The sequence below is a fragment of the Astatotilapia calliptera genome, chromosome 8, assembly GCF_964374335.1.
Source record: "Astatotilapia calliptera chromosome 8, fAstCal68.1, whole genome shotgun sequence".
Taxonomy (NCBI): Eukaryota; Metazoa; Chordata; class Actinopteri; order Cichliformes; family Cichlidae; genus Astatotilapia; species Astatotilapia calliptera.
In genome coordinates, this window is record NC_137429.1 from 3,576,725 (window position 1) to 3,645,870 (window position 69,146).

General features: G+C 41.0%; 7 protein-coding genes, 1 long non-coding RNA gene and 2 pseudogenes across 11 annotated transcripts in view; 6 read left to right on the forward strand and 4 right to left on the reverse strand.

Annotated features, from left to right (window-relative positions):
- The first annotated feature begins 535 nt into the window (after positions 1-535).
- LOC113028014 (proton channel OTOP3-like) lies at positions 536-5,848 on the forward strand. The gene is made up of 7 exons (XM_026177936.2): positions 536-1,055; positions 1,136-1,272; positions 2,900-2,958; positions 3,050-3,198; positions 3,353-4,029; positions 4,371-4,529; positions 4,618-5,848. Exons 1-7 carry the CDS (start codon positions 674-676, stop codon positions 4,786-4,788), a joined length of 1,734 nt encoding a protein of 577 aa, XP_026033721.2. The 5' UTR covers positions 536-673; the 3' UTR covers positions 4,789-5,848.
- hid1b (HID1 domain containing b) lies at positions 5,132-17,944 on the reverse strand. Of its 2 annotated transcripts, none has more exons than XM_026177934.2 (19): positions 17,779-17,944; positions 15,833-15,982; positions 14,686-14,850; positions 13,523-13,642; positions 11,396-11,502; positions 10,625-10,741; positions 10,100-10,334; positions 9,947-10,003; positions 9,720-9,860; positions 8,891-8,981; positions 8,625-8,776; positions 7,362-7,440; positions 7,111-7,275; positions 6,810-7,031; positions 6,551-6,690; positions 6,387-6,470; positions 6,204-6,295; positions 5,415-5,573; positions 5,132-5,330 (listed from the first exon to the last, which is right to left on the reverse strand). In XM_026177934.2, the coding sequence occupies exons 1-19, from the start codon at positions 17,842-17,844 to the stop codon at positions 5,267-5,269; spliced, it is 2,406 nt and encodes an 801-aa protein (XP_026033719.1). In that variant the 5' UTR covers positions 17,845-17,944; the 3' UTR covers positions 5,132-5,266. The 2 variants fall into 2 exon arrangements, with proteins under 2 accessions (XP_026033719.1, XP_026033718.1); XM_026177933.2 differs by having other exon boundaries at positions 10,091-10,334.
- A 2,618-nt stretch (positions 17,945-20,562) lies between these two features.
- On the forward strand, positions 20,563-28,661 carry plaub (plasminogen activator, urokinase b). The gene is made up of 11 exons (XM_026177636.2): positions 20,563-20,712; positions 20,815-20,908; positions 22,146-22,250; positions 22,334-22,487; positions 22,933-23,030; positions 23,454-23,495; positions 23,574-23,775; positions 23,861-24,012; positions 24,862-25,002; positions 25,431-25,579; positions 25,668-28,661. Exons 1-11 carry the CDS (start codon positions 20,620-20,622, stop codon positions 25,860-25,862), a joined length of 1,425 nt encoding a protein of 474 aa, XP_026033421.1. The 5' UTR covers positions 20,563-20,619; the 3' UTR covers positions 25,863-28,661.
- Positions 28,662-31,903: 3,242 nt separating this feature from the next.
- LOC113027853 (uncharacterized) lies at positions 31,904-33,380 on the forward strand. Its single transcript, XM_026177680.2, has 3 exons — positions 31,904-32,018; positions 32,226-32,350; positions 32,808-33,380. Exons 2-3 carry the CDS (start codon positions 32,247-32,249, stop codon positions 33,232-33,234), a joined length of 531 nt encoding a protein of 176 aa, XP_026033465.1. The 5' UTR covers positions 31,904-32,018; positions 32,226-32,246; the 3' UTR covers positions 33,235-33,380.
- Positions 33,381-34,463: 1,083 nt separating this feature from the next.
- Positions 34,464-35,665, forward strand: LOC113027882 (DELTA-stichotoxin-Hcr4a-like). The gene is made up of 3 exons (XM_026177702.2): positions 34,464-34,688; positions 34,808-34,928; positions 35,093-35,665. Exons 2-3 carry the CDS (start codon positions 34,825-34,827, stop codon positions 35,541-35,543), a joined length of 555 nt encoding a protein of 184 aa, XP_026033487.1. The 5' UTR covers positions 34,464-34,688; positions 34,808-34,824; the 3' UTR covers positions 35,544-35,665.
- A 287-nt stretch (positions 35,666-35,952) lies between these two features.
- On the reverse strand, positions 35,953-41,127 carry LOC113027821 (endonuclease domain-containing 1 protein-like). The gene is made up of 2 exons (XM_026177641.2): positions 39,810-41,127; positions 35,953-37,193 (listed from the first exon to the last, which is right to left on the reverse strand). The coding sequence occupies exons 1-2, from the start codon at positions 40,131-40,133 to the stop codon at positions 36,558-36,560; spliced, it is 960 nt and encodes a 319-aa protein (XP_026033426.1). The 5' UTR covers positions 40,134-41,127; the 3' UTR covers positions 35,953-36,557.
- Positions 41,128-44,361: 3,234 nt separating this feature from the next.
- On the forward strand, positions 44,362-48,180 carry LOC113028015 (UDP-glucuronosyltransferase 2B31 pseudogene; annotated as a pseudogene). Its single transcript, XR_013910883.1, has 2 exons — positions 44,362-44,396; positions 45,804-48,180. The product of XR_013910883.1 is annotated as a UDP-glucuronosyltransferase 2B31 pseudogene (transcript).
- A 2,569-nt stretch (positions 48,181-50,749) lies between these two features.
- Positions 50,750-56,401, forward strand: LOC113028017 (UDP-glucuronosyltransferase 2B31 pseudogene; annotated as a pseudogene). Its single transcript, XR_013910880.1, has 2 exons — positions 50,750-50,906; positions 54,653-56,401. The product of XR_013910880.1 is annotated as a UDP-glucuronosyltransferase 2B31 pseudogene (transcript).
- A 5,526-nt stretch (positions 56,402-61,927) lies between these two features.
- On the reverse strand, positions 61,928-65,284 carry LOC145430353 (uncharacterized). The gene is made up of 5 exons (XM_080305283.1): positions 65,151-65,284; positions 64,336-64,411; positions 64,081-64,236; positions 63,535-63,624; positions 61,928-63,091 (listed from the first exon to the last, which is right to left on the reverse strand). Exons 3-5 carry the CDS (start codon positions 64,183-64,185, stop codon positions 62,876-62,878), a joined length of 411 nt encoding a protein of 136 aa, XP_080161409.1. The 5' UTR covers positions 64,186-64,236; positions 64,336-64,411; positions 65,151-65,284; the 3' UTR covers positions 61,928-62,875.
- A 1,861-nt stretch (positions 65,285-67,145) lies between these two features.
- Positions 67,146-69,146, reverse strand: part of LOC113032029 (uncharacterized) — a 5,705-nt gene continuing 3,704 nt past the window's right edge. Inside the window, exon 2 of the long non-coding RNA XR_013910881.1 lies at positions 67,146-68,687. This is a non-coding gene — a long non-coding RNA (uncharacterized LOC113032029). The remainder of the gene's footprint in view (positions 68,688-69,146) is intronic.

Consider the following 69,146-nt stretch of genomic DNA (forward strand, 5'->3'; position numbering starts at 1 on the left):
ATTAGGTTTTTGTGGAGAGTTTAATTATTTTTTGTGAAATCCGTTTGTGATTTGAAATATTTAGTAATGAGTTAATACATTTGTAGGCTAATGTCTAAATGAAGAATTAAAAAATGTATTTAATAATGCACATGCTTTGGCCCTCCATGCACAGCAAGCAGACAGCTTTGTGTCATTAAACAGTGAAAATAAAAATAATCAGCTGATCGGGTTATCGTTCCCACTCAACCATTACAGCAGCTCGAAGCGGCGAAGCGATAAGAATGGCGTCACACACTTAAGTCAGGTCCTGTTGCGGCTTGTTTGTAAACTCTACTTGTTGGCAGAGGGCAGGTTCATACATTTCAGTTCTGTAATGCTGTGTACTGACAAACACCACTTACAAGCCTTTAGATTAGATTGTTAGTTTTTTTAAATTAATAATTCATTAATTTTTCTATTAAGTAAACTTTGTCCGAATTGCTCAGCAGGTGAATAAAGGACCAGTTTGCAAAGTAAATATGATGCATTTCCTGTGTAGGTGTGTTAAAATCATGACCACACCTACAGCCGTGTGGGAGCCGTGGGAAGGCGCATTAGAGGACTGTCGCGCCCTGTCAGACGCATGTCTCCACGCTGAACTTCAGCTGAAAGGAAAGGAAACAAGTGTCTTTTGAAGACAAGAGGAAGAAGCATGAGCACGGATCGTGATGCTGGAGACTTGGAGCTGGATACTGTCTGTGGGACACCTGAAAATCCCACTAGTGAACCTCTCCAGAGCTCAGACCATCATCAGACTCATGAACAGGAGCTGGACCCGGTGCTGCTGTGGGTTCCCAGTGGGAGACGCCTAATCTCTGGTTTGGTGGGTCTCAATGTGGTTCTGCTGGGAACCGCTCTGGTGATCGGCGAAAACTTCAACCCTGAGGGTCTGAGCCACCAGGAGCCTGAGGTGTTCCTGCTGGTGCTCATGGGGATCAGCCTGATCTGGATGTTCTGGTACCTGCTGTGGGCCAGGAGACATCCGGATATAAGCCCGCACAGAGACCACCACGCCGGGGGGGTCCCTGTCATCCGTAAGTTCCCGTGTTCGATCTTTAAAGCAGACTGCTCACAGGGTGTGCTTGGATTTTCTAACAGCGCTTTCATGTTACAGTGGCTCTCCTGCTCTTTGCTGCCTTCAGCCTGCTGCTGTTTGTCTTCAGGGTCGGTTATTTGATGAGTACGAGGGAGTGCAAGCCTGCTGCAACGCTGATTTCACCGTTCATGGAGGCTCCTTTTCTCACTCTGCAGGTAAAATCCGAAGGCAGGCTGAACTGGTGCAAGTTGTTACTGAGAGTGCAGGAAGCTAAGTGCTGGAGCTAAACAGAAAAAAGTGCTTATCTTTTCTACACTTAGACCAATCAGTCATCTCATGAAAATGAATATTTTATTTCATTATCTGATTCAAAGACGTTCAAGTAATTTGATGAAGAGAAACTGAGTAAACGGATCAAATTTCTAAGACTTTCTCATTTCTGTGGCCAAGGCAGCACAGGTCAGCAGGCATTCTAGGGATTATTTCACCTGCGCTTCAGCCAATTTTACCTGTTGACTCCAAATCAAGAAAATGGTGAGATTAGTCATTATATTCCAAATATTGGACGACTGGACAGCATTTGAAAAGCAAGTTTTCTCCAGAAAAAGTAAAGCCAACATTAAGGAAGGTGTTTCTGTTGGTGCTTAAATCCGTGTCCTTGGCGATGGACAGGGATGGGATATTCACGTTTAGAAGCGCAGGTGTTTCGAAACACCGCTCCGACGCGTGGGTCAAAACGCCCACGACACGTGACCTTGGAGTTTCGACAGGTGAATCAATGCCGGGGAGGTGCCCAGCACATCCAGGGGTCACAGGAAGTCTGAATATTTAGTCAGATTGTTAAGAAGTGGGAAGAAATGGTGCGCAAACCACAGTTTTCAAGCTCACGATAGGCGGTGAAAAGTGGAGCTCATAAAAAGTGAAACATAATCTTGTGATGCACAGTTCTTCTGCAAAGTGGAAAAAAGTACTCGGACTTTTTACTCAAGTAAGCATTAAAATCCCTTTTAAGTAGCGTAGCCGTTCACGGGTTGTATATCGAAAGTGACTGTACTCGTGAAATGACACTTCATGTACACGATGGGCAGTTATTGGGCTAAATTTATGAATTTATTGATGTGGGTATATCTTTGATGTTGCAGCTGTGGATTTTTTATTACTTTAATATTGTATTAATTGCACTCAAAATACTTGTCAATTAGATATTAAGACCTGAAACTGATGAAATGAATGATTAAAACTTGATCTCAGGTCCAACATGAAGTGAACATTATGCTCATTTTCTCTTACATGCAGATGGACTTTTCTATCAGGGAATAAAGGAGAAGTGGATTTAAGGCACTTTTGCCTTAGGTTTAACTTTAGAGTAATCATTTATGTACTTTATGTGTAATTTACTGTGCAGTCACAGGCTGTAGGAGACTGCAGCTGTTCCAGTGAGTGAGCAGATATTGCTAATAACCATCTAATTATTTCTGTGACCAGATTTATTCTAGCTCCATATTTTCACTCTTGAACTCTACTAGAGCTTTGCATGAATTTGAGTTCAAAATAATCCTTATTATAAGGAAAGGCTTTTGGGTCCACTGAGTATTCTAGTAGAAGGATGCAGCTTTGACAGCTTTGACTAAACTTTTCTCGTTCTTTGCTGTTCACTTTAAGTCAGGTGCTCTTCCTCGGGCTCATCTTTGTCCCTTTCACGTTAAGATTTCAGATCATATGTCGGCTATTTTCTGTTACATACCTTCACCTTTCCTCTCCACCCTCCCTGACTTGAAAACAAGCTTGCCGTCATTTCGGGTGTGTCCTTTTTGAATAACCAAACTTTTGTTCCTTTTGTAGACATATTTACTGTGGGCTCACTCCAAAGACTGCATTCACAGACACAAGATAATCACAAGGTGCGCATTACTAAATTCGCTATATAAATCATGCATTTTTTTTCATACACCTGCTACTTTGAGAAAGAGATTTCTAACTTTAGGTTTGCAGGTCTGGACTGATGATGATCCTCTCCACTGATCTACTGCTGTGGCTGAACGCCGTGACAGAGGACAACATCCACGTGGAGATCGAGCTGGGAAAACGAAACGGCCTCGCTGATGACGACACACCTGATAGGGACAGCTCAGACTTAGCAGGTAGTTACTGCAAGAAAGGCCACATTCACTCAGGATCCTAAGGTTGTATGGTTGAGCTCACTTTATTCAATTATGACATACGACTTACTAATGTAGCTGCAAGATGGATGCAAAACTAAAAGGAATGTATTTAAAGTTCTCTTCCTTCCTGCAGGGAATTCAACCTGTCAGTGCAACGCGAGCACAGCCTGCCTCGCCTTCAGGAAGGGCTTTGAAATCTTTTTTCCCTTCAACATAGAATACTACCTGATGGCAGGCTGCTTGATCTATGTGATGTGGAAGAACGTGGGCCGCATAACGGGTCCAGATCACCACGTCACAGAGAAGAAGACCCTGTATATTGTGTGCACAGGTGGGATCACATTGGGCCTCGTGTTTGGGGGCCTGGTTCTGGCTGCAGGAGTGACTGCCTTCGTTCTCTATCAGGTCTATGTGAGCCAGCCGGAGTTTCGCCTCACCGCCTTCTTCATATTTTATGGCTATCATTTAGTCGTCATGCCCATCATGTCTCTCTGCTCTCTGGTCGGGCTAATAGTCCAAAGGTTAGAGAGTAGGGCACGCGAAGTGGGGCCTAATCCCTCTCGTAGGCTGGATGTGGTCCTCCTGATGGCGGCGGCCCTGGGCCAGCTCGCTCTGTCCTACTTCTCCGTGGTGGCAGCTTTGGGCATAGGCACCGATGGCCCTCTGGGGGAACTGGATCTGTCCTACTCCCTCTTGAGTCTGCTGGAGCTCATCCTCCAGAACATCTTCATCATTGAAGGCCTCCACAGACACCCACACCTCAGCATCAAGAAGAAGAAGAAGAAGAAGCAGATGAGCAGTATTTTCAAAGTATTTTTTTTTCTTCATATAGTAGCTCTGAGGTGTAACTCAGAAGTACTGAAGTTTCATTTTTAATATTGTTACATTGTCCTAAATAACCTTTTCTGAAATATTGTTTTCTCAAATGTCATCTTAGTTTATATATTGTATATTGTGGGGTTTTTTTTGGTTTCCTGTCATGTTTTGGGATTATTTTTGCTGCTTTCTTGTTTTTTTTTTTGTTTTGTTTTTTCTTTTCTTAAATATGTTCTGAAATGGTTCTTTTTGTGCACCTCAGAGCCCCTGTACATTTTACTGATGTGTTGAAAGGCATTAAAATTTTTCATATTTATATTAAAACTCTTTTACAGATGAAGAAAAAAGCACAAGAGAACAAAAAGACAGATATATCTCTACTGGAGGCCAAAATATCAGCGCCCCCTACAGTCCAGGAGCAGGGGGCAACAAAACCCTGGGCCAAAAGAGTGAGACAAGAGATCTGCGCTTTCCTCATTCTCTCAAATATCATGGTACTACTGTGTTTTATGAACCTGTTTTGAAAGAATATTTTAAAATGTTCAGTATTTGAATAACACGTAGATGTTCCCTCTTCTTTAGCTGTGGCTGATTCCTGCATTTGGAGTCCACCCGCAGTTCGAGAACGGCCTGGGAAAAGAGTTCTTCGGCTTCACCACTTGGTTTATTATGATGAATTTGGGTCAGCCGCTCAGCGTCTTCTACAGGATGCACTCGGTGGCAGCTTTAACGGAGCTGCTCATCTCTGCATGACACGCACAGACTCCATCCCTGTTAGACTACACGATCCAAAAACCGGATTACTGAATACACAAACCAACTCAAGAACAAGCTCGCCCCTCATCATAGAACTTCATGTTGTTTAAAATATGGAGATGACAGCACCTCGCAGTCTTCTGGCCTGTGCGTCCTGATATATGCACGTTTTTAAAAAAAGCATTTTTAAAGTTTTAGGCAGATATATTGGTAGAGCAGCAGATTCAGGACCCCGGGGTCTCTGATGAGATTATTTTAAAGACTTTTACCTTCCTGTCATCACACATCGGAGCAACAAGCACTCACGTTTTTGGCAAAATAAATAAATGTCCTACAAAACTGCCAGATATTAACATTTTTCCTTTAATTGGACACATTTACACATTCTTCATCTTTACATTACTTGGCATCAAGAATGAGCCGTCCTGATTTTTAATAACGGTTCAGGTGTGAGGAAGATAAACCAGCAGCTCCTCTAAATCCTCTGGATCTCAAACAGCCTGATGTCGGTGTCGTACCAGATCGGAGGGTCAACATTACTGCGGGAAGAAAGGAAAAAAACCAAAACGCTAATAGAGGAGTTCACTGAACACATCCCAAAGAATACAGGCAGGTTTATTTACCGTAAGTAGATGACGCCCCAAATGTATGTGCGGAACCACATGGCTGTGCCAGCGTTGGCTTGGTACTTCCTGATGAGGATGGGGTGGGGGACGGGTAGGAGACCCACGAGTGTGCCGTGCTGCAGGAACTTGAGGATTTCCGACTCGTCAGTCAGACCCCTGAGGACGACAATAAACCGCGAGACACTGAGAATAAATCTGACGTCTAAATGCAAAGAATCAATAGTAACTTTTATGTGATAAATCTGTAAAAAGTGCTACTGTTTAAATTAACATGTTTGATGCTCCACAGAAATGAGTTTATTAAAGTGAACCTGTTCTGCAAAAATAACTTTTCAATCAGAAGTGCAACAAATTTCATTTCTTCAAAGAAAAGTGCACGCTCGTTGTATTAAATGTCATACAGACACATAAATGAGGTCATTTATGTTTAATTTATGTTTTCAGAGATCAAATATAGAAGTGAAGCTTACAGGTCAAACAAAACAACTGCAGGCAGAAACGAAAGCTTCACGATTCAATAATTACCTCGAGGAGGAGGTTGTGTTTGCAGGTGTGTGTCTGTAAACACGATGGCTCAAAAAGTTCTGAATGAATTCTGTTAAAACTGTAGGCGGGCTCATGTTAATCTATTATAATAACATTCCAGGTCACAGACAATAACTTTGCATTAAGACAGTTTTGGTTCATTTCTTCCAACCCTGCCTGGTGCTGCTCATTAACTAATACAGGTATTCATTAGTTATCACATAATGCATCGTTTAGTTTAAAATCTGAGGGATTTCCTACTTGTCGATGCAAATCTTCTCCACCTGGGGAACCAGGACTTGCAGCAACCTCATGATCGTCTGCAGGGGAAGTTTGGCCTTCCACGAGGAGACCTAAATGATGGAGGACGTCACATGACAGAAAATACACCCACGGAGCAGAAGGTAGAAGGTAAATGTGAGCAGATGAAGGATTTGTTCTGACCCAGTCGGAGTTAGCGCTCCACGCAGCCGTTGATGAGACGCTCGACAGTCGACTCCTCGCCGACTCCGACTGCATGCGGTTAACCTAACACCAAAAAATAAACCACTTTAACTGCAGCAACTAAACTTCTGTGTGTGTGTGAGAGAGACGAGCCATCTGCTCACCTCGTGATCTCTCTCAGACTCGCTGTCGCTGGCTCCGGCTGCGATGCTGCTTTTAGACGTGTGCGGAGAGTCCAAATGTGGCACAGTGATCATCGTTCCATCCTGACTCACCTGAGACTTCTCTGTTATCTTATCGATTCCTACAACACATGATGACATGAAGAAGGCCTTTAAAGGAACAGTTCGATGTTTTTGGAAACCCCAGATATAGACTAAGTAAAAATCCTCGTTATTTGAAATTCTACTTCTTACTTCCTACCTGGAGTGGCCTCTAAGCTGGCTTTGAGTGTGCCGGGCTCGGCGGGTACAGCAGGTCTGGAGCCCTCCATGGACTCATTCTCTACAGAGTTCGCCCTAGAGATTCCCGTCCTCCTCTTCTTTTGCAGGGCCCTCTGAATAGACGTGGTATCGGACGGCAGGTTGGCCAGCTGGTGGAAAACGTTTCGCTTACGGATGATGGCGTACACCAGGTTGAAGTTACCTGTGAAAGGAGGGTTCAGATTGTTATTTGGGCAAAAGCCGTGACCTGCAAACCGATGAGCCTGTGTCTGCGTTCTCACCATCAAACTGATACTGGATGATGTTGTTGCAGACCTCCAGCAGGAAGAAGACCAGGTGGTGGTTCTGCAGTGAGGAGAAGAGGAACCAGGGCGTGGAGAAGGCCTCCAGGAGGTGAAGCAGTTTGTTGGCTGCCACCATGGACAGGCTCTTCAGGTAAGGTGAAACTGTGGAAGCACAAAAGGTCATCCCAAGGCTCAAGCAGCTCTGTTGATCCTCCACCAGGGGGCAGCATTTGCACTGTAATACTCACTGTTCACTATGATGGTGAGCAGGCAGTCGAACAGAGGCTGGAGACGCTGGTGTCCGCTGGAGATGATTTTGTGGAAGATCTAAACATGACAAAGTACTTGGAACAAACTCAGTGGAGACTGAAAACGAAAGTAAAAACACTCAAGCTTCCATCACAAAGTCAAACCACAAAAAATATCCTGTCTGTCTTATAAAAATGCAAAAAACTATGATGTCCTGAGATCTTTAGGAGAGCGTTTAATTGAAAATGCAAGACCAGAATGTACATGACATTTAGCTACAATTAAAAAGAGGGAAAATGTTTTATTCCAGGTCAAATAAAATGTTTTTTTGTTTTTTGTGGTTGTTGCTGCAATTTGTCTTTCTGCATTAATTAAATACCTGCTGCAGTCACAGGAACCATCCACAGATACTGGTAAAGCTGAAAGTTGGAGGATCGGACGCTAGCAGGCACCTGGGATCTACATCCCTGCAAGGCCTGAGCTCCATTAACTGGAGCCTCTGAACTCTACACTGCCAACCCATAAATGCTTTTGGTACTTTGTTATCACCAATTAAATATCTGTAAATGTGCATCGTTAACCAAGTTTGCTATCGTTAGCTGATAACTGCATAAGAATCCTGCACACATCCATCTTTTATATCCAGTCTGGACCACAGGTGTCAAACTCCAGTCGTCGAGGGCTGCTTTAATGACCTACTAAAATTAGTAGATCATTAGCAAGACTCTAATGAAGCTGACTGCATGCTGAGGATGCAGTTCAGCTACTTGATTCATGTTACAGACGCCCAGGAGTGAATGAACATGGTGCAATAAAAGTACTTTTAGAAGTACATTTTTCCAAACTCTTACATTTATTTAAATGTACTTGAGCAGGGTTGGGTGTTGCCACCTCAGCATGCAGTCAGTTTAATTCAGGTGTGCTGCAGCAGGGACACATGGAAGAGTTTCAGGACACCGGCCGTCAAGCACTGGGGTTTGATACCCCTGGTCCAGACACAAAACGGACCGTGTCTTTCTGGATCTACTACAGAGGTTAAAACTTGCCTGACTGAAATGTCCAGTTAGTACTCTGTAGTTCTCAGCACTATCCAGAAAGCCAGTAAAGCCAGGCATGTTTTACCAGGTGACTGATAATTCGCTAACCCAAGAGTTCGCTCCATCCCGTGGTTTCTTTCTGCCAAACACAGGATTTTCTGCCTTCATTCGTAGATAAATGAAAGAAATAGATTCTCTCATTTATTTCACGCCATAACGTCTCACCACTATGAGCAGGTCGGCGTGGGTTCCTGTGAACACAGGAATGTCCATGGGCACACGGAGAGCGTACGGCTTGTTCAGACGGACGCCAAAGTTTCTTTCTCCACTCAGCAGCAGCAGGATGAAGACGCCGATGTGCATGAGGCCGAGCCGGGCTGCAGACGCACACAGGGGAAATGTTTTGTTTTTAACACAGGGAGCGATGACAGTTTATACAGATTTATATTTATTGTTTCACACGCACGCGCATGCACGGAGACGTGACTCACACTGATCCGCTCGGGCATCGTTCAGGTAGAAGAGGATGGGAATCAACATGTCCAACACGTCGCTGCTCTTCAGGACGAAGAAGAGGAATTTCTAAAACACAAAAATAACAAAATCAGGTTTGGCTTGTTTGCTCCACTTCACTCCATCACACATACAACTTCATCAGCCCCACACACACCTACGAACCAGGACTAAGTCCACATTAAGAAACAATTGAGAAGGAACCAAATTTTTCAATTATTCTTGTTTATTTTGAGAATAAAGTTTTTTTTCACAAAAAAGTGAAATTACGACTTTAATCCAGGATCTTATTTTTTATTACTACTATTGTTAATTTCATTATACTAAAGTCTTCAAGATTAACGTTGTAATCGCATTTTAGGAAATAAAATGGAAAAAATATTTTCAGTTAATTCTCGAACTACTACAAAATTTATCTTGAAATGAACACCAATCATAAAAAGGAAAAACACAGAACCATGATGTGTTTTTGTAATCACAGCCTTCACCAGCAGGGGGCAGCATTTTACCACAGACTGTGTCGAAATGTTCTCATTTCTCCTGATTATTTCCTTTTCCCCATTCTGCCATTTAAACACTGTTTTGAATGAGGGTTACATGTGAGGGCCACACTTACGCTTGTTTATCTATTTAGCAGTAAGAACTTCAGTCAGCATCAGTAATGTCCCATACAAACACACTGTCCTCTCCACATTCAGTTCACTAGGACCTGACCACCGTGGTTGCACACGAGCAGCTGTTTTTGTTGATGAAATATTCTCATTTCCTGAGAATCCCTTGGCTTCCTGTTGCATTTCGTGCTCGCACCTTGTTGAAGTCGCAGAATTTCCAGAAGAGGATCAGCAGCTCCTGGTGGAACTGGATCTTCTTGGTGGATCGGGGCAGATACGTCTGGATGAGAGGGTTATTGAGCAGCCGAGCCAGACCTTTAAGGACAAAGCTCAAGTCCTGATGAACAAACAAGGAGAACACACACTCATAAACATCCCAGGGGATCATGCTGTTAGCTGCTGAACGGCTGGATGTTTCAATACCTCCTCTCTGTGTATCCTGGAGAGATAATTCACAAACAGGTTGTCAGGTCCACCAGGCTGAAAAATAAATCAGCATCAGTGTTTATATTTTAAATCATAATCTTAAAAAAAATATACTTGTATATATGTGGATTAATTACTCACTGTATGTACCTCTTGCTGCTCCTCCTCAGCTGAGGGACATGTTGAGGGGTCCAGGGCCTGGAGGGCGGCGCTGGCGGCTGAGCCAGCCTCGTGCTCCAGGGTGACGATAAGGATCTGGACCGCCTGCTCCACCAGCTGCTCCCGGTAGTCTGAGAACAGCAGGTGGTTGTACGGGATGCCGTAGCCCACGGGGTCGTAGGCACAAACCACATTGAGCAGGGAGGTGAACAGAGGCAGGGCGTGTCTGCGAAAAACAGGTGGAGGTGAGTCTGCACAAGCTTAACGAGGATGAATGAAAGGCTGTAGTGATGTATACCCCTGCTCTGTATGTCAAATATTACTGAACACAGACCTACAAACACTCCTTAAAATGAATTCCCTGTTTTTAGTTTTTAAGACGGATGAATTCACTGTCACAAAGGTTTTGGATTTTCTAATAAATTCAACGTTAAAACAGAGAAGCAGAGAGTGCAATTCAACAGGAGAGAAGTTATCTCACTCCGTCTGGTGAGGTGTTGTCAGGTATAAAGTCACCTGTTGGCTGTGGAGCAGAAGAAGGAGATCCAGGGGTTGAGGACTTTGTTTTCAGCGGAGGGAGGAAGGTACATGGCTTCAGAGAAGCAGGTGAGGAGTAACTTCAGCAGCTCTGTCCTGGAAAGGGCGTTAGCACAGGATGGAGGGATGTTAGTAGGTGAATTCAGCCTGATACAAACTGAATTTGCGAGATAGCAAAAGAATGATTATAATCAGGAATCTGTAGTGATGTCTAATCTGGGGGTTTCATCATTTTAGAAGATTAAATTCAGCAGCACAGCTTTACTTATTACTGCATACAGAAAACAAACATTGTTTCTTCTGTTAACGGCAATTAAAAAGAAACGGCTCGTCGTCCAGGCTGAAGCTGTTAGAGCACAAGCAGGAGCGCTCAATACTGATTTGTTGTTCACGTGAGGTTTTAATCTTCACTTGTCCTGCTGAAACCAGCAAATCTGGATCGGATGACAAAAACAGAGTATAAAGAGAGAAAAACTTTGACGGCCTCTTTGGGGCGAGTGTGGATGCAGAGGTGGAGCTAAGACTGGTTGGATATCGATGTGACTGACTTCAATGAAACAGATTCATCCAAAATTTCAAAAAGACTCCCGCACGGAGACGCTCAGCCCAGGCACATTAATTCTGATTACATTTCTTTTTGCAGTAGTTCCACATGTGCAGGAGCCCAAATCAGTATTGATTACATACATGTAAGCTCAGACATGAGCCAACACTGCGATGACCAGCACTGAAAGGATGCTGAAGTCTCACCTGTTCAGGTCGTGGACGTAGTTCAGAGGAGGTGCCTGAGCGAAGCCCACGCCGGCCTCCCAGATGTACTCACAGCTGTCTATGGCTCGTATGTCATCAGCTGTATCCTGCAGCAGAGACAACAGGTAAAACATTCAGTGACATTCCTCCCGAAGGTCCCCGAGAGCTGAAATTACTAATGAGCTGAACTCACGACAGGTTTGATAATCGATTATGAATTGACTTGAAGCTGAAAGTTCTTTGCAAACGTGACCTCTGCAGGAACGGTCGTTCTCGAGGCGGGGCCACAGAGGTCACTGAAAGGTGGAGCTTGACTCATAGGAATGTACTGTCTGTGTGTTTGTGACGCCAGGAGCTTCTCTCACACACTCAGCTTTCCTCCCCCTGCCTCACACCTGGAGGGAGAGGCGGTGTGTGGAGTGTTAGCCTCATTTACTCACAGACGTGGATTCTTGTCCACAGCTAAAGCTGGAGGTCTAAACAGAGCTCCGGGACTGAGTTCACACTTACTTCTACCATGCAAGTCATCAAATGGACCAAGCTAAGCCCTCCGCTGACAATATCTGCATGTAACACCTCCGCAGAGATAACTACAGCTTTATGAATAGATGTGACAAGGTGCTACCGCTGTAAGTGAACTGACAGCTCCACGTACGCCACACAATGAAGTTCACTGGTGTCAAACGCCAACCGCAGTGAACTCTGGTGTTCTTCTTGAAGCGTGGGATACTCTTTAAAAGCAAAAGCTTTGCATAGCCGTTCAGCACAAGTCACTTTCTTTACGAAAGGAAGTTATTTTAGACCTTTGAAGAAGTGTCCAAACCAAGTATGGGACGGGGACCTACACCAAACATCTGAAAGTGAAACAAAAAGGAAGCAGGTCACTGAATCCTTTTACTCTGGTGAGCATAGGATACGCACAGACTGTATGTGAAAGATGGACATAGCAGCCCTCATGTCACCCACTGATTAGTGTATGCACTGAGAAGCCTCAAGCTGAGCAGTGTTGCTCATTCTTTTTGAAACCTGTGAGACCGAGGGACACTGCAGGCTCACTATACCGTAATGCATACCTTCCTTTATTGTCTTCATTTATTCTAAAAAGAACCACAATAAAAAAAACATTAACTTCTAATAAATAAAGCTTAAAACTCATAATGGAGACCATAAACTCACTAGGAAAGTGTTTACTCAGGTCACAAGACAAGCAAGCTTTCTGCATGAGTACATTTATTTACATGCTGTGCATTGTTTTAGCCGCTCGTGTCACACGGGAGGGTCTGTGGATGCAAGCAGGGGCTTTTGACCTCTGCATCACTAAATCCATACCAGGAAGTGAAAGCTGAAATTCAAGGCACAAATGAGGTTTCCCTCCAGCCATGTGTTTCTTTGTGCACACGCCTGCTTCATGCCTCAGAGGTCACTGGGGCAGGTGGGAACAAACAGCAGCTGCTGGCTATTTTCCACATTCTCCTGCACAGTTTCCTTGATTTTAACATTTCCTCGTGAGGTAGCAAGGAGTAAGGAGTCATCCGATGAGATCACCTCCCAGTCTCTCAAACGTCTGAATGTTTGCGGAGCACAATAAAGACGTTTCCACCCTTTCCAAACATGGCCCCTCTCCTCGCGTCCCACAGAGTCACTCATTAACTTGAGCTACCGCCCGAGAAGGTTGTGTTAAGAGATAACGGCGCTAAGAGGTGCTGCCACGGGAGCAAATAACAGGCTTACTTCTTTTATATGAGCTGTAAAGTGCTGACACGCCTGTCGATTCAGAGCTAAAACAAAGCAAACAAACCACGACTCTGAAAGGCATAACTCCAAACCACCTTCAGGTCAATATTTTTATATGTCTAATCCTTTATCTACCTGAACTTTTTGTTTTCAGTGTTAATTAACAAAAACCATGTTAAGACCCTAAAAGCCCAGAAATTAAATATTTCAAACCCAACAATCAAACAGCCTCCTGTGAGCAAGTACTCGCTGACAGTGGGAAGGAAAAAACACCCTTTTAACAGGGAGAAACACAGGGCAGAACCAGGCTTACGGAGGGGCAGCTGTGACCAGCTACATAATGAGTAAGGCTACTTTTGCATGGTCAGTGATGCGGGGGGTTGCCAGACTCACCGGGCTGTTCTTCTTGTGGCTCTGGATGGTGAAATCTGGACAGAAGAGCAGGTCAGCAATGGCCAGCAGCAGGGACTCAGCCAGAGGCCGACCTTCGTCATCAGCATCGTGGTCCAAGTGCTGGAGGGAGAAGAGCTGATGCTGTGACTCTTATGGTACTTTTACTGTATCGTTGCTGGTAAGTCAATTTGTTGTTTTTGTGCCGCTCTGGATCCATTTCAGAGTTGGTTTTTATGTCACTTAAGTCCCAATTAGTTGCTTTATGTTGAGCAAACAGACAAGAAAATGATGGATGGGTCATCACATTTAACTCTAAACCACATACACAGGTTTTTCCAAACACTGTCCACTTGTATCTTTCCACAGCATAAATCCATAATCAAATATAAGAGTTCAACCATCCGTTAGCCACACAGAGTCGTTTCATTCATACAATACTGAGTAATCAGCCTGCTCCAACCAGCAGCTGCTCTGCACTTTATTTCAGTCTCCCACTTTCATTAAGAGACATTCAATCCCTTCTAAATTCAACCGCTGGCCAGAAAGAGCTGGAGACACAATATGGGCAGTGTTTGGACGCAGTCCCCTGCCGACCGGGTAACCAGAGACCCAGCAGCCCTAGGTGGGAAACGGGGGGAAGGCAGGGAGAGGAGGGATTTGGACAGACACGTCAAAGCATCAGCAATCTCATCTCACACTGCAGAGTCTGTTCTGAAAATCAGATGGACCCATCGCTTTGAACCGGCGCAGATTATTAAAGGTGGAGATATCAGAGAGGCTCAAGTCCTCAGATATCCGCAGAGCCGACAGATTAAACCTAACAAACTGTCTGCAAGCTAAAAGATTTTTCTGAGACGTGGCAGGAGTTCTTAAATAACTTTCTCCCTTTTCCCCTCTTCCTCTTCTTCTTTTGCAAAGATCAGTTTTATGAACTATAGATTCTGACTTTTCTGTCTCTACTTTTGTTTGAAAAGTTACTAAAAGCATTTAATCAGCTACCAAACTAATACCTGCAAAATATATAAATATCATCATTTCAATGATATGTGACAATAAAGCTGCAAATATTTGGTGTTTTTACTTGGAATAAATAAAATGGCCAGTATAGGTAAGACTAAAAACAGCCACGTAGATGAATACATTAAAAGATGTCAGTGCCGTACCCCCGCTCGGCCGGGGATGGTGGACCAGAAGAAGCCCCTCCAGTCGGCATCCTCGAAGATGTAGGGCAGGATGCGGGTGAGCAGGCGCGTGCAGTTCAACACGGTCTGGCGCTCCTTCTCAGAGGGGCAGCCGGAGTCTGCTCCCCGGACCAGCCTCTCCACCGCCTGGGAAAAACCAACACAAATATCGTGCAAATATGAGATGAAATAACCAAGACAGACAAAAGTCTACTCTTATTTATTCACCCGAGGTGCCTGTTTTACCTGTCAATCATCATTTTATTTAAAGGCCACAAAAAGTGTTGGAAAATTCTATTTTCACCAGGCGACTGAAGCATCAAGCTTCTGATTGGTGAGTGGACTCATTAGTTTGAGCTTGTTTTTATTACAGCGACTCATTCTTCTAAACTCTACGTGACTTCATCGTACTTGTAAGTGTAAAACTATGTCAGCAAATTGGGTTCGGACCCCAACCCCAATCAGTGTGACCATCATGCATGACAAATAAATGCAGAAAATCTTCAATAGCATATCTTCTGACCAGCTAGCCTTTGTAGCTGCACTAAAATACATTAATACTTGCAGCTGTTTCTGTCCAGCAGCTACTTCTTTGAGGTTATGGTGAAAAGCATGGGTCGTTCCACATGAACCAAATAAAACCTCAGGAGTTTTTAAAAGCACATCTTTTTGTCACATGACCTTCAACCAGTCACCAAAGCAGCTGTCTGCCCTTTAAAACCTTAAACTACCAAATGATCTTCAGACTTAGTTTCTCTGTTTTTCTGCATTTCTATAAATTACGTTTGACCTTTGCCATCAAACTGTGGGAACAACAAACAGCTGCATTCCTTTGTCTCCGACTGTATCCAGGATGGACAAAAGCTGCTCTAAAGCAACGTACAGAAGTCCTCGCAGCTGGTGGCAACAAAGATCAGACAGAAGATGTCCTAAGAAGCCTTAAACATGTGAGAGAGGGCTGACACAGGGCAGAGTGTTTAAGGTTTCATTCCATGTGGGAGTAAAACTGATTTATACAGCAGTTTAAGACTGAAAGTAAGTCTGTGCAAAAAACTCTAAACTGACTCAGAAACAAGACGATTACACCCACTGAGTCACGCTTGCCCCAGTCCTGAGGATGTCAGGTTACCTTGTAGCAGAGGGTTGCCAGGTTTGACGGAGACTCCTCTCTGACGGCTCTGATCTCTGCCGCAGGAACCAGAGCAAAAACATCCTGAACCGTGGTGGAGGAGTCCACCCAGAACTGATCCCAGAACACGTCGTCTGAGGCTTCGACGGGCTGCAGGAGAGGAAACGCACACTAACATCAGTGTGTGTGTGTGTGTGTGTGTGTGTGTGTGTGTGTGTGTGTGTGTGTGTGTGTGTGTGTGTGTGTGTGTGTGGCTCATCTGCTGCTAAATACATTGTGTTGATGAGGAGGTACGATCTTTCCTTTTTGCTTCATGGCCGACAGAAAACATAACCAAGGATCAACAAGCTTATCCAAATTATTCACATAGAGTAACACATTTAATTCTCTGTCAATCAACTGAATGAATTAACAACATTTACATTATTGATAACTTAGTGATTTTATTTTCCCATTAACTAATTAACAATTTCAAAGCTAAATAAAAAAAAGCTGGACATAAAAAGATCTCAAACGTTTTGAGTCACCCTTCATTTCTTCATAATTTCCATAGGAAATAGGAGCAGTGACCTATGGAAACATCTGCAAACATGTTATAAGAGGCAAAAACAGAGTTTGACAGTAAATATTTGGTGTTACTGGCTTTATTCCTCAGCACAGCCTGAACTCTCTGAGGCAGCTTTCTGTAATTTATTTCAGGAACAGCTCTCTAAGCCTCTTGCATCCCAAAAGCTCTTCTTTTGTTCCATCCTCTGTCAAGTTTTCCAAGCTCTGGGGAGGCTACTCCATCACTGATAGTCTAGCCAATCAGAATGTACTTTTCTGTGTTCATAATCTCATAAATTCTCAGTTCTCAGTGTACAACACCACAGAGGGATGTAGCTGATGAGCTGTAGCATGAAGATATGGGACAGAGTTGTTGAAGCTAGGTTAAGAAGAGAGGTGACGATCAGTGAGCAGCAGTAATGCCGAGAAAGAGCCCAGCAGAGTGCACTTCGAGAGTATTGATGGAGAAGTAAAGAGAAGTTCACAAGGAGCTTGGCTGTGTCTTTGTGGATCAGAGAAAGGATAAGGATAAGCGAGGAACTGTGGTGCTGAATGAGGAAGTCATGTGAGACAGCGGTGAGGTGTGCTGAAGGAGCCAGAGATGGGATCGAGGTGGGACGACATCACAGATGTGCTCTGAGCCCAGGCTGACAGACGAGGTCAGGCAGGAGTGTCTGTGGACTCTGATGTCTAAGCAAACAGTTGATTAATCAGACAAAGTCAGTTCTTTAAAGATCTCCTTCAGTCTGACCAACACTGAAAAATAAAGACGATGCAGGTTTAACCCAGGATAAATATACTTGAAAATTGATTCTTTTTTGTCTATTTTAGCTAATCAACCAATCACTTCTGCTTCGAACACAAGAGACCATATGAGCCCATAAACACCCAGATTCCAGCTTTACCAGCAGCTGACCTAACATCTGTTTCACGCTACAGCAAACCACCACCCACACACCACCTGGATCAGTTTCGATCACTCGACCAATCGATTAACGTTGCAGCTGTCCCGTCCAGCCCTGTTACCTTTAAACACACCTGTCAGCCAGAGAAACAACTGCTGGCCCAAAACTGATGCAATCTTTAATATTCCCATCTGCATATTAAAGCCGTTTAAGGATCACGTCACAGACAAAGTCCAAAATGACTGTTTGGAGTCCCTCAGACTGCATAAGAAAAAGAAGAAAATCCGTATTCTGAGAGGCAAGCTTGCTTTCTGTTTAAAAATCCTCGTTTATGAAATAACTCCAATGATTTTTTTCAGGTTTTTCTCTCCACTTTGTGTGACGTACGCTGCCATCTGGCACTCCAACTTTATCTCCACATCTCCACTAACGCTAAAAGCCAAACGCTCAGCGGAACTTTCCTCATGTCACCTTTTAAAGAAAACAAACCCCGACCTGAGTTTTGGTTGTCAGCTGGACCACCGCTTTCCTGAAGTGAAGTTTGCTGTCTGCGTTTCCCATATTTCTGTCTCCAGCCACCTGCTGCCTGCCTGCCTGGATCCACAGGGAGGATAATCTGCCTCATCCACAGCGCTGTGCGGCCACTGCGTTCAGGTGCAGCTCGGAAAAATCACGCTCATGCTGCTTCCAGCGTGTGTTTAATTCAAACACACATTTCATTATTTGTTTGTACTAAAAACAAGTATGAATATTTGTGAAAGTAAATGATACATAAATCCAGAGTAAAAATCAGCCTGTGCAAAACTGGGAGGAAGCTAAAGCCACGTATAAAGCCCCCTCGAAGAAACCCAAGCACAATAAAGTGGAATAAAATAACCTACACTTCAACTTAAATCTTAAATAAAGAAGCTAAGCTGCTTTATGAAGAAACAGGGAGATGCTGTAATATCCGTGTATGCATTTTCGTAGGAATATTGCAATATGGATTTTTTTCTTATAATTTCATGGAAAATTCCCAAACATTTAGTAAACCTCCCAAAAAGAAGAGTTTTTGTAGGACAGACACGAGAAGACAAACTCTTTTATAAGCCGTTTCATAGCAAACTGAACAAATGAATAAAATACTTTATTTAAAAAGTTATTTTAAAAAATGAATAAAATAATAATGAAAAGTTTTGTGGTTAAACACTGAGAGAATTGGAAATGGGAAACATGGAAATTATCCGAATATCTACGAATGCATTACAAGCACGTTAGCTAAAAAAATGCCACAAAACAAGTAAACAAACAAATAAATAGATTCAGTATTAACGAATTAAAGGCACATTAATAATACCAAATAAACAATAAAACAATAAGGGTTTTATATGCTAACAAATATAAATAGAAATATATGTAGATAAAATAAGAGAAAACCAACCGAATATCACAAAGTAAAATAAAAGATATTCAATAACATTTAACGGATAAAACATGTAAAACCATTCTGGCTAAAAATGCACATTTAATACGGTATCAATCAAATTATTGTTTATTATTGCGATATGTAATTAAAATCAGGATTTTCCTAAATTAATAGAATCTTTAATTAGCTCCTCTGTCTCAATAAGAGTTGTAGCGATTACCTCGAGTCCCTGAAGGCAACATCAGCCCAACAGGATCCAAACGAGGCGACTTCCGGGATCCTAATGTACATATTTGCTTTCCTGCTTTTCTCATTCTTCTTCAGTTTGCTTTCGTTTACATATGAGGGACATTCAAGAGACCACAGTCACCTGCATCTTCATGTCACCTGAAGGCAGGAAAGTGATGCTCGTTAACGTGCACCGTTAGCGCGCACAGAGCCCCTTCAGGTCCAGTCAGGATAAATGAGTTCTGGCGTTTATGGAGCAACAGCGACATCCAGTGACTTCACTACAAAAACAGGCCAATCACATACAATTAATGTCAGTACTGTTTATATATATATCGAGTTATTTTAACTTAAGGTTTAAAAGCAAATTATTAAATTTAATAGCAAAAATGCGTATATATTTATTTGTTATAAATTAGCTTCTGCGTAAATACATATGTTATTTTAACTTATATACTTTAGAGAAGCTGTGACAATGAAGTCAATGCTGTAAATGACTCAGTGACAAACTAGCTCAAGGCCACTTTAGCTGTGTATGATCCAGTTTTGCAGCTTGGTACAGAGCCTGCCACTGTGTTTTTGTAAATCACTTTGTAGTGATGGTACTCAAGTAAAATTTGATGCTATCATTTATTTTAAATTGAGATAGAGCACCGTGAAATCTGACTTTTTTTTTTTTTTTTGAAAAACGGGTATAGCCCCCTGCTGGGCGTCAGAGGTAGTGCAGGTTTAAGTCTAACTTTGTAACATGGGGCGAATTTGGACATTTTCTAGTTTCAGGTCTTGCTAAATACAGCAGGCCTGTGGTCTGCAACCAGAATGAAAAGAGACAACAACAAATAAACTATAAAACACGACCTGTTTGACCAATGAACCACCAAATAAATTCGTAGTCTTCAGGAATAGTTCTCCAGGCTTCTTGAAGGACATTTAAAGCTCTTCTTGGGACGTTGGTGGTTTTTGTTAATCATCCCATCAAGCTCTAAAACACCACTGGCTGAAATCAACCCATGACAGAGTCTACACCATGTTGAACAGGTTTCACACTGTTGTACTTCTCTTCTGACCTCATCCTTACAAATTTTACTTTTTTTTTGTAAACCAAGAAATGTCAGATTTAGAGTCATTACTCCATAAAACCTGCTGCCACAGGTTTCAGTCCAGTTCTTGTGTAGTTTGGCATAGTCAGCCTTTTTCTCCCAGTTTTTGTTCCTTGGAAGCAAAATGTAAAGAAATGAGGGTTGACTCAAGACTTTAGCACAGCACTGTATACACATATATACATATTTGTGTCAGACCACACCCACTAAAATCCCCAAACCATTTCTTGGTACATCAGTAGTGTGAGTTTCCCAACAGATTATGCTGTATGGAAGCAAACACAGTGCAGTAATGTGATATTCAGACAAATATGAACATGTTTTATTTAATCAAACATCCTGATTCATTTAAATCCAGTTATAGTTACCTTCAGCATGTAAACACCTGCAGTTCTAGACTGGCTGACATTCCACAGATACTGATATGCTCCCTGAAAACTGATGGTGTGGATTACCAGTGATGACTCATTCACATGTACTGTAAACAGCTATTTCTTCACTCTACATCTAGTGGGTCAGCCAGCCAGCTGTCAACCAATCAGGACTCCTCCCTCCACTGAACAGAATAAACCCCGAGGAGGCTGCCACTCTGCAAGCACGCTCATGCAAAGCCTTCAAACTGAGCCGAGAAGCATCATGAAAACAATGAGAAGCTTTTTCCTCTGCGCGCTGGCCTTCCTGTCAGCAGCTCAGGCTGTGAGGACAATTATTTTTATCTGTTTTTATTTTTTTATTAACTCCAATTTTATGTTAGTCTTCTTTCACGAGGCTTTATTTAACTTTTTAAAATGTTTTCAGGGCCTGCTGGATGAAAGGAGAAGGCGTGAGTTAGCTTTTTCCCCCCACTCCTCCTCTTCCTCGTCTTCGTTCTCCTCGTCCTCTCAGCGTTCAGGTGAGACGCTTTTATTCATCTCCTGAGCATGAAATGTGTAATTTACTTTGGCAGCAAATAAGCAAAGCTGTATTTAGACAGCACACTTCATTCCAGGTGGAAGCACAAAGTGCTGCTCCTATGATTACCTACAATACTGTGCAAAAGTCTTGAGCCACCTGTATTTATTTATATTTTGCCAGCTTGAAAGTCAATATTTGATGTGACTTCTTGTTTTCCTCAGCACAGCCTGAACTGAATTAGCTCTCCAAGCTTAATGTAGGAGATTCAGCGCTTTTGTGTGGCTGTTGGCTGCCGTCTGTTTCATGATCCCACACTGCTTCAGTAATGTTGCATTCTGGGCTCTGTGGGAGGCCAATCCATGACTGTATGACAGGAAGAATGTGAATGTAGGTCAGTGGCTTAAGGGGCTTAACAAACAACAGCAAACATTGTCAGCTACAAAGACTGGACTGAAAACAAATGAAACAGTAGCTTTAAAATAATTAACAAAAGCAATCACTGAGCCTCCCCCCCATCAAAAAAACAAACGAACTAAAATAAATAAAATCACGCAGCAGCAGAAATAAAATGATCATTTGACCCATAAATAGAGTGCTGAAAGGTGAGTCACCTAATGTGAGTCACTGGGTCGTTCCTGTGGTTTGGAGCATACAGCAGCTTCACCTGTACTCACCTGGGAATAACCAGACAGGCTGTTCCAGATTACTTGTGGCTGGTTCACCGCTTACTCACGTATCAGAGAGATAGTGCGTGACCTGGATGTTACTGAGTCAGGTTAGGGTTAGGGTCCAGCCCAGGGTCCAGACTCCCGTTTGCCGTCAGAACTTCCTTCATTTTTGCTGACAAAGATTCAACAAAGCGCTAAAAACATTCCTCAGAGATTTAGTCCATGTCGACATGATATCATCATGGTGCAAATTTCCTGTTCCACCACATCCCAAATTTTATCTACTCGATCTGAGGATTGTGATATGGCTACTTATCCCCCTGGAGGCACTCGTTATAAGATGGGCACACTGTGGTTATAAAGGGATGGACGTGGTCAGGTAGGCGGTGAAACTGCTGTGATTGGCTGATTAGATATTTCTTCTTTCTTCTAATGAACTGGCCTGTCAGTCTTACTGCTATACCTTGTATTATATGACCTCTTATTTTCCAGCCACATTTCATAATCATAAAATATGCTGTCGATGTGAGTCTCAAAAGTGTCGTCAGCTTTCGTCTTATTTTGTAGGTGAGATTTGTCTCAACGGCGGCACCTCGGTCCCAGCGCTGATTTCTGGTGCACACCTGTTCTGTCGCTGCACTGATGGCTTTGAAGGCACACATTGTGAAACAGGTGAGCAGCTCAACAGCAAACCAAACGTTACTGATAGTTTTCAGATTTTCTAATCGCCCTCACCTGTCATACTGTCACTTCAGTAAAAGCGAGTCACTGCTATGAGGGAGTGGGACTGTACTACAAAGGCACAGCATCTAAAACAGTCAGCGGACAAACATGTTTGCAGTGGGACGAGGAGACCAGGAGGCAGTACCTGCATTTGGACATCAACGCCGGGAAGCACAACTACTGCAGGTCTGAGTTTGGATCTTTGAAGTTTCACATTCCTTTTGCAAAATGTTGGATAGTTGGAAGAAAAAAAATATCAGTGTCTCCCACTAATCAGCTGGGCTCCTTCATATTTTTAAGCGAGTGTAAAAACCACAGCACTTTATCTTCAGCTGTTCTAGCAGTCCGGCTCTTTTAATTCAGGCGTTCATCAACCATAATCTTTAATCGAATAATCTAAACACCAAACATTACAGTTCATGCTACAGATTCCAGTTTTGTGACCAACTAGTCTCAGCAATCAGAGACAGTGCTCATATCAAACCTGTCAGTGTTAGCAGAGACGGTTAGAAAATGTTTTCAGGTCTTTCATGGCCAGATTCCATCATTTATACTCCAACCATTTGCATATGTTCGTCAGGCTGGACTGTTTGTTTACTTGGATGGTTTGTTTTTTATTTTTTTTATTCAGAAATCTTCACTACAGACGTCGTCCGTGGTGTAACGTTTGGAAAAACCTGCAGCTGGTGTGGGAATACTGCGACATGCCGCTTTGCAATTTCAAGCCACGTAAGTGTGTTCTCTGATAGGACTGTTATTAAAGTCAGTGAAGCATTTTTCATTGATGGTGCATCAGTCACTGGAGCAAAAGGAGCCAAATTTATGGGGACCAGGAGGGAGAATAAAAGTCCAAAATCCACCATGGATTCAAAGTATAGGGGTTTTTCCAAATGCAGATGAAAATGTAACTGAATTCTGGAAAATTGGCAAAGAAAAAAAGCTAAATAATCTCTTATTTTGTTTAGAAGGGCATAAATATATTTTCTCAGCAGTTCTTTAAGTCTCACTCTGCTCTGGTGCTGGAGACTTTGAGACTTAGAGTATATAAAAAATCTCCAATGAGAATTTAAAAAATAACCCAGAATTTAAAGGGTTAAATGTTCTGGGAAAATCAAATCTTTAGCATTAAAAAAACCCATTTCTGTCTTATAGTTCCACCTGTGGCTTCACCTGTCCCCACCCAGCCAGAGCACGGTGAGTCCTCACTAACGCCTGTGAATCCCATTTCTCGCTTCTCTCGGCGACACTTTTAAACTTTTTTTCATTTTCCAGTTGCAGAGATGACGACATGTGGCCAGCGCACCAGAAGAAAGCAGCTGAAGATCGTTGGCGGAACAGTTGCCACTGTGGAATCCCACCCGTGGATCGCTGCCATATTTTGGCGCCCTAAATCCAAAGAGAAAGTTTTCCGCTGCGGGGGCAGTCTGATCTCCGCCTGCTGGGTCCTCACAGCTGCCCACTGCTTCCCCGACGGGTAGGAAGTGAGATCATTTACTGGAAATGCAGCAGGTGCTGAGAAATAGCTGTGACTGGACTTGTTTTGTGAATTTGTGTTTCAGAAATAACACCATAGCAGAGCGCTTCACCGTCACCCTTGGGAAAAACGCCCTGAACGAGAGCAACCCGAGCGTGGAGCAAAAATTCAGGGTGGAAAAAATCTTCATCCACGAAGGGTTTGATAATAACGAGGGGAACTTCAACAACGATATTGGTGTGAACACACAAATTAAAACATCTTTTGAAACTAAGTTTTTAATCAAGCAGAGCGTTACTCCAGCCTCACTGCCCACAGTTGCAATGCATCTGCAAGCTGCTTTGCAACCCACTTCCACCCCAGCTGTTGTTCTGTGCGTTTTACTGTCAGGTGCCAAAACAGTCAATCCACCAAATAGAAGTTTCGACAGTTAGAAATAACACTTATCTTTGACTATAATTTAAAATATGGAAAAAATATATATTTATAGCAATACGTGCTGGGGGGGTTTTTCTCAAAAAACTTGAAAAGAATGTTCCGATTTTAGTCTGTTTGCCTCTATCAGTTAATGAAATCTCAACAAAGAGACACTCATCCTTTTTTTAAAAATTAGTTTAGGGGTTAATGTCTTTTTAAAATAATACTTGGCTGCTTAACACCGAGGCTGATACTGCTTCAGATCATTTCCCATTAAAAGGGAGTTCTTCCTCCATACTCTCAGCAAGTGCTGCTCAAAGGGAATCATGTGATCAAGTGTCTCAAATGGTTAAAAGTTTGATTCCTGCCTGAGACATAAATTCCAATTGGGGTTGTGTTAGGAAGAACATCTGGTGTAAAAACTCTGCCAAAATCAAACGTGCAGCACTTTGGTGACCCCTTGTGGCTTTATTTACTTTACTATGGAAACGCTCGGACCCTAAGAAGAATCTTAAACCAGCATCCCACATTAGATGGATTTTAGGATCTAGTTACCTGACAAATTTAGTCATTCTGCAATAAGATTTTAGAATTCTCTTGAATTTCAGAGACCTTTTTCTTAAAGCTGTAATTCAATCAAAGGTGTGATTGTTGATAATTGTCTTGCAGCTCTGGTGAAGCTGAAGACCAAACTTGGTAAATGTGCTAAGGAGAGCAGCGCTGTGAGGACGGTCTGCCTGCCGCCACCTCAGCAGAGCCTGCAGCCAGGATTCACCTGTGACATTGCTGGATATGGGAAAGAAAGTCACGGTGAGGAGAGTCCTCTGAGCATTGTTCTTACATCTGACAGAAACAAACGTATATCAAGTATGTCTACACTAAAATATTACACCTGTAAGTGAAGCCTGAAGCAAATCGAACATTAACTACTTGCAGATTTATGTGTTCGATCCAATAATAACTTTTGTGCTGTTTCAAGTTGAGCTGATCTGTCCACTGAATGTTTGCACACCGGCTACAAAGTCGGGAATCATTGACACACTCTGAACTTTGTGCTCATTTTTCTTTTGTTATGGGAATATTATTGGAAGCCTTACAAAGACAAGTCACCAGCTATCAGTGTAGCAGAACAAGTGAAGGAAACAGAGGCTCATTTAAAATGCCTAATTTCTGTAACTGCAGCACATAATTATAATTATGTTCACCCTTCAGGGCTTTAACACTCCTCTTCTCTCCAGCTTTGTGGTACAGGTCTCAATACCTAAAAGAGGCTCAGGTGAACCTCCTCGCCGACAACGTGTGCCGAGGGAAGGATTATTACGATAACATGATTACTGATAACATGTTTTGTGCCGCTCGTCCCGACTGGAGTCAGGATGCCTGCGAGGTATTTGCACACGTCTGGTCTCGACTTTGATTCCAGAGGTCGGTTTGTCAGTTTCCTTCAGCGCTGCTTGTCTTTTCTTCCCCCGCAGGGAGACTCAGGAGGCCCTCTGGTGTGCGAAGTCGGAAGCAGGCTCTTCCTGTTTGGAATAATCAGCTGGGGCGACGGCTGCGCCAAAGAGCTGCGTCCCGGTGTTTACACCAGAGTGACCAATTACAACAAATGGATAGAAGCGAAGACTCACCTGGGGTCCATCACCGCTGGAGCCATGTTTCCTCAGAAATGACCTTTAAGGCCCGCCCACATGTAGAGGCATTTGCTGGAGAATATTTCAGGTTGTGGTTATGCATGTAAACCTCATGTTTTGTTTCCACTGGTTGCAGTACAAATTGTTGGTGGTGGTGCTGTTTTTATTGTTCTAGTAGTTGTATAGCAATAATATGTTTATTATTCGTGTGAACAAATCCCAAGACACAACAAAAACTGGCGGTAATTGTAGCCTACGGCCCTATATTTCGGTCTGAGATGTGGGAGTAAGCCACAGTATTAGTACAACATCAAAACATGGAGTCAGAAGACCTGTGAAGCCTTGGACTGAATGCGGTTTTCTAGCCAAGAGATGTTCAGTCAGAAAGAGATCAAACACATTTGTCAAGTGCTGTAGCTGTGGTGTAGCTTTAACACAGCCAGCGTCGGTGTAAATATGTAGCACTCCAGCCAGGTGGCCAGTCAGAGTACTGACACAGAGAGACAACCATTCACACTCAGAAACCTGTGGGAGTAAGCCACAGTATTAGTATCAACATCAAAGGTCAGAAGACCTGTGAAGCCTTGGACTGACTGCGGCTTTCCGGCCAAGAGATGTTCAGTCAGAAAGAGATAATTTGATACGTAATTTGAATGGTAACATCCATCCATCCATCTTCTTCCGCTTATCCGGGGCTGGGTCGTGGGGGCAGCAGCCCAAGCAGAGAAGTTCAGACCTTCCTCTCACCAGCCATCTCCTCTAGCTTCTCTGGGGGAACACCAAGGCGTTCTCAAGCCAGCCAAGAGATATAATCTCTCCAGCGTGTCCTGGGTCTGCAGACCCCGGGGCCTCCTCCCAGTGGGACATGCCCGGAAAACGCCCAGAGGCGCCCAGGAGGCATTCTTGTCAGATGCCCGAACCACCTCAACTGGCTCCTTTTGATATGGAGGAGCAGCCGCTCTACTCTGAGCCCCTCCAGAATGGCCAGCCACCCTTCGGAGGAAGCCCATTTCCGCCGTTTGTATCAGCGATCTCATTCTTTCGGTCACTACCCACAGCTCGTGGCCATAAGTGAGGGTAGGGACGTAGATCGACCGGTAAATTGAGAGCTTCGCTTTTACACTCAGCTCTCTCTTCACCACAATGGACCAGTACAGCGTCCGCATCGCTGCGAAACATCTTTCTGAAAATTCGGCCATTTACCATGTGGCTTAAACATAATCCAGTGCTAACCTTGGAACGGTCGCCTGGACTGCAATAACTCAAAATCTTACCAAGTATATTTGTCTTATTTCTCATCAAAATTATCTCATTACACTTAAAATAAGACACAATCAGCTACAGAGCAACATTTCAGTAAGATTTCGAGTTAACTCGAAATTTTGAGTAAAGTAAGTCAAAATTTCGAGCTACTTTTCTCAAAATTTCGAGTTAATAAGTTGAAATTTCAAGTTATAGATGCTTTTTTTGTTGTTGTTTTTTTGTGGCAGAAACGGGCTTCCATACACCTGTGACCTGATGGATGTTAGCATTAAACACAAGAGACACTAAAACACATCATGAAAAACATGATTTAAGCCCTACAACAGAATAAAAGAAACAAATATAAGAATTAACCCTTTCACACATAGTGGTCACTACAGTTACAGCTATTCAAAGGCTGTGTTCTTGTATTTGTGTCAGTGTTGATGGTATACTTGCACATAAACCACTACATTGGACACTGATGTGTCACTGCATACCCTGCTACCCACTGGTCATTTAATGTTACTGTAGATGTGTGACGTGTTTCACTGTAATTATTGTTATTATTGTTATTTTTCTTAAGCATTTTTATTCATCTTTTCATGCCTAAAGATGATTAAAAATACTTAAGTAAAAAATCCTGATTGAGGTCGTCTTAATTCATGCATGAAACGGTTAAAAGACAAATTAAACATTAAGCGGTTAAGTTAGCATAACAACACCACACAAGTACACAAGCTAACACCAGTAAGCAGTGTTACTTGCTTCACTTGTCAGTGGTTTTAATGTTGTGGCTGACTGATGTGTCTCATGCAGTAGAGTGAATACACACTCTGAGTCTCCTAATATGAAAACATGTTACTGTTTCACAAACACACGAGTAAGCAATGGGCTTCAGACTGAGTTAATGTTAGTATTAAAATGAGAATTCAACAAGTTCATTCTTATCTTAAGAGCCAGTGTTACCAGTGTTTTTGCTGGTTTTATCATCTTCCAGTCAGGTTTACCTTAGCTCAAAGTTAAGCACTTTAGAAATCACTCCTGTGCTTCTGCTAGTAAAGTGTTTTGTGTGGAAACTTTAAATCTGCTGTGTTTAAATGAAATGCTGATGTTTTTAGAAACAGAGTAATGTGTAATGCTGTGTGATGGTTATTGTGTCTGTATCTAGTCAGGTCCACACCTACTTATTCACTGGTTTCATTGTAGAAGTTAAGAAATCAAAACTATGTAGTCACACAGATACCGATGACAGACCGGGACACTATTGTTGGTGTGTTGCTCAGGTTCATGAGATCATACCTTGAATAATTTGAACACGGCTCTTCCAGTAGCTGAAACCTGTTAAAATTCAGGAATCTAAAATGCTTCATTTACACTTGCTGCAGGCTACATCCATGTGTCATACTATATATATTTTGTAATTCAAAGGTCTTCATCTTTGTTCTACACGAGGCTGAAATAAGCAGGTCTGCCCAAACCTGGTTACTGTATCATCTCGAGACATATTTTTGAATTTTTATGGATTCGTCTGCAGATTTTCTTCAGATATTTTCTTCTTTAAATGAAATAAACTTTATTTTACTGTTTTTCTAACATTATTCACTGGATATTATTGAACTTTGGGAATTTCCCTGTTGATGCAAAAACACAACTTTCTGTCTGTCAAACTTTGTTATCTTTAACATTTTCATAGATTCAATCAAAGAAACTGGAACAAATGCTGTGTTTTTCCAACAGACAGATAGTAACAAAGTGCCTAAAGATGCAATTTAAAACTGGTTCTTTGCAGATGGTGAGGGGTTATCAACCAGCGTACTCCTAGTGCTGGTCTGAAGTCTGATAAATGAGGAGCACTGCACCAAGCAGAGCATCGGCATAAAATCTTTACCAAATTAAACATCTGGATTATCAAGAATGGGATTACCTGATCGATCAGGGACCAAGTTAGCAACAACAACTGCTGGCACCAACAGGGTGCCAGTTGGTCAAAGATACAGGTGGAGGAGAGGGGGATGGCATATTTGGAACTAGTGAAAGAACATGCTGGTAGGCTCTTACATACTGTGTGTGCAAGAGCCTACTGTAGGTAGAAGGAAGTAAGGTAGGGAGTATGGCAAGCACGAAGATGCTAAGATTTGTGATCCTGAACTGCTTATCCTGAAGTGGATAAGCAGTTAAGTAAAAGGAGGTCTCAAAATAAAACAGAGCTATGATCCAGGGAATTTCCTGGACGAGCCCCCACTTATCTTACAAGCCTCTTGCATGTAAAAAGCCTAGGAGACACAGTGAGTGTAAGATAAAGTATAGGCAGTACTAACTATAGACTGAGCCTCTGAACAAACCTAACCATGTGTCAAATGAATTTATTTTACAAATTACGGTGGAGTATTTATAATTATACTACATTATTTAACATAAATAGGCAAGAAAAGAAAAAAGGAAAGAAGTTAAGGCCAGGGTCTCCAAGACCAAAATAAGCAACAAATAACCCGACTCTTTAGAGAGTAAAGAAACATATTTCTAGGTTAAAACCAAAAAATACTAAATACAGATAAACTTCCCAGCTGGCCACAAAACAGGAGAAAAATGCGCATAAACAAAAACGGTAGAGAACTCCTCATCTAGCTGCCACTAACAAGTAAAACACTTTACGGACACTTTTTACTGGGGCTATATACAAAGTTACACACAAAGATCTGAATACTGTTCAGCTGTGGCAGTCAGGTGTGAGAAACCTGGAACAGCAGCTCTCTTTCAAAAAGAGGCCAAAGTGTCAGTGAACCTAACCCAGGGGTCCCCAATCCCAGTCCACGAGGGCCGGTGTCCCTGCAGGTTTTAGATATCACCCTGGATCAACACACCTGAATCACATGATTAGTTCATTACCAGGCCTCTGAAGAACGCCAAGACATGTTGAGAAGGTAATTTATCCATTTAAATCAGTTGTGATGGATCAATATAAACATATTTAAAACCTGCAGGGACACCGGCCCTCGTGGATTGGGACTGGGACCCCTGACGTAACCGATTTAAATTTAAATTGAAACACTGGTTTGAATCAGAGCTCCTGTGGTTGGCGTCGTGGTGCAGTGGGAACGATTTTACACCGGATGATCTTCTGCCACCTTTCCTATATGATCTAGCTTTGAACTGGAATGAGAGTACACTGGTGTGTCCCCCCCCTCCAGTGGATGAATTAATGGATATAGTATAAAGTCATTAAAGTTCATAGAATGAGTGTCAGGAACACTGCAAACATGATCAATTATCATTTAAAAAAACTTCTTACTTCAGGACTTTATACACACAGTGACCACAGGATGGTGCTACACACACACACACAAATAAGACTGGCAGCAACGCAATTATCATTTATCAGCCTTCCACCTGCCTTCCTGTGTATTATAATCAAATACATAGCTATGTAACCTCCAACTGCATACAGAGAAACTCAATACAAGTCAGCATTAAAACAACTCTTCTAATACATATCGATTATAGGAACGTTAAAAAAAGACTATTAGTACAGATTTCCTATTATAGAACAATAACCATTTATGAAACTTTTTTCTGGTGAAAGCACTACATGTTCATGTGTCACACCTTATCAGTCATTCAAAGAACGCAACATCTGGGGCTCAAGGTGTCTCCTGAAATCTCCAACAGGCTCATTTTTTAGTTTAGCATTCGCTTCCATATAGCAGACCTGCTATAGGCCTCACCTTCGCTATTTGAAGTCACTGAACTGAACCTCACAACTCTGCTTGTGCTGTGTTTTACTGACAGTTCAATAGATCTGTGCTTCTTTCAGATATTTTAGTTCTAGTTTTAATGTTTTTATTAGTTTGTCCTTTAATTAGGTCACACTTGTCTCGGTGCGCTGCAGTGTTAGTTTAAAATAGTTGATAGGTTCTTTTACTATCTTAAATCCAGTAGTCCCACCAGTGGTGACCGCCCCACTGTCTGTCTGTGGTAGAAAACTTAAGAAAAGACATACATGGTAATCGGAGCACTAGGTGCAGTGACTCCCAAGCTAGGCGAGTGACTCCAACAGATCCCAGGAACAACAAAGGAGATCTCTGTCCAGAAGAGCGCAGTCCTAGGAACATCTAAGATACTGTGCAGGACCCTCAAGCTCCCAGGCCTCTGGTGGAGGAGCTTGAAGGATAGCCTGCCCGCAGGGGTGGGCGGGGAACTTTTTTTAAAAATTGTTTTTACTAAAGCCGCATGTATTTATAGTCCTGTTGCTCTTTTTTTTTTGTCATTTACCATTTCTTTTTGGTCACTTTGTGCTCCATTTCTATTTGGTTCTCATTGTTTGTCTTATTTGTACTTTTGCATGTTTATGCAGTAATTCTGCTTTTGTATTGTCATTCTGCAATTATTTGTTGAGTCACAGCAATCTGTAATACCTCTTTGTGTTTTTAGTCATAATATGTCTGAATGTGAACTGCTGGGCTGGTAACTTTTCTGCTTTCTCACTTCCAGTTTTTGCATGTTGGGACAGGCTGCGGATTCAAACATCAAGGACAAACAAATATTTAAACATCCAGACCTTTAAAAAAGGGTGTGTTGAATTCATTTGTGTCCATGAATCATGAAACTGTTGCAAGAATGTTAAATCTCCTGTGAAGAGACAGACTGTGGAAACCCCCCCCCAAAGAAAAGCAGAATTTCATGTCAGCTGCAAAGATAGACCGGTTCAGGTGGTTTAAGGATCGTGAGGTTTTGGGTGCAACTCTGCACTCGTTACCAGACTCGCAGGTACATGTGAAGTGATCACATACTGTTTGATTGAAAGCAGAGAGAAAGAGAAAGGCACACCCACTTAACTGAAGCTCATGTGTTAGGTGTGACAGAGAGGGCGTGACTTTAAACTCATCTCCAAATCGAAGTCCGACCTGTTTTCAGAGGACTCTCTGCCATCCTGTGTGTGTCACCTAACGCGAAGTAAGTGCTCATTTCTGCAGGTGTTTTTGTCAGTTTGTGAAATTAGTGAATACAGATATTTAATAGTGACTTTTTGGCTATATGTAATGTTTCGTGTTTACTTCATCTTCAGTTCATATTCCAGTGTTTATTTCAGCAGGACAGCTAAAACATTTCATGACAGAGCTTTGCTGCACTTTGCACGGCTCACACCTGTTTTTCTTGTAGCCGTTACCAGCAGTCGTCACCATGGCTGAAAATGCAGAGGCCCACTCCACCACTCTTACCACCAATCGCAACATCACCATGGAAATCACCAACATCACCACCGCCTACTGCCTCGTCAACCCAAAGTAACACAGCCCAAACTATTTCTCTTTTACTCCAGCATAAAGTTTTTGATTTCTTTGCTTATGTAAGAGAGCATTTATTGTTTGCAGTTAAACAAAAAAAAAGACATTTATCTTTTAAAATTTCAATGCCCGTGTGATGCAAAATTATCAAAAGTCAGACAAAAAGACCTGTCTATCACTCTTTAACACAAGTTATTTCTGCCATCCATCATTTGTTACTTTGTATCCTTGTGGTTTCTTGTGTCTGCATTTTAATTGTAACCAATATTTTTTTACTGATGTGTAAAAAATGGCCAGAATGATATTTGCAGTTGATGAGCTTGCACCACCTCCAGCAGTGCCAGTGTTAAATGTCTGATGGCATCAACAGTCAGGAGGATATTGCACAGTTGACTGTTTTTACATCGAGGAGCATTAATAAACCTTTGATCGTTTCCTCTGCCCTCCTTCCTTTCAGGGTTCACATGGAAAGCGGCTTCGCCCACAGCCCTCCGCAGCCCACCGTGCGCACCACTAAGACAGAGGTGTGCTCTTTCACCAAGGATGACAACACAGCATCAGGTGCTGCGGGTGTGCTGACCTATGACCTGTTTGACATGCGCAGCCGCCGCTGCGATGGCATTGTGGCCATCATGTTCTCCGTGCCGTTCGACTACAACTTCTACAAGAACTGGCTCGGCGTGGGCGTCCTTGATAAATCGAAAGCTGTCGACAGCAAGTTGTTCAACTACATGTACAACGACAAGAACTGCAGCGACTTTGTCCGCTACGAGGCCAAAGGCTCAGGGCTGGTGTTCAGAGGCAAGACGGTGGATGTGAGGGCATGTATGTCCGATGAGGGCAAAGCTATTGTTAAACTGGAGCTGTATGACAGGATGGGCTAAAGAGTCTGGTTGTATTAGGTGTGAGAATAAAATGTTCGCAAACAAATGTGTCGAGTGTATTTGCTGATATTCCTGAAAACCAAAGTGCAAGTTGTCATCCTTATGGTTTAGAGGTGCTTTAAACAAATAAAAAACAATTCAACTGACTTGTTGTCCTCTGTGTTTCTTTGTTCAATCTAAAAATAAATTGTTGGACATGACTTCAAATGTTTGCATGCAAAAGTGAATAAAAATGTAGCTAATCATTCTCAACCCTTAACCCAGCCTGTGACTTGTCCCACTATTTTCCAGTTATTTACTGAGGAATTTCTTCTAAAGTTTAAGTTCACTGCTGACAACACTTCCTGCTTACTAATGGTACGACGGAACAAAAGAGTATAAAACTGCAAAAAATACTATAAGTATTTTAAAATAATGAGTGTTTTAAAAGAGAGGAAAAGGGAGTTGGGATCATCATTAGTTCTTCTCAAATTGTAGTCTTTACTTTTATCTTACTATCTAACTTATTATCTCATCCTTAAGACATCGTTTTCACTGTTGTGAGCCATTGTTATGAAGCTAATATAAAAGTTTTCAAATGATATAGTATTGAATAAGTGTCCTAACCTCCTCAAAAGTATTAAGGATGCATGCTTTATTCTAGAGCATCCTAATCTCTAATCTAAATGCTATTTCCCTGTAAAATCATCAGATGTTCATCTCTGACATGCTGCTCCTGTAATCTGCTCTGGACAGTCACACAAATACAGGCCACTAACATTACCCTGCTGTGGTATTTTGTTTGGTCATTGCATGTAATTTTATTGAGTTATTTAATATATCTTTTTAATAAGTTATGTTTAATGTTTAGTGCCTATGGCCACGGTGTATCACATCTTTTCTTATCTTGACAAGGATGAATAACTCTTCCTGTTCTTCCAATGGGATTACACAGTAATATTAGGAGTGCAGGGTCTATTATAAAGTATTATAACCTCTCCTTATTGGAATTTTTAAAGTTTAAAGTTAATTTTCTTGTTGGTTTGGATTGGGGAATAGGTTATTCATCAACCTTTCAACAGACATGTTTCAAACTGTCTAAGCCCTCTGCAGAGACGAAGCATGTTTGTTTCCTCATGCAGACAATGGAAAAACAAAATCACAGACCCAGAAAGAAAAGGTGTAGTGCAGAAAAATCCCACAAACCTCAACAAACCAGTTCGTAGTTTCACAAATTGACAGCAGTGTGAGAACAAAAAGACTACAGTTATCCTGTGCTGTTATTGTTAGCTACACCCTTTGCTTTACACCTCTGCAGACATGCGATGGGAAGCAACATGGGAGGTGGATGCATGCTTATGGGTGGAGACACCTTTGGGTGCAACGCATTCCCCAACGAGACTCATGTAAGAGCTGAACTCAGTGTCTCAAATCTGTCCAAGCACGAGTCAGCTACGTACCAGTGATCCCGACAGGTAAGATGCTTCATTCCTGCTCAGTTATTTGAGGGTTTCAGATGGATTTGCATTTTTATTTCAATTGGTTAAACTCATTCACAGATCTGCAGTTTACACTTCTGTTCTGTCTGTCACAGCCTTTACAAGCCACACCATGAGTGAATCTGCAGAAGCTTTGGCTGCCGCTGTCGAAAGCCGAAGGAACGTCACCATAGAGATCACTAACCTCACCAACAACTACTGCCTGATTGACCCTAAGTATGTCCAAAATAAATACACTTTTGCTCACTTTGTCTGTACAGATTAAAGTTAGAATATGCTTTACGTGCAGCTTGACAAATATCCAGTTAGGAAAATTCATTTTCAAATTTTGCTTCCTGCTTTCATTTTTTCCTCACTTTTGCTGCTGTTAAAAATTAAAGGCTTTTCCTGGAAAGTGGCAGCTGCCGCAGCCCCCCACAACCGACTGTACGTCCACAAAAGACTGAAGTGTGCAACTTCGGCAAGGGCAAAGCCAAAGCCACTGGGGCAGTGGGCGTGCTGACCTACGACCTGTTCAAGAAGGAGCTCAACAGAGCCGATGAGACACTCGCTATAATGTTCTCTGTGCCATATGACTATAACATGTACAAGAACTGGTTTGCCTTGGGAATCTACAAGAAGGGCAAAGAGTGCAATGAGAGCCTGTTCAAAGAGATGTATTACAACAAAGAGCAGGTGGGATTCGTGCGGGTGGAGGCCAAAGGCTCCGACCTCACCTTTGAGGGCGGGAGCCTGGACATCAAGGGTACCATGTCCCCCCTGGGCAGGGCCATCATGAAGGTGGAGATCTGGGACAAGCTCTTCACTCCCCACATGCAGCAATCTTACTGAGTTGTTGATTCATGTTTGTCAGAGTAAACCTGCTTGAAACACCACCGTGTAGCCAATTGTACACCTGTGCTACTGTATTACCTGTAAATGCAATAAATTCTTACTAGTCTGATGTGATAAAACACAAGTGTCAGTGATCATTTGACATGAAATACACACAACGACACACCAGTTGGGTTTAACTTGTGGAGCAGGTGACTGAGTCTGTTACTCATTACTTTGATTGGGGCATGAAGTACAAACAAAACCAGCAGGTTTGGGAAGTAATTCATTACAGTTACTCAAGTACTGTGTTTGAATATAATTTTAAGAGTCAAGCTTTATATTTTTAATCATCTGTGGAATTTTACAACATTTTGATTCAGACAGTGGAAGCTGATTTAGGACACAAACACTGCAGCAATGAAAATCTTTTCTATATTGATTTATTATAGTTTCTGTCATTTGCAGGTGCACATATTAACACATACTATGTGCTGTTAGATAAATCGGATATACTTTATGCACCCAAAAGGGAAAATTAGGACATTCCAATTTCTCAATAGTAAAAAATAAAAGAATAATACGTAGTAATATAGATGTTGCATGTAAGAGTTGGAGTCATTGCCACTTTTTCCTTTGGGGCAAAGATATAGAAGTTATAGATCAGGTTATGAAAAGTTTTCTTTGATACTTCAAGTATATTTGGCTAACAAAACATCTGTGCTCTACTTTGGTAGGAATGTGCATTGTTGTTTAGTACCTGAGTAGTTCTTACACCACTGATCATTATTAGTTATTTAGTGAATCAGAATCAGAATATGAATTAGTTTGATACATACATACAACTTCAGCCGAAATGTGGAGCTACATGTATTGCACAAGGACACCACCTAGTGGTTTAAAGTGTTTTGTGCATACTTGAACTCAGCGGCAGCGCGTTGTGTATGAGTCATTTCAGTAGTGGTCATTAATATTTGCACTTTGTGTTATTCTTCTCACAGAAATGTGTATATAACAGCATTTATGTATCATTTATGTATTTTCTGTGAGGTCTGATCCGGTGCACTGCTCATAAAACACACTAACAACAGTATTGAATCTGTCCTTCAAGTACATCTCGAGTGTTTCCAGGGACATATTTCTCACATCATATCCCCTGAATTGTTTCTTAACCGTCTTATCAACAGGCACAATCTCCTCGCTGCTGTTGGGGTCGTTGCGTCCGATGCCCGCGTACGTGGGAAAGGCGTTGGTTAGCTCTTTTGGAAGACTTTGGTTGTACTTTGGACAGCAGTAGGCAGACCACATATACTCAGGCACCGCCACGCGGTGATTCTTGAGCCAGTGCTCGTCATTGCGGTAGGGGATGATGCCCGTCACGACGTAGGCATCTCCGAGACAGTAGGTTGCTAAGGTGTGATTCACACTGTGCTCCAGAAGTTCCCAAGGCCCATCATTAGAACCTTTCTTTTGGGGAACCACGTTGGTGAGGGTGAAGGTGGATGAGCGGGTGTCGTGGCTCATGTGGTGGAGGCTGGGGTTCAAGTGGCCACGGGAGTAGGTGGAGTTGATGTAGTCCAGCTGCACTGCCTGGCTCTCCACAATGTTCTGATCCAGAGGGCCTGGGGGGAACTGTTCCATGTTGCCATCTCCCCCTGGGTAGGCTAACTGTTTATCAGCAAAGGAAGAAACGGGGTTTTATTACAGACTTTACACTTCACTGATTTCACAAATGACTTTAAGCTGTTCGGCTAAAATGTTGTCGACACTCCTAAAGCTGCATTTGTACTATTATCAGCAATGCTTCAATGGAAGTACCAGGACTATGCTTTAAACTTAACCTCCCGGTCATTACCAGTCCACCTACGGTTGAGAGGGATTTGTCCTAGCCTCATGCTAAATAAGCAAATATTCACAAAATAAAAGATGCTAAGTTATGAAGTTTATTTTGGCATTGCCACTTGATACTGCCTTTAGTCCAAGACTATAAACATGTTTTCAGTGTGGCCTTCACTTATATGTCACTTTTTTTTACTCTGGGACTAGACAGGACATCAAGCAAGTGTCCTGTTAAAAATCCTTAAACTGACCAATCTGCAGAAATGAGCAGAAAGCTAAAACTCCACAAGTTGATTCTGTTCATCTGGATGTAGCGTTTTCAGTGAGAGAAATGTTTCTTCACTCATCCAAGTGACTTCTTCAGTCTCAGCTGACTGCAGGTTTCCCCAATCTTATAAACAGTACATTTGCATAATGACTGAAACCAGCCCACTGAAGAAACAATGGGCTGGGAGGTCCAGCCCTTTGTTTCTCCCACTGAAAACGCTACATCCAGATGAACAGAATCAACTTTTGGAGACGCAGAATGCTAAGGGTTTTTGCACAATGTCAGCGTCCTAATTAGAGAAACTACAGAAGCATTGCTTTATATTATTATCATTGCTGTATTTACTAAAGTAAGATCGTTTTTTTCTAGAAGCAGGTGTAAAAACGTATTTTACATGTTTAGCTCCAATTGCTCCTTCTCATTGAGAAGTGCTCTTGCTAGTGCCCCCTGCTGTTTGTCTGGATAAACTGCAGCCCATTTCTGTACATTCAGAAGTGTGAAATGCAAAGCAGATCATCACACTGAAATCAAAAGTGGGGACATAAATTAGGCAAATAGAGTCACAATTTCATTTCCGCCTTTGACTAATCAGAGGAACAGGGGGGTTTCCGTTTAGGGTGGAGGAGTGGGGTATCTCCTGCTGCACATGTGGCGCTTACTATGTTTATCGTCCAAAGAACTTTCAGGCTTTTCGTCATTTTATTAGTTGGGATGAGAAATCTTAACACTTTTATTTATTCATATCACACGGCCTTTAACAGGATGTCGTGGAAAGTTTTCTTGATATAAACAGTCAAAGGGTTACAACCACCACCCCCACTTCCTTACAGTCTCACATATTGAGCCAGTGTTGGATATTTTTGACATTATAAAAGCGAGAAAGTGTCCTACAAGAAATATGCGGCACAAAAAAAGAAAAAAAAGAAGTGTTATATCCCCTTTCAACCTGTTAACTGTACCGTAAAACAGATATGGCCCAAAGGTTTGGAAGTAGCACAAAATTTGAGTTTCAAACACTTTAACACTTCAGTTTTTATTCATTTATTTCTCTTTATTCACGTTTTTAGTATGGCCAGTCCTCAGAAAGCGATCAGTTTGCAGCACTGATTGAGGCAGGATCAATCAGGGTTTACCCTTGACACAGATCTCAGCCGTGCCACTGAAAAGTGTCCTGTTAAAAATCCCTAAACTGACCAATCTGCAGAAATGAGCAGAAAGCTAAAGCTCCACAAGTTGATTCTGTTCATCTGGATGTAGCGTTTTCAGTGGGAGAAACGTTTTGTCACTCATCCAGGTGACTTCTTCAGTCTCAGCTGACTGCAGGTTTCCCCAATCTTATAAACCGTACATTTGCATAATGACTGAAACCAGCCCACTGAAGAAACAAGGAGAAAGGTCAATACTGCAAATGCTGACTGTTTGCATTAATTTGCTTTATTTGTCAGTAAAAGTTTGACTTTTGGCCTTGACTTTGCTGCAAGTGAAAATAGGATTAGATAAGCGTACAAAGAGCTTCACATAACATAACAAAAGCAAACTTCACAAGAGGAAGTTGGGAAAAGCAGCATTCAAATGAAATATTTGTTCTTCTGCTTCCCACTCCAACTCTACCAAACCATCACAGTCATTTTATTTTGCCTTCCCCATTTAACTCTTGTGTGACTCTTATATTTTGGGGTTTTACAGTGGAACACACATTTTGTGTGTATTCCAGTAAATTTTATCAAATTTCTCTTTGTGGGACAATTAAAGGATTTACCAAGTCATCTTTTATCTCGTTCAAACATGCAGTGTCAAAAATATTGTGTACCAGCCAGCGCTATAGTAATTATGTCAACAGTCAACTTCCTCCCATAAACCAAATTCCTCTTGACGCACATGCTCGACAATCACATGATTTTCGCTGGCATGTCAACACACTTGGAGCGGTTAACAGTTCTGAGACGTGAAGTGTGCGGCGTGTTTGCACGCAGAGCTGACACAGCACAAAGTCTAAGTTCTGCTTAAACTCGGTTTTTTTCTTTTAGTTTAGTTTAATTTTTGTGTTTTGTGTTTTGTTTTTGTTTTTTACTTTGGCCTGTTTCCATTCCAGCTTCAATAATCACCATGATGCATGCTATCTATTACTTTTGTTGTTCTTTTTAATATAAACACACACGGATTATTCAAACTCTCACCTGTGGCTCAAACTTCCAGGATGCTGAGGGTCTCTTTCCCGCAGGTACTGTGTACAAATAGGCGGAAAACCAGGGCGAGCGGCGGGGTCGGCTGTACAGGGTGGCGAACCGATACTTGTTGATAAAACGCTGGCAGATCGGCGTCCCTGCCAGACCCTTAGGGGGCCAAGACCTGTAAAAGAACTGCAGGCACGGAGTGAAGGTCCCGACATCCGCAGCGCACAGCGAGCAGCCTGCAGCAAAGAGCAGGGCGAGCAGAGCGCACAAACGAGGCATTTTACCGGTGGCGAAGCGAGTCTCTTTAACCTCCCAGAGCCTTTTCATACATTCACACAAAGACGCGATGCCCGGAATCCACTCGTGGTTTTTCCCTTTAGATCAACACGTGACCTCCTTAAAGCAGAAACAGTTTCAGTGATAAAAAAAGAAGTAAATAGGATTACAGAATCTGTCCACCGTGTCAGCGCCATCTCAGTAAATTCCAGCTGATGTAGAACATCTGTTCAACCATGTCAGCGTTTATTTGTGACGTTGTATTTAACAAGAAGTACAAAAAATAAAAATAAAAAACATCCATAAAAGCGTAAATTAAAATAAGAACACGAAACACCTCATTGCTTTACACAGGTAGAGAATAGTTTTAAGTGTGTCTGGGTTGGAGGTATGGGATGTTGGATTGGCACATCAAAAAAAAAAAAATTTAGAACAAATTTTAAAGTCTCATTAGAGCCACCATCACACAGTAGAAACAACAGTTAACTTTACTTTGCAAAGAAATCAACAACTCCTCAAGACAGCAAGTGATTGATGTGTAATGATCAGCTCTTCATAGTGATAAACGTAAATATTTTATGGAGTGAGCCCAGTCTGCAGCAGGGACTGCAGGTGTTAAAGAGCAGCTGTATTTGACCCCGTGGGAATCAAAATGGCTCTTGTCATGGCTGACTGAGCACCTTGGGCACTATTCTGTGAAAGTCTGAAAAGAAACCTTAAAAAGTCGGGCCAGGTCTCATTTACATTTCACTTTCAGCAACAGACAAGAGTGGATGGACACAGATTGACCTTATTAATGCTGTGAGCTGCTCAGTTATAAGATCATCCAACCAAAGCATCAGCATCAGCATTCACTGTCAAATGAGGACAAAATGATCAACCTTTCCAATGAAGAGCTTCGTTAATTGATAAAATATTTTCAACACAGCACTTCTAAAAATACTAGTTTTCTTTCAAAAACTTCAATAATTTGTATTTATTTATACACAATACCAGAATTATTTCAGAAAAACAAAAACTACCATGATCAATATAATCAGGCCTCAGGAGATTGAACCATGGCAAAAACCACTGCTGTTCAATGATGCGCTTTGACTTGGTAATGTTCAAAGCCAGTCTGAGCGTTACCTAAAAATGTTCTCACAGAATAAAAAACCCACCAAGGGTTTGGGCTATAACATTAAAAAGCTTTATGCCAAAAACAAAAGACATCAGTTTAGACTCAAGAAAAAGAATCGTTGACATCCACAAAGCAGAAAATATAAAATTATCTCAGTCTTTCCAAGTGTCAAGAACTGAAATAAGATGTATCAAAATCAAGAGCCACATAGTACAGAACACACCTGGCAGCAGTGTTAAGTGGGCCGGTACGCGCCGGTACTCAGTACCGCCACTTCTAAATATAGCTCTTGAGAGTACCGCCACCTCTCCATGCGCCCAGGACGTGCTTTTAGCGTACCGGTACTCTCATTTGCACATCTGTTATAATCGTTTGGCTGCGCTGCCGCTTTTCAGAGCGCCCTTCACAAGCACGCTTCCTAATTCGTCCCACCGAGAGCAGAAACTACATTACCCATACACCAATGTGTTTTACAAGTGAAAAGCGCATGCGTCGCTTTTGCCGTTGTCATGTCAACAACTCAACGTGGTCCGGAGAGTGTGTGTAAAACGCGCAAACAGCTGCTCGTTAAAATACAAAAACAATGAACACTTAATATGCTCTCCTGGCTTCAGACTCTGACTAGTAAAAGAACAAGGTCAGAATCAGAGGACTCGCTGGCTGACACCCCACCAAGCCAGAATGATATCGCTGCAGGTCAGACGCAAGCTAACGAAAGCTGCACTAGTGTCGCAGCCGCGGACGACGGCACTTTTGGCGACGACGAGGACGAGAATGACACCATTTCTACCGATGACAACAGCCGCGTTAGCGAGCATGAGTGGCCAGAATGTTGGTCCCAAGCACAAGTCCGGTATTTCTCCACAAATTACAAGTGGCTGATCAGCAGAAATCAAAAGTTGGGTTGTAGTGTGTGTAGTCAAGTTTGTGCTCGCGTGGACATGCAGCAAGGGCAGAGAGTGTCGCAGGAGTGGAGTGGGTGCTTAATCTCGTCTTTTGGAAGGGACAAGGCTGCACAACAAAACTCACTACGAAAGAAAATAAAAGAGCACAGAGACTCAATTTATCACAAGAAAGCAGTTGAAATAAAAGAGAAGGCAACACAAAATACAATGCAAAAACACATTGAAGATATGAGAAAGGCTGACTACGCTTCAACTTGCAATGTGTTTAGAACAGCTTATAAGATTGGCAAGCATGGGCGTCCCTTTACAGACATGCCAATAGATGTCCAGTTGCAAGTTTTAAATGGTGTCAAGATGGGCAGAGTTTTGCACTCTAATAACTCATGTGCAAATATACTGGATCACATTGCAGCTGAAATGAAAAAGAAGGTAGTCAATGACATAGTGATGAATGAAAGAAAATTGTGTGTGCTCATTGATGAATCCACTACAATAAGTGGAAAGTCTGTGCTTGTCGTGTGCCTGCGGTCAGCTATTTCCAGTGAAAATCCAGACACAATATTTTTTGAACTGATTGAGCTGCAGGGGACCACAGCAAAGGACATCACTGAAGCACTGTTAGGATGTCTTCATAATAATGGCTTTGACCCTCACTACCTACAGGAACATTTGTTGGCATTTGCTTGTGATGGAGCCTCAGTGATGCTTGGGAGGAAAGCAGGAGTTGCTGCACAGCTTTGTTCCAAATTCCCTTACCTGTTTGTCTGGCATTGTTCCAATCACAGACTGGAACTGGCAGTTTGTGATGTTTTGAAGGAGGTAGGAGGAATCAACCACTTTAAAATATTCTTAGATCAGCTTTACTCCCTCTACCATGCATCACCAAAAAACCAAAGGGAGTTAACCGAGAGTGCTCACAATGTTGGACAACGTCTCCTTGTGATAGGCCGTGTTTTATCAGTGCGTTGGGTTGCTTCAAGTGAGAGAACAGTGAAAGCAGTATGGGAGAACTACCAAGCTCTGCAGGTACACTTTACAAGTGCTGCTGCTGATAGCAGCAGTGACTCAAGAGAGAGCAAAATACAAATTAGTTTATAATTTATTTTATGTACATTTTGTTAAAAAAAATTTCAATACCTTTTTGCACATTTTATTTATGTTCAGTAGCTCTTTCTAGCCCAAGCAAATCCACAAACTAATAAAATGATTTATTATTTTGTATAAGGTTGTCTGTTGACTGTTGTATATAAAACCCATTCAATATAGTTGTTGTTACCTCAGGGGAGGCGGAAAAAAAATAGAGTACCGGCACCTCTTTTGGGCCACTTAAAGCACTGCCTGGCAGAGGGAGGAAGTACAAGATTTCAAAGACTCTGGAAAGAAAATTAGTGAGAAATGTGTCTAAAGACCCAAGAACAACTTCAGAGACAATGGTGCATGGCTTAGCCCACTGTAGCCTCAAAGATGACAATGATTAGAACCCTGAACAGTAATAGACTGTCAGGTTGCAGACCAAGAAAAACTCAGCTTCTGTAGAAGAGACACCTTCAAGCCAGACTGAAGTATGTGGACAACCTGGAGAAGAGAGTTGAAACTGGAGACCTTTGCTGCTTATTCATGGAGAAAGAAGGCAGAGGTGTACAAGCCAAATAAAAAGGGTGAAACACGGTTGTGGAAGTATTGTGCTGTGGTGATGCTTCAGTAGTGGGATCTTGTAAAGGTGGCAGGAATCATGAAAAGGAAGGATGTGAAAGTTGAACTTTCTTGACTGGCCTACACAAAGCCCTGACCTGAGTCCTACTGAAAAACTGTGGGGTGACTAAAGTCCATGCCATAAGAACTTCAAATATGGAGGAGCTTGAGAGGTTGAAGAAAGAAGAATAGGCTGGGATTGCTCAGTATGTAAGACTTGCTGAAAACGACAACAAATGATTGTGGGCTGTTATCCAGTAAAAAGGTTACACAACTCCCTATTAGCAGCAGGGAGGCTAAGAATTGGGACCCTGGTATTCTTTGTGGAATAATTTAGCTTCTGTCTGCAAAGTTAAATAATATGAGCATCCAAAATAAAACTTGGGTGTTTGGAAGAGCCATTTGCCGCTCATTTGTGAGTTGTGACTGTGAGTCCAAATTATATATTTATATATTTATATTTAAGATCCACACGCCTCCCACCTTATGCAACACAATAATCAGGATTTGGGTTCTTTTCTTATGTAATCTGAAGTTGAGCTCCCCTCTTCCACACTAGTCTGAAAGTACTTTTCTCCACACGCTCGAGGATTGAAGGTAGGTTCATACGCCCTATGCTTCACATTAATAGTTAATTGAGTCAAAATGCTTACTTAGCAACTGTCATGCAGACAGGAAACAGAATACAAGGGTGTGTGTCTTCTTGTTGTTCTTTTAGCTTATTAGAAAGTCCCTGCTACACGCATATGATGAGATTAGAGACTGCAGGCAGGACATACCCCCCACTGGACCGTGATTTGTTGCAACATTTCATGTTAACTGGTTTGGACAGTGTAGCTGTGTGTATGTGTCTTATTATGGCAAAATGTCATCCTTAACAGAGCTCCTGCAGCGGGAACCACACCAAAAGGTTTTGAGGGCTTTGCAAGTATTTTGCGTGTCTATGAATAGATTTTGTCAAAGAAAAGAGAGTCCAAGCTACACAATATGCAGTGATGGATCTTGACAACTGCAAGGGTTGTCAAGATCAAGTTTAAGTATCTTGGGGTCTTGTTCATGAGTGATGGGAGAAGAGAGCTGGAGATTGGCTGCGGTGATGCGGACGCTGTACCGGTCTGTTGTAAGAGAGGTGAGTGTAAAAGCGAAGCTCTCGGTTTACCTGTCGATCTACGTCCCTACCCTCACCTATAGATACGAAGTGTGGGTAGTGACCGAAAGAACGAGATTTGGGATACAAGCGGCAGAAATGGGGTTCCTCCGAAGGGTGGCTGGCCTCTCCCTTAGAGATAGGGCGAGAAGTTCGGCCATCCGGGAGGGGCTCAGAGTAGAGCCGCTGCTGCTCCACATCGAAAGGAGCCAGTTGAGGTGGTTCGGGCATCTGACAAGGATGCCTCCTGGGCGTCTCCTGGGTGAGGTGTTCTGCAACGGGAGGAGGCCCAGGGGCAGACCCAGGACATCCTGGAGAGATTTTTATCTTTCAGCTGGCCTTGAAACGCCTTGGTGTTCAACCGGACAAGCTGGAGGAGGTGGCCGTGTAGAGGGAGGTTTGGGCTTCTCTGCTTGGCCTGTTGCTCCCATGACCCGGCCCTGGATAAGTGGAAGAAGATGGATGGGTGGAGACACACCTAATGATTGCCCAGTAGTTAATTAATATATTCATACCTGAATTCATATTCGGTCATCATAATGTACCGTTGAATATTGAAGAAAGGTTTGGCTGCTGAGGAATAATTTCTCCCCACAGTGCCTTGAAAATTCATGTAAAGATGAGGGTTTATATGCCTCGGAGCTGTGCTTAGAGTCCTGTGTTGAGCTTGTTTTTTTTTTCTTTTTGTACAGAAAAGTTGGGCGTGACAGCCCCCTTTTGATAATGGTCTAATCCAGTGGGTCCTGTAGCATAGCCAGGAGTGAAGACAAGCTCATAAAATAACTTAGAAGGAATTCAAGTTCTAATTTAGGCATCATTGAAATAATCATTATTATTATTTTTTTTGTTTTCCTCAGAATTGATCCATGGGGAGCATTCAAGGAGTTTCTCTGTTTCTTCTGGGCGTGACATTGTCCTTAACTGTAAGTCCTGTCCAAGGTGGAAAGATTCTGGTGTTCCCCGTTGATGGCAGCCATTGGGTGAACATGAACCTGCTGATCCAGAGCCTCCACGCCAAAGGCCATGAAGTCACTGTGGTCCGCACAGCCACTAGCTGGTATGTCAAAGAAGAGGCACCACATTACAGCTCCATCACTGTCACCTTACCAGAGGCTGTCTGCATAGAGGAGCAGGACTTCTTTGTAACTTTCCTGGTCAAGATACTGGAGATCCAAAAACAGGGGACGTCTTTCATGGCTGTCTTGAAGTTCTACTGGGAAGTGCTAGGTTCATTATCAAAAATTCACCAACAAGCTAGTCTGTTAGGTGTAGAAATATTTGAGAACAAGACTCTAATGTCGAAGATACGTGACTCTAATTTTGACCTGGTTCTTATGGACCCTGGACTTCCTGTTGGAGTTATAGTGGCCCACAAACTAAAGCTTCCAGTTGTCTTTAATGTTAAATGGATGACCAGTGGGGATGGCCATTTTGTGGTTGCTCCATCACCAACGTCATATGTCCCAACTTCTGGAAATGCCATATCTGACAAGATGACCTTTTCTGAAAGAGTCAAAAACACATTCCACTACTTCCTCAAAACCTGCATTGACAAGTTTATAGCATGCCCACCTTATGATAGAATAGTAGAAAAGTACTTAGGCCCAGATGTGAACTTCTATCAGCTTCTTCAAGGAGTAGACCTGTGGCTCATGAGAGTGGACTTTGTCTTCGAATTCCCCAGGCCTACCATGCCGAACATTGTCTACATTGGAGGATTTCAGTGTAAGCCTGCTGAGGCCTTACCTTCAGAGTTGGAGGAGTTTGTTGAAAGTTCAGGAGAACACGGCTTCATCCTGATGTCTCTGGGGACGCTGGTGAATGGTTTGCCAATAGAAATAACTTCAGAAATCGCAGCTGCCTTTGCTCAGCTTCCTCAAAAGGTCGTATGGAGGCATGCTGGTGAACGCCCCAACAATGTGGGGAACAATACCCTTCTGGTGAAATGGATGCCCCAAAACGACTTGCTGGGTCACCCAAAGATAAAAGCCTTTGTGGCTCATGGTGGCACCAATGGGATCTATGAGTCCATGTACCATGGTGTGCCAATTATTGGCATTCCCCTGCTGTTTGACCAGTTTGAAAACATTTTGCGAATGGAAGTTCGAGGAGCTGCTAAAATGGTGGATGTAACAAAAGTCACCCAGCAGAATTTCCTCAAAGTCCTACAAGAAGTTCTTAACAATCCCTCCTACAGAAACAACATGAAGCATCTGTCTGCTCTCCACCGAGACAGACCAATGCATCCTCTGGATGCTGCAGTTTACTGGATTGAGTTTGTTATGAGGCACAAAGGAGCTGCACATTTACGCACCGAGTCTTATAAGATGCCCTGGTATGTGTATCATTCTGTGGATGTTATAAGCTTTTTGTTGGTCATCTTGTTTATGCTGACAGCCTGTGTAGTGGCAGTCATACGATTCACGTGGCTTCGAATGTGCAGGAGGAGGAAACCAAAGCAAGAGTGACTCCTCGAATGAAGATGGATCCAATCAAAATGTTGTATTGATATTCTAGATTTTTCTTGTTGTCGACCAATCGAAAATAAAATACTAAACTTTAAAGTCCTGGAATACTATTGTTGCTGCAATGCTTATAAGTTTGTTTTTCTTTTTTTTTGGGGGGGGGGGGGAGTTGCTCCAGAAAGAGCATCCACTGTAACAGAAATGTGCCAAATCAAAGATGGGGAGCTTCCTGCTATGGTGAAAAAGAGAGCAGTCAAAATAGCTTCTATTTCTTCAGATTTAATATTTCAAAATGAATTATCTAATATGTACCAGTTTTTCTTTATTGTATTTCAGTCATATCTAAATAACAAATTACTTTTAAGAATTTCAGATAGGACAGCAGGTGACTGACAGGTGCAATAGATTGAAAATAAGTTCAGCAAGACATTCTCAGAAGACTTAGTCATTTAAACATGAAATTTCAATTCAAAACAAACATATTTCCACATTTTGTGTGAAAGGGGCAGGAATTTCTGCATGTGTAGTCTATGAAATTAAAACACATTAAGAAGTTTGAGGTTGCATTGTTGTATGTGTTGCATGGGATTTTAACATATATTATAAGACATTTCTTATTATTAAAAAACTTTATTTACATATTGAACACATTTATGTTTTCCACATGTAAACACACGTGGTTTGTATGTTTTGTCTTTCACCTTGCAGTTAGCTACCAAAATGAGTTCAATAAGTAATTCTCCAATAAACTTAAGAAAAGTGAATAGCATGTCATGCAGTTTTTGTGTTATCCTTGCGTAGACTGTCTGCTGTTATGTGCTGTGCTGCACAGTGATGCATGAGTAAACATATACAATTATCCCATTGATAGTGGGAGGAGGTAAAGGTTGGCTTAATTTGTCTGACTAAGCTTTAAGCACAGCATTTGAAACTTATCAACAAAGGACCAAACCATCAGGAAGCCTAATGCTTAATAATTAAACAGAGTGAGTCTTCAGGCTGAATCCTCCCGTGGTTCCTGTTCTGAAATACAGTCATTGGTTAGGACAGAGAAAAAGGCAGAAAATGTTAGACACATCTCTGCAGGCTTGGACAGGTAACACATTCTCACATCAATCAGGCTGCTGAACAAGAGCATCATAAGAAGCTTTTCATAAGCAATTACTGCTGTATTATTATTTTATTAATTCAGCACCATTACATTTCTCCTAAATATGATTCGAGTTTATTACTGACTTTTTACATGGAGTATTTTTTATTGGTGTTTTACCAAAACAGTAATTCCTTTTTTATATAATTGCATAAAATTAAAAAAAAAAGTCTAATCTGAATTTATGTCAAAGCATCAGTTACACTTTAATTAACAGATTTTGAAACATAAAGCCACTAATATATGATGCTGTAACATTGTAGACAAAGCTAAACAGCAGTATATAAGTAATTATAATCATCTCCAGCTGCAACACTGACATGATATACACACCAATAAATCAATAATTATCATCAGCACAAGGAGTTTTTTTACTTAAAGAACATTTACTGTGGGTATGTAATAAACATTTTGCTAAAGCTAAATTTTGTGTCATAATTTCTGCATTTCGGCTGAGCATTGTGCTCATGGCTACCCATCTGAAATATCCTGGAAACGTCCTCGGTTTCTAAGACCACATTCGGTCATTTTTCACACACAGACTCTAAAAGTATGAATGTTACCAGCTCCATGGTCACAGCTCATAAGAGGAAACCCTTTCATTGTTTGAATGAACTTTTACTGCCTTGATTCATTTCAACCTTATTCCACAGTTCCCTCAAATCTACAGAGTTTTACAGCTGATTATTTCGCTGATATCAACACCATTTTACAAACAAGATCAACATTTAGCCCCTAAAAAACCTGGTACCTTGTATTGATTAGAGAAAAAGAAACCAAACTCTAAATTATTTTGCTGTTTTATTTCATTTGTTTCATATGAAACTCTGGTGGTCTGAATCTGTGCTTTGAATACTGAAGTTGGTATAAGGGAAAAACCCTAAACGGTGGTGTTGACTGCTCAACACTTGTGGGTTTTGATTTGAAATTAAAATGAACACTAGATATATCTTTTAGATATATTTTAATCAATGGGCAATAGTGGTTTACAGGAGTGGGTGAGTGGGAGGATTATAAGGTTCAAAAATGAATAAGAAAGTGTTTACATGTTTACATGTGCAACTTCTGCAGTTCCTCTGCTGTCTCCAAACGCGAGCCAGTCCTCACAGACTTTACAGCAGAAGGAAAGATGTTTACAGCTTGATACATGAAACCTTTTTTTGTTTTCTGGGGGTAAGGTCTACCTTTATAACAACTGCATCATGGGAGACGTTTTCTATAACTTGTATTTTTACATTTTTTTAAGACTCAAAGTTTGGAGAGTGGCTGGCTTTTGACACGTGTACCAACACATGTATCCACTACATGATTATTTCTGACTCCAAGAAACTAAAATGCAAGAGCAACACCGAATAGCAGTCAAAATTCAACGTGAATCTTTCAGCCCCTGCTGCTAGTATCAAGAAAGCTCATGTCTCCCATTTCATGCACACAAATAAATCACATTTATGCTCATATTTTATGGCATAGGTATCGTCTTTGGTTTGATCCATTAGCCATGGCTGTGTGTAAGTAATTATGAGAATTAAGTAGGTAAAGTCAGTAGCGGCTGCGCACCCTGCAGGTGCAGTCTAATCACTATGAATTTCCATTCGAGGGGTAATTATTTGACCTCTAGTAATTTTCCACACTTTTTTCGAGAGCTAAAAAGCTTCACATGTTCCCAGATATTAAAGGATATATATTTATGCTACTTTTATAGATTAAACAGGCATTCATTCTGATGAGTCTGATTCTGTCTTTACCTTGTATATCAGCAGCACTGTGGTGTTGGGATTAACACTGATTACTATACAAATGCAATCATATTAAAAACTGTATAAATGTTGCACCTCTTTAAAATGTTATTTTTTGTATTGTTCCACTAAGGTCACAGGAAGCTGTGAGGGCTGCTGTGTGCATTGCTCCAGTGTCAACCTATTGGTTCTCTCAAGGTTATTTCCTGAGAATGCCGAGAGCTTTTGCAAACTCCCAGAATTTGCAATTCCAGGTTTTTTCTTTTGTCATTGGAATGTTCTTACTTTCTAGGAACAGGGATATCTCACTGGTTGAGCTCATACAGATCAAGACCACACTGGCTTTATTCTGTTTAAGAAGATATTGTGTTACTCCACAGTTTTTGTGTGTGTGCCACAGAGTATGTGCTCTGTAGGAAGACTACTTCCCTTTCCTCTCCCAACCCTAAACTGCGCACATGCATATGAAACCCACGGGTTACACACTCCTCCCACCTTATGCAACACAGTAATTAGGATTTGGGTTCTTTTCTCCTGCACTCTGAAGCTGAGCTCCTTTCTCTCAGAGAGGATCCAAAGTACTTTTGTCCACATTCTCAGGCATTTAAGGTAGGTTACAACACTTTCTATCCTTCACAGTAACAGTTAAACTATTATAAATGCTTACTCAGCACTTCCGAAATAAACTCAGAAGACTTAGTTGTTTTTTCTTCAGCAGCTGGCATTCAGAAAAGAAACTGAATACAAGGGCATGTTTCTTCCTCTTTGGTGTTTTTAGCTTGTTAGAAAATCCCTGCTAAATGTAGATGACGAGATTAGAGACTGCAGGCATTACTCAGGACATACATACACCCCCTGAACTTTGATTTGTTGCAACATTTCATGTTACACAGTGAGGTTAGCCTGTGTGTGATCTCGTTATGGCAAAGTGATCCTTGAGGGAGCTCCTATAGCAGAAACTACTCCAAAAAGCTCTGAGTTTGTTGCAAGTATTATGTGTGCCTGGACAGATTCAGTCAAAGTAACAAAGTCCAAACTAAACAATATGCAGTGATGCATCTTTCTAGGTATGATGTCATGATCCAATCCAGTCAGAGTTCAAAGAGGTGTGGGTGTTACTTAACCTCTGTTAAATGTAGCAATAAATAGAGCACAGGTTGGGCATTTAGTGGTTTTTAGTATGGTTTAATTTACAAATGATAGCTGCAGAAAACAACAGGAAATGTGGCTTAAAGAAGAATTAAAATGCTATATTACACAGAACTGTATATTTAGAGTTAATGCACACAGTGTGCATTTATGAGCAGAATGTGACAAACCATTATTTTAATAACCAGAGAAGATCTTGTGGGGGCATCTGCCTCCACAATGATGTCAGCCACATACCTCTAAGATTCTGCGACTTTATGTTACACGATTGTTGCAGACACAAAGTCACTGCACAGAAAGAGAAACAGACATATATTAATCAACTGCTCGAGTTTTAAAGTGATTCAACACATACGCAGAGTAAAAAGCTCCACTGATCTCTGACATCTGGCAAAAATTCTTCTCTTGTTGTTGTTGGTCGCTCAGACAGTGATGTTATTAAACTGTTCCAAGTCATTTTAAATGCAGTGTTTTGAATACACGCAGTGTGAGCTCACCAGTGGCACACTATAGGTGCTTTGTACATTGAATACAACCTTTGAAGTATAGTATGGTCATTTAATAACAAATAGACCACCATTATGATGACAGGGACCTCCAGGCGCAAAACCAGTAATCATCAGTTGTCCATGGATGTTGTTTTTGGACTAAATAATGTTATGATTTGGCCCTGTTTGGCCAAAGTCAAGCTTTTTGGAGCTGTCTGAAGTACATGCTACCGGAAAAAAAACACAAAAACAAAACAAATAAAACTTTAGACAGCTTTGGCAGACAGCTCACAACCTCAGAAAGTCGGCTGAAATGTTCAAGGTGAAATGAGATCTTTTCAAGTTGTGGAAAAGACATTTAGAAAAGAAGACACGTTTACATAGAAACCAATTGATTATTGATTGGGTTATCTCTGAAGAGACGTATTTCACTTTACAAATATCGTTTCCATTTAGTTTTTTAAATGAGTTGTTGCTGGATGTGACTGTGTCATTGCATTATTACACTATCAATGTTCTGTAAGGAGTGACACACTTTATATCCTACATTAAGTGTTGTGGAAGATTTTCCACTGATACTGTGCAGATCTTCCAGATGACTCAAAATGTGCATAAAACACCAACTGTAGTGGAAAGTCACTGTGTGCACTAGTTAGATGCATTATACTCTTATAGCTTTGCCAACATTTTATTTTGGCCCAGGGCAAAAACAGCCATGGACTGATTGACACACACCAAGAAAGTGGCATATTTAGACACAATGGCTCTTCTCTGTCTTGCTTATACAGAGCCTTCGGTCCTTTTTTGTGTTTCTTGAGTAATAGTTTATTGTGTTTGTCTTTGCCAAGACACAAGTACAGTATTGGGTCTCTAATAGACACTTGGAAACACCTCCCCCTGTATTTAACTGCTGGATTTCCTCACTGAGAGGCCACCAGCAGTTCAGGTCAACAACAGCACATCAAGCAGGGATGTCTGCTGAGTCGTCTTCTCTTCACTCTGCTGACCCACAACCATACCCCACACTACAGCAATAACCTCTTTATTAGATTTGCAGGTTTATTTATGGTTTATTTATATTTATTTTTGGCGTTCAGTCAAAGTAACAAAGTCCAAACTAAACAATATGCAGTGATGCAACTTTATAGGGATATTGTCAAAGTTTGGCACACATACATACATTATTGTGCACATCCTGAAATTGTACATATATTTATTCTCATAATTCTCACATTCCTGCTCTTATAATTGGCTTGTTTCTTACATTTCTTTGTTTTGCACACCACTGTTGCTTGTGAAGCTTGCAGAAAAGAATCTCACTCACATGTGCTGTACCAGTGATGTGACGTGACAATAAAAGTGATTTGTTTTGATTTGATGATACAACTATGGTGGGTTTCAACAGCAAAAATGATGAGACATACTACAGAAGTGAGGTATCTCAATTAGTATGTGGTGCAGTGAAAACAATCTAGACAAGTGACAGCCCTAGTACCCATCATGTGCACCTTCTACTGAGGCATGATTGAGAGCATCTTCACCAGCTGCATCTCTGTGTGGTTTGAAGACTCAACCACCTTGAGCCACAGAATATAGTAAATGGAGCAGGGAAGCTATCTGGGGCCTCAATCTTCTCCCTCCCTCTACAAAACTGTTAGTATTGCGGGTGATCCCACAAACCCCTCACACAGCTTTTTTAGTCTCGTGACCCCAGAGAAAAGTTCTGGGTGGTTCCACCAGGTTTCATCAGCCAGGCTGTCGTGATAGTGAACTTCCTCCCTCACCTCTTTACCCACTCAGAATTATCTGCTCTCAAAAAGATGCTCCATGTCTTAGCCTTTACTTTACATGAAGGACTTTCATTCTGATGTTTCCTCACTTGCAATAATTGATGGAGGCTTTTAATAAATCATTGATACTTTATATTTTTACATAAAGAAATGCAATAGCGTATATACCTTTAAGAATTCTTGTAAGCCACAAATGTATTTGTGCATAGAAAGCAATAATAGAATCTAGGCTTTAATGTATCTTGTGTAATTCATTTTAATATGCTGAGACCTAATATGTAATTTCGAATCTGTATCTGTATGCACACTGTGGATCAGGAGGATATGACATTTGATTTCTGTGTATGTCCTGAACATAGAGCAGAACTCAGAATTAAGTTGACTTTGACTTGAAGTATTTAACCTTCATACATGGATGCATTCATTCATATCAGGTCATGACACAGTGCATGCCTATGTCTTACCATTATATGGTAATACATATCTTACCATTATATTCAAAACTTTTGCAACAGTATTAGATGCTGAGAGACAATTGTTCGCCCAAGACCTACAAAATCCATGTAAAGACATGGTATTGTCTGCCAGGACATTGTGATTAGAGTCCTGTGGGGTTTTTTTTGTTTTGAACTAGTATTTGTTTTTCTTCTCTTTTTATTTTTTACCTTTATTTTTGCACACCTGCCAGGTTTAGGCAATTTTAACTACCTGCTTAGAAATAAGAAAGCTATCTAAGTAGCACCATTCAAAAAGACAACCCTTTCAACTCAATCAATAATTCTGTAATCTGGTGGGTCCTGCAACTTAAATAAGTTCGCCAGTTGGAAGAAATTCAAGATGTCATTTATGCATCACTTGTACAATCATACTTGCAACATTGACTGTGAACTTAACAGTTAAATTATAATTGTTCTATGGTTTTCCTCAGACTTGATCCATGGGGAGCATTCCAGGAGTTTCTCTGTTTCTTCTGGGGGTGACTTTGTCACTACTTCCAAGTCCTGTCCAGGGTGGAAAGATTCTGGTGTTCCCCGTTGATGGCAGCCATTGGGTGAACATGAACCTGCTGATCCAGAGCCTCCACGCCAAAGGCCATGAAGTCACTGTGGTCCGCACAGCCACTAGCTGGTATGTCAAAGAAGAGGCACCACATTACAGCTCCATCACTGTCACCTTACCAGAGGCTGTCTGCATAGAGGAGCAGGACTTCTATGTAGCTTTCCTGGTCAAGATACTGGAAATCAAAAAACAAGGGGCATCTTTGATGGCCTTCATAAAGTTCTACTGGGAAATGATAGGTTCATTATCAAAAATTCACCAACAAGCTAGTCTGTTAGGTGTAGAAATATTTGAGAACAAGACTCTAATGTCGAAGATACGTGACTCTAATTTTGACCTGGTTCTTATGGACCCTGGACTTCCTGTTGGAGTTATAGTGGCCCACAAACTAAAGCTTCCAGTTGTTTTTAACGTCAGATGGATCACCAGTGGGGAAGGTCATTTTGTGGTTGCTCCATCACCAACGTCATATGTCCCAACTTCTGGAAATGCCATATCTGACAAGATGACCTTTTTTGAAAGAGTCAAAAACACATTCCACTACTTCCTCAACACCTGCATTGACAAGTTTATAGTGTGTCCTCCCTATGATAGAATGGTAGAAAAGTACTTAGGCCCAGATGTGAACTTCTATCAGCTTCTTCAAGGAGTAGACCTGTGGCTCATGAGAGTGGACTTTGTCTTCGAATTCCCCAGGCCTACCATGCCGAACATTGTCTACATTGGAGGATTTCAGTGTAAGCCTGCTGAGGCCTTACCTTCAGAGTTGGAGGAGTTTGTTGAAAGTTCAGGAGAACACGGCTTCATCCTGATGTCTCTGGGGACGCTGGTGAATGGTTTGCCAATAGAAATAACTTCAGAAATCGCAGCTGCCTTTGCTCAGCTTCCTCAAAAGGTCGTATGGAGGCATGCTGGTGAACGCCCCAACAATGTGGGGAACAATACCCTTCTGGTGAAATGGATGCCCCAAAACGACTTGCTGGGTCACCCAAAGATAAAAGCCTTTGTGGCTCATGGTGGCGCCAATGGGATCTATGAGTCCATGTACCATGGTGTGCCAATTATTGGCATTCCCCTGCTGTTTGACCAGTTTGAAAACATTTTGCGAATGGAAGTTCGAGGAGCTGCTAAAATGGTGGATGTAACAAAAGTCACCCAGCAGAATTTCCTCAAAGTCCTACAAGAAGTTCTTAACAAGCCCTCCTACAGAAACAACATGAAGCATCTGTCTGCTCTCCACCGAGACAGACCAATGCATCCTCTGGATGCTGCAGTTTACTGGATTGAGTTTGTTATGAGGCACAAAGGAGCTGCACATTTACGCACCGAGTCTTATAAGATGCCCTGGTATGTGTATCATTCTGTGGATGTTATAAGCTTTTTGTTGGTCATCTTGTTTCTGCTGACAGCCTGTGTAGTGGCAGTCATACGATTCACGTGGCTTCGAATGTGCAGGAGGAGGAAACCAAAGCAAGAGTGACTCCTCGAATGAAGATGGATCCAATTAAAATGTTATATTGATATTCTAGTCAAAGGAGCTTGCAAAGAAAAGTGTCTGGACTTCTTTACGTTACCTTCTTTACGTTTTCAAGTAACTTAAAGAAGTCCAGACGCTTTTCTTTGCAAGCTTCTTTGACTACGATGACCTGGATGACTGAGAACCTTCACAGACATATTGATATTCTAGATTTTTCTTGTCTTTACCCAATCATATGAAAAGACCAAATCTTACTTGAGATTTCTCCTGGGTTAGTCGTTCTTTACTGCTGCTCAGCCTAAAAGGAACAAATAATGAACAAAGCCAGCCCGGACATTCTGTTGCAGTTATATCTCTTGGCTTTCCTGGGAACACCTTGATGTTTTCCTGGACAAACTGGAGGAGGTAGCTAGGAAGATGGAGGTCTGGGCTTCTCTGCTTAGGCTTCTGCCCCCGCGACCTGGGCCCAGCTGTTATAAAATGGATGGATAGAAAGTAAAAAGTAAATATGGAACACAATAAAAAAAACATCCTTACACTAACTTATCCTCCAAAGATCCTGCATCCTAATATAGGGACAGAGTATTTTTCTTTTTGGCCTGTTCCATAAACTACAAAGGTTTTAGGACTGTCTATTTGATTCAAATCACTCTGGTGCTGTCACTGTCACTTAATGCTAATACAAAGTAAGTGATGCAATATTAAACTTCCAATGGTGAGCAATATCTGACTATGAAAAAAATTTTTTCATAGTCAGATTTTCTTCATATTTTGCTAGGGACATATCAAAAGCTTAGTGAAATGTGCAAACAATAATGAAAATACAGAATATACAGCCTGCCTTAGCAGCTCCAAACCGGGCCCATGACTTATGTCTGTGAAAGTTCTCAGTCATCCAGGCCCATGACTGTACCTCCACAATGTTTTACAGTTGGCTGTAGACACTGTTCTACCTTGTTCCACATCCTCTTCTTTACTTACTGCAGAACCAAAAGTTGCCACTGATTTTCTGTCTAATTTTTATGTAATTTGGGACACCTTAGCTTTCATTTCCTGTTTCCCGTCCTTGTAAATGGCTTCTTAACAGCCACCCTTCAACTTGGGACCATTTCTGATGATAGATTTTAGGTCTGATACTTCATTGTTTGTCTTCGCTTGTCCAGTTTCTTCAAATTTTTTAAGAACACACTGCACAACATGACAAGATACGTCAGGTTTTCAGCTAATAACTCTTTGGGTAACCCTTTGTCCGTGCGAAAATACTAAACTGGACTGAAAATGAGTGAAAAAGCCGCTGAAGAAAAACACAAAAGCTTGGAGAACTATCAGTCAACACCACTTTAAATTGCAAAAAAACCTTGCTCCTTGGAATCAAAATATAAAGAAATGAAGGGTGGCTCAAGAGTTTTGGACAGTACTGTGGCAGCCAAACACGAGAGAAAATAATCTGTTAAATGTGAAGATTTGACTTTTATGGATCTGACTGACTTTTAATGTTCTGTTCAATAAGAGTCAAAACGACCAGCTAAGCTCATCACTAAAGGTTTTATAGTAGCCAATCTCTGTTTCCCCACAGAACTCACATTTAAGGCATTTCTGAATGGTCACACATCTGTGTTCAGTCTGTGTTTATAACCGCACAAACAGCAAATGCACCTCATGCTCATGTTTCAGTAATTTTACAATACAGTAGTGTCCAGCTGTTTTAGTAAGTCAATGGGTCTTGTCTAAAATAACTATCTGAAACAAAACACAAGCCTTGCTGCGAGCAGTTGCATAAAGGAACTATATTCTTTCTACTGTTTACATCCACTAACCAATAGAAGTGTGGAGCCAGCTAACATTACAGAGGAAGTACAAGCTTAACTACCCAGAACCATCCTTTGTTCTTGAATAATCACAAGGTTTGTGGATTATTTTTAGTAAATGGGTTATAATTCACTGCTGTTTTTCAAATGTATTTTCAGCCATGTTAGCCTCAGACTGAAGGTAGATGGATAAAAGGAGACGGATATGTACATTTGATTATCATATTTACATTTACATTCAATAAATAAATTCACATTTAATAAATGCTGGAAAGCTGAATGCTCGGTTACTGTTAATGTGGAATTTTGACATAGAATCAGTGAATGTGTAATTTGTAAGCCATGAGTGTGTTTTTAGCACTGTTACTGTGAACTGATGTGTAGTTCTGATGTTTAACAAGCTATGGAAAAACTGAATAATTTACCTTATTTTAATGTTCTTTCAATATTTATGTGATGCAAATGTATGTTGTTTAATAACACTTGAAGACAAAATACTTGATTAAAATTTAAAAAATGAAACTTTTTGTCAGAAGCTTTATTTGTTCTGGAAAGTCCGGCATGAGATAAATAAGGATTCTTTTAAAGTGATAATCATGAAAGGCCACTCTAGCAGAATCTAAGAATAAAAAAATAGAGCTGGAAATGTGTTTCTTTACTATTTATCAATGTAAAAGTTACTTATGATCTGCTTTGCTGAACTCGCAGAGTCTGCAGGAGGCTGAACCTGCAGACAGGCCGTCCTAATATCAGAGACGAGCTGCAGCAGCCATACACAAACAGAAAAGTGCGATAAGCTCAGTTTGAGTCATGTGGACCACAGTGGGGGGCTTTGTTTTTCTGAGCTGAGGGTTCATTAGAAAGAAGAATGCACTACTTGTTTTTCGTCATCAGCCCACACACTCTCGCTCAGACGCACATTTTGCGTGTCTAGACTTGAAATATAGGCAGAACCCAAGAGAAAAAAATAATTTAAAGACTTCCTAACCCACAGAGACAGTGAGTGTGGTTTTCCTGTTATGTATCATAAAACAGTTTCTTTAGCATGACTTTACACGGTATACACGCACAGGCAGTTTCAGGGTAAAACAGGTACATTTGGACACTGCATGTATATGATGTGACTTTGGGGTTCCTTAATGCAACGTTAGAGGGAATACTGCCCTTTACCTTCACCTAATTTATCTGTCTCTGATATAATAAAATAAATATTTTAATTATTAGATGTTTATTTAGAATTAATTAGAAACAAAAGATAAAAAGCCTGACTATGATGGCGTTCGTTATCATTTGTTATTGATGAAAATCTTACAGAGTCATAACTTCACCTATAAGAGCGATATTAACATACTGCAACGTATCGTTCACTCAAACATACTTTAAGTTTTAAATCCAATTTTTTTCCTAATGTGAATGAAATAAATTACATTTTTTGTAAGAAGTAGTCAAAGAGAATTGGCTAAATAATATTTTTCTTAATGTATAAAAATAACAAACCAAAACAACATTAGTACATTTTAAAATATGGGTCACTGGAGTAGATAAATGAAACAGAACAGATACTCAAATTCATTTTCTGGGTAAAAAAGAATCAAAACTTTTACTGAATTTTAACCAGAAGGTGGCAGTGCACCCTTCTGCATAGCAATTTAACTGACACACACACACACACACACACACACACACACACACACACACACACACACACACACACACACACACACAGGTTTACTTTTGATAAGGGAGATATTAAAAATGTTCTTATTTCATAAATTATGTTTCTCAATCATTTTTAGCTCAACCCGATCAGCTCAGGCATCAAATCTCTCTCTCAAGGCTTCTGCAGAAACCTTAAATGTCTGTTAGCCAAAACAACACAGTATAGTGGCTCAGAAAAATGGAAAGTGTTAGCAAAACAAAGCTTAAAATGTTTTTAAAAAGAACAAAAAACCCATATCTATATTTCAAACAACTTTCCTTTTCACACCAATTTGCCAATTTTCCAGTGCTCTTTTACGTTTGGCTCTCCTCCCCATCAGTGAGGCTCGCCAGAACTTCGAAAAGCTGAGTGGACTGACTGGTGCCTCTTAGCTCACATAAATAAAAAAGTCCCACATGTAGGATGGGTGTCAGAATAATTTAACAAAAGATGAACTTCAGTGGCTACAGAAAGTCAAAGACTCATAGATAAATCTAAAGCACAGCAAGAGAAACAGGAGATTGAAGAGGCGATGTAAACAGCCAAGATAAACTGAAGACATGACTTTGGATTTTGGACCATATTGTCATGATAGCAACCAGTGTTGGTCAAGTTACTTGAAAAAAAGTAATCAGTAACTAATTACTGATTACTTCCCCAAAAAAGCAATCCCGTTACTTTACTGATTACTTATTTTCAAAAGTAATTAATTACTTAGTTACTTAGTTACTCTTTAAAAACATGATTTACAACCTGAAGAGGTGATAAAGTGATAGATCTTTCAGCCCAATTCTACTTTTTCTGCATAATCCATCATACAAAATGTAATCAAATGGAAAAGTCTCTTTTTAAAACTTGTTTTATTAGTTTTTCTTTTAACTTTATGCATCAAGCAAAAATGTAATTATATGCAACATTCTCTGACTGGAAGAAATTTGTTTAATATTTAAACCTATTTTCTGCACATTCCAGCACATAAAATAAAATATTTTTTGTGTTTACACTCAGTCTTTCAAATAGATGCAAGTAAAACACAGCAGAAAATAAATAAAGTCAAAGACTCAGCGGTCCTGTTGCTCTATTTTCACCTGTAAAGCAGGAGTAGAGTAGGCGGAGGTTTACCCTGGTGCAGGTGTGCCGCGGTCAGTGGAAGAATCCGCGAGTTTCTCTGTGAGTTTCCCATTACGTCGTAGCTACTCGGTGCTTGTTGGAAGTTTAGGGGTTTTTTTCGCTGTAAAAAGAAGTTTTCTTCCCACGCACAGCGGACACTAATGTTTTTGTCACTTTTTATGGAATCAAGCTCAAAGTAAGGTCAGTACTTCCACGCTTTAAACGCTGCACGCTCATACTCTCTCCCCACTCGATATATGATCCACTGTTGACCTGCACACAGCTGTTGCCACAAACGTCGCACTCGCTTACGTCACTGTCGTGAGACATTCTCGCAAAAAAATCACGGTTTTAGTAACGCAGTAACGCAGCGTTCCTACGGGAAAGTAACGGTAATCTAATTACCGTTTTTGCAACAGTAATCCCTTACTTTACTCGTTACTTGAAAAAAGTAATCGGATTACAGTAACGCGTTACTGCCCATCTCTGATAGCAACACACAGCTGCAGTTGTTGGTTGCACATCCATGATGGGAATTTTCTGTTCCATCACATCCAAAATGTGCTCTGTTGGATTGGTCAGTGTGGAGGCCAAAATTAAGATAATTTGAACATCACCGTGATGGATTCCACCATCAGAGGATGGTACACTCTGGCCATAAAGGAATGGACATGATCAGCTACACTCTAAAAAAAGATCTGCTGGCTTAACGTAAAAAAATTAAGGTAACAATTTGCATGGATCTTTTTAAGTTACTTCAGCTTAGCCACTATAGCGTAAATGCCACAAGAGTTCTCTAGTTAGGCAAACTCTATTCCTTACGTACAAACAACATGATTTGCTTTGTCCTCTACAAGCTTAATTAAGTTGAACCAACTTAATTTTAATTGTTTAAAAAATTACTCCATTTAGTTATTAAAACTTATTTTTTTACTTTTATTCTACTCAGAAATATCCATGCAAATTGTTACCTTAATTTTTTTGAGTACTAGTAACTTACAATAACTTATAACTTACAATTATACAATAAATTACACATTGAAATTCCAGTTTTATGATCAAACTGTTTATTAGAACACCAGTCCACCATTCCAGACTCATTGACATTTCAATAGCAGACAAAATTGTTGCCTCCATAAAATAAATGACATAAAACACCCCTGTAAATCTGTCTCAAAAAGACTGAACATTTTGACAGTCATGCTCTGATTCAAGTTTGTTTGTGTTAAAGTGATAGTTTAGGTTTTTTTAAGTATGAAGTACATTGTGAGTGTATTACACACAGTAGACAGCAGTCAGCACATTCCTGCCACCAACACGCACGATAGGCTCAGTTTGTTTGTGTGACTTTGGTAAATCTGAACTAACCCGAACTAACACCAAAGTCACCAAATAACACAATTACACTTACTGATCAAGGCAGCAGGAGACCAGCAACTCCTGTGTGCTGTCAGGTAAAATTGCTGTTTTTGTCCATGGACGCTGGTGGGCCAGAGCGATTGAAACAACAAGCAGTAGAACTTCTCTTTCCTCACAGAAAAGGCTGTCTGATAGCAAAATAAAGCAGTAAACATATTCTTGATATAATGTACATTTAAACTGACATCAGTTTTATTAGGATGGAGGCTCATCTTGCGTGCCGGTGGCCCCGTCTGCTTCTCCGTAGGTGGAGCTTACTGACTGCCATCTACTGTGTGTAATACACTCACAATACATATGTACCTCATATACAGCCTCACTTCAAAAGACCCGAGCTATCCTTTTAAAGTGCATTATTTTTAACTAGGTGTACTTAATGCTCAACGCTCAACTTTACACCTACTGCCTACTGTAAAGTATGTAACACAACACATTGCAAACAACAGTGGAACATTTCCCGTTTAATTTGAGGATAGCCTCACTCTTCACATTTTTTAGTACAACAGTTTACTTTTTAGTGACATTACCTTAGGACTGGCTTTCAGATCATCCAGCTCGAGGAATATCTTTTGAAACACTTCAAAAGTGTTTTTCAAAAGTGTTTTTCAGTTCTTTTGGGTAGCTGAGGTTGAGTGCATATATCAGCCCCATTAGCAAGGCACAGGCTCTGGGTACATCCAGGTCTGCTAGGACTTCTGTTCCTTCAAGTATGATCCTTGCGCTGGCTGGATCAGACGTTGTGGCACCTCTGGTTACAATCTTCATCACTTCATTGGTAATATCCCCGCCACCATCCTGGTAGATCAGAATCAATATAAATGTTTTAAGTAATCATACTTATACATGAGAGTAACACAAAATAGGGCTGCAACTAACAATTTTCTCAATTATCTGATTATGTCTGTGAAGGTTCTCTTTGCAAGCTCCTTTGACGATTATCTGATTAGTTGTTTGGTCCAGAAAATGTCAGAAAATGGTGAAAAATGTCAATGTTTCTCAGAGCCCAATATGATGACCTCAAATGTCAAACATATTCAGTTTGCTGTCATAGAGGAGTAAAGAAACCAGAAACGATTCACATTTATGAAGCTGAAACCAGAGAATTTGGACTTCTTTTTCTAAAATAATTACTTAAACCGATCAATCAATTATCAAAATAGTTGCCGATTAATTTAGAAATCAATTAATAATAGATTAGATCGTACCTCTAATACAAAGTATAGTCATGTCTGATTTACCTGCTCTTTGAAGAGATCCTCCTCCTTTTCCCTGAGATACACCACTAAGCCACAGATAGCGACCTCTCGCCTTCTCTCCACAGAATCGTCCTGTGAATAAGAAAAAGAATGTCGAACTGCTCTTCGAGGAGGATGGGTTTTTGATAATTACATCCCATCCAATAAAAAAAAAAAAAAAAAAGGATTGACTTTATATGGCCTGAACTGTACCAATTATAGATTTCCAGTGATAATCAAAATAATGAATTGATCATTTCAAAGAGCCATTTCTCTGAAATGATCAATTCATGAACTTGAAAAATCCAGGTAACAAATAGAAAAACTGCAAAATCTTGCAAATTACTCTGCCAATCATGATCCACATCACCTATAATTTGTTTTATTATTAAGTATTTATAGTTTTAATTGATATTTGTGCCTCAAGCTCTAAACAATAATTTGACATAGTTGAGTTGTAAACAGCTACCTTTTAAGACTCAATATCACCTATTGGAAAAAAAAGTGGATTATCCTATTTGAAATAAACTACATTTCATTCATTCATACCTCTAGCAGCATGTTCTGGATGCGCCGAATGCGCATTTTTGCAGCCCCTCCTCTTGAGGACAGCAAGGACATTATTTTCTGAGAGTACTGGTCCAGCTTTGCCATGAATGTTGTCTCCAGGTTAACAGTGGTGATCCTTCTGAATTCTTGGTTTATCTGTATAAAAAAAAGGCACAAATAGGCACAACATGTTAATGTATACAATTTACTTTAAAAGAATACATACTGCAAATTATCTTATGGAAAAATATTTACCTGAACTGCATCAAAAAGAGCAGGCCATCTTTCTTTCAGGTCATTGATTTTTGGTGCTTGATTGACAACTTCCTGCCTGCGAATGGAGAATGTTATGTTATGTTTCCAAATCAAAGATATTTTTTCTTAAGTGATACAACTGCGCTTATGTATCTGCAGTTAACACCCAAAAGAGCAAAATTATATTTTATGTGCTAATGCACACTCAATGTAATGTCATTAAAACAACTAGTTTATGAATGTTACTTAAGATCTTTCCTGTGGCGTTTCTACAACATGGCGTTCGCTTCCTCGCCCGCGTTTTTTGACTGAACTTTGACACAGGCTGTTCTTCAGCTAGGGCTCAATTAACAAACTTCAATCTCACATAAAAATAACTCTAGGACTTAAACATCAAAATGCATCGATGTTAAACCGAATGTATACTCAGTAACCTACATTTGTTTAGTCATGAATGTAAAATGGCCCAGCCTTTTGCTGGTCAAACCTTCATCAACGCTGCAACGATTTCAAAGTAGAAAGAAGAAAAACATGTATTACCCTGTCTTTGCAGAGTTAAAACTACTGCTACAGAAGCTCAGTGTCAATTTACACCATTTGGCTGCCACCGTAAAACAAAACTTAACAAAGACTAATGTTACGGTCGAATTACTTCACAAGTTAGCCAGAAGTGTAACGTTACTAGCTTATCACCACCACTCACCGAGGAAGAGTTTAGTGTTGTGTAAAAAGGATTTCTTGCAGTGCGTGTTGATAGAGTTAAAGTTAGAGTTATTAGCTGCTGTGAATAAAACAAGGCAAAAAATTGTACTCACCACAAAGCTTTAACGTTTGATAATGTTCCGTACAAAATGCCGCTTCTCTGCTTTCTCTCTTTGCCTCCGTTTCTTTCGATCAGTGGTCTGAGAGCACAACATGTCCGGGCAAGTCAGCCTTGTACTCAGCTTTTAAAGGACGCTTACGAGATTTTTAAGTTGTATTAACTGAATACACTTTCATGTTAAGTTAACACAGAAATGTCTGTTCAAAATCGATATATTACTGAGCTAAGACTGTTTTCTTTATTTTCATTTCGACCAACTCATTAAATTAAGTTATCAACTGATTACAATGTGTACATGCAACAAACTTAATTTTTTATGCAGAAAAAGCTATTAATTTTAAGCTTTACTTACTAACCCCATGAATCGTTTTTTAGAGTGTACAATACTTTAGTGTTAAATAAGGCTCAGATGTATGCCAAGAAGATATCCCCCACACCATTAAACAGTAGCTTTTGATCCATGCATTTATGTTGTTTATGCCAAATTCTGACCTATCATCCAAACGTTGGAGCACAATTCAAGAGTCACCAGAGCAAGCAACAATTATTCAGTCTTCTATTATCTGTTATTATTATTAGTGGTGCAACGGGTCAAAGAACTCACGGTTTGGATTGGATCACGATTTTAAGTCATGGATCGGATCGATTTTTGGATCAGCAAAAAAAGAAAAAAGACAAGAAAAATGTAACTCACCATTTATTTATTTACATATTTTTTGCCCATTAAAAAACATTCAACGTAAGACTCATATAAAAACTCATATAAAACAAATTAATGTGCAATATAGGGCAGTACAGAGCTTTGTATGTACCACTCTGCTGTGATATAATGCACGGTCACGGTCACGTAGCTTTATGTTGCCCTGGAGATCCACCCATCTGTAGTTAGGGAAACAGAAGAATCCTGGGACAGTTCAGCCATAACTTTAGACTTTTCCTGCTCATACATGCTTTTTACTGAAGTGGACGCGCAACAGGATATCACAGCATGGCTCAACCATGTTCATCATATGTTTAAACCACTTGTTTTGCACAACGGAATACGTCCTCATGTCTGCAGCTATAGACCCCAATAGCTTTTGTAATAGCTTTAGCCCGGTCGGATTGGGCAGCAAAGGGCTGCTTAAATGCCGCAAACTCTGCTCCTCGACTTGGACCGCTTTTTTTTCTTTTTCGAATCTTTGGATCACGTGCGTGCCAAACCGTGGAGTGGGAGCGGTTCGGATCACGGATCAACTGTGATCCGTTGCACCACTAATCATCATCATCATCATCATTATTATTATTACTATTATTATTGTGAACCTGCGCTAATTGTACCTCCTGTGTCCTGTTTTTAGCTGCAGGAGTGGCACCCAGGTTTCATGTGTTTGATGTTTGATGTGTTAATAATCTCTGGCTCTCTTCCACAGCATGTCTTTGTCCTGTTGTCATCCACTCATGCCCAACTAATCCTGGCAGATGGCCGCCCCTTCCTGCCCTGATTCTGCTGGAGGTATCTTCCTGTTAAAAGGGAGTTTTTCCTTTCCACTGTTGCCAAAGGAAGTGCTCCTAGGGGGTCATATCGTTGTTGGGGTTTTCTCTGTTTTCTTTGCATTATTGTAGGGTCTTTACCTCAACAATATAAACCCCCTTGAGACAATTGTTGTTGTAGTTTGGCATTATATAAATAAAACTGAACTGGTTCCAGAGATACTTTGAGATGAGTGGTTATTTAAGTTTACTTTAAACCTTACGTTAGGCTCAAAGCAGTCTGGCCATTCTCCTCTGACCTCTGAGATCCACTTCCCCCAGAGAATTGCTGCTCACTGGATGAAGGAAATTGCCATCCCGGGTTTCCTCCGTGGCGTGAGCGATAAGCAGAGTTTTGTCCTTTCCTTTTAAGATTCCTAATTATTTAAAGTAACACTCAGGTATGCCGTTCAGCTGGGTTAGTTACAGCGCCGGGAGCAGCTTGGGAGAACAAGGAAACACAGACTGCTTCAGGTTGTCTTCCCAAATCAACTCAAAGGTTTATTTGATACACAGCAGTTTATATAGATGAAAAAAGGTTCGTGTGTCAGCTTTCCCAGTTCAAACCGGTACAGACCAAATAAGGAAACGTCTTCCTGCCTTGTGAACAAAGAAGTATCCTGTGTGTAGTTTATCAGTTCAGCTATAATTTATGATCATCCCAGCAAAATACACTCCTAGACATAAAATACAGAGTTCTTTCATTAGTGAATTCTGAAACGAACCACCTAGCCTTTAACGAGCCTTTTCCAGGAGATAAGGAAAAGGGAGGATGGGAGTAAAGAAGTGGTCTCATCTCTGTGGTGTTTTCGACCTTGAGGTACCAGCTTGTGAGTCTCACATTAATTCTTGGGTCACAGAGAAAGAGAAAAACAACTAGTAGTTGGGCCTTATTGAGCAACTCTTTTCTGTATAAAACAATATCCTGTAAATGCTACTATGGTATCAAAATACCTAACAGTTCCCCTCTTTTATTATTTTTTAAAAATAATAACTCAAATAGAAAGGAAAAATCACAAATGTAATAACATAATATAAAAAGCAAATCATAAAATGTAATAGTTCACAACCTAATGTTCAATATACACATCAGGAACATCATTGGTAACATCTGGCACATCCTCAGGATCAATTTGTGCTAATTGCAAATACATTGAAGTGGCTGTACTGGTAGCTATATGGGTTATCATTGAAAATGTGGCTTGCAGAAATGTGAACAGGGTTGCAGTTTACAATATGAAATAGTAAATAAAAATCCTAAGGTTAATGCAGTAGATATGATTAATAACCTAAATATATAAAAAAGACAGTTCTTCAGTCGTCTCCTGGCCTGGTCCCAGGTTCGAGAGACACAGAATAAGCGTCGTATGATGACAATGGGCATTTCATTTTCTCCATTATCAGGATGGAATGAGTCTGGCTTTATCAGGTTAGACATCATGTGGTACTTTTGGCTTTCTGTTCCTGCTGGATGTTTGAGTACCTTGTTGTTGTTCAGGTGGGGGATCAAAGGGCTTTCTGAGTCTTGGCTCTTTCCGGCGTTGTGTGTTAATCAGTGATTGTGTGTGTGCACTGGATCCTGGCGCTGGCTCGCCGGAGATGTCATCTACCCGTGTGTGTTTATTTGCTCTAGTTCCGGGCGCTGGCTCGCCGGAGATGTCGTCTGCTTGATCCGACGCCTGAGATGGTCCGATTGGGCTGGTCTTAACCCTGCTGGCATGAATCCACTGAGGTTGTCCGTCTGTGAGGATGCTGGTTCTTCGTCACTGCCAGTACAGTCTGGGGGCTGGAACACGCGCGGCCTCCCAGAGAGTCCTTGGTTTTAGTGGCTTCTCCAACATGCATCTCCTTGTCTCCACTGGTGGAACTGTGGAGGGGAAAAGCTGAGAGAGACAAACTTTCTGATAGTTATTATTCAGTTTTTCTACCAGGTTGTGAACATCAGTGGACAATGCAATATACATCACCTTCTACTAGCGGTGCCCCTCTGGAAGCTGACCATGGTCTTGGAAATAGTCTTATTTCAAATGGAAATAATTTGGTTACTGTAGATTGAGTCATTCTAATCTCACACAGGACTTGAGTAAGTAATTTGACCCAGGTCATTAAAGTTTTAGCACACTTTTGAATTACTTCTAATGTGAATGAAGATCCTCTATCACTGTTAATCTGGTGAGGTATTCCGAATCTGGGTATTATTTCATTGCTCAACTTTTGACAGACTACTTCTACAGTTTCTTTTGAGGTTGGATAAGCTTCTACTCATTTACTAAATTGATCCACTATTACCAGTAAGTACTTGATGCTTCCTTGTGCTGGCATATGTGTGAAATCAATTTGTAATGTATGAAATGGAAAATCTGGTTGTGGTAAATGCTGATGTTCTGCTTTTGGGCTACCTACATTAGTTCGTGCACATGTTAGACAGGTTGCTAATATGCGTTTTACTGCGTGTGATGTTTTCTCAATTACAAAT

Coding starts and splice junctions, on each gene's coding strand:
- LOC113028014 (XM_026177936.2), top strand. CDS start 674: ATGAGCACGGATCGTGATGCTGGAGACTTGGAGCTGGATACTGTCTGT. Junction 3,199..3,352: donor GGACAGCTCAGACTTAGCAG/GTAGTTACTGCA, acceptor TCCTTCCTGCAG/GGAATTCAACCTGTCAGTGC. Junction 4,030..4,370: donor AGATGAGCAGTATTTTCAAA/GTATTTTTTTTT, acceptor ACTCTTTTACAG/ATGAAGAAAAAAGCACAAGA.
- hid1b (XM_026177933.2), bottom strand. CDS start 17,844: ATGGGAAACGCAGACAGCAAACTTCACTTCAGGAAAGCGGTGGTCCAG. Junction 8,777..8,890: donor CGATGCCCGAGCGGATCAGT/GTGAGTCACGTC, acceptor GTGCGTCTGCAG/CCCGGCTCGGCCTCATGCAC. Junction 6,691..6,809: donor CAGCTTAGAGGCCACTCCAG/GTAGGAAGTAAG, acceptor CATGTGTTGTAG/GAATCGATAAGATAACAGAG.
- plaub (XM_026177636.2), top strand. CDS start 20,620: ATGCAAAGCCTTCAAACTGAGCCGAGAAGCATCATGAAAACAATGAGA. Junction 22,251..22,333: donor AGGCACACATTGTGAAACAG/GTGAGCAGCTCA, acceptor CTGTCACTTCAG/TAAAAGCGAGTCACTGCTAT. Junction 23,776..23,860: donor GCCCACTGCTTCCCCGACGG/GTAGGAAGTGAG, acceptor TTTGTGTTTCAG/AAATAACACCATAGCAGAGC.
- LOC113027853 (XM_026177680.2), top strand. CDS start 32,247: ATGGCTGAAAATGCAGAGGCCCACTCCACCACTCTTACCACCAATCGC. Junction 32,351..32,807: donor TACTGCCTCGTCAACCCAAA/GTAACACAGCCC, acceptor CCTTCCTTTCAG/GGTTCACATGGAAAGCGGCT.
- LOC113027882 (XM_026177702.2), top strand. CDS start 34,825: ATGAGTGAATCTGCAGAAGCTTTGGCTGCCGCTGTCGAAAGCCGAAGG. Junction 34,929..35,092: donor TACTGCCTGATTGACCCTAA/GTATGTCCAAAA, acceptor TAAAAATTAAAG/GCTTTTCCTGGAAAGTGGCA.
- LOC113027821 (XM_026177641.2), bottom strand. CDS start 40,133: ATGAAAAGGCTCTGGGAGGTTAAAGAGACTCGCTTCGCCACCGGTAAA. Junction 37,194..39,809: donor CCTGGAAGTTTGAGCCACAG/GTGAGAGTTTGA, acceptor GCTGATAAACAG/TTAGCCTACCCAGGGGGAGA.
- LOC145430353 (XM_080305283.1), bottom strand. CDS start 64,185: ATGGCAAAGCTGGACCAGTACTCTCAGAAAATAATGTCCTTGCTGTCC. Junction 63,625..64,080: donor TCCAGAACATGCTGCTAGAG/GTATGAATGAAT, acceptor TCTTATTCACAG/GACGATTCTGTGGAGAGAAG. Junction 63,092..63,534: donor AGGATCTCTTCAAAGAGCAG/GTAAATCAGACA, acceptor CTGATCTACCAG/GATGGTGGCGGGGATATTAC.